The 72,089-nt window shown below is 40.2% G+C and overlaps 1 long non-coding RNA gene across 1 annotated transcript; it reads left to right on the forward strand.

Moving 5' to 3' along the window:
* The first annotated feature begins 30,691 nt into the window (after nucleotides 1-30,691).
* Nucleotides 30,692-55,732, forward strand: LOC128837044 (uncharacterized). Its single transcript, XR_008444880.1, has 3 exons — nucleotides 30,692-30,793; nucleotides 32,046-32,154; nucleotides 55,302-55,732. It is a non-coding gene; the product is annotated as an uncharacterized LOC128837044 (long non-coding RNA).
* Nucleotides 55,733-72,089: the final 16,357 nt, after the last annotated feature.

The following is a 72,089-nucleotide window of genomic DNA, read 5'->3' on the forward strand; positions in this document are numbered from 1 at the left end:
ACTGTGTGTGTTGCTGGCTGCCTTGGTCAGGAGACTTAGGCTACAGCCTGCTCCCAGCTTGGCCCCGCCTAGAGGGCGAGGGCCCCAACTGTTAATTACTGTCAGTCCCAGCTGGGGGGCTGCAAGCTAAAGACTAAGTAGTGTGCTGCCCTGCCCAAGGGTGAGGACAAGAGCACCAGACTATTGTTGTTTGTTTGCCTGTTAGACGGTCCCAGGACTATAGACTACTTATGGTTTGGCCCTGCCAGTGTGATCCAAGCCCGAGGACTACTGCCCCATACGATAAGGCAGAGTGGCCTTCCTCCCCACTGGAGAGTGAGGGATCACTACAAGCTATCTGGGAGTGCATTTCGAGTTTCACAAGTCATTGTGTTGCTCTATGCTCCTCTGGTCCCCATGATATAGATTTGTTGACCCTAGATCACACAAAAAATGTCTGTCAGAACAAGGAATTAAACACAGGTCTAGACTAATGTTTTAACCACAAGAACATCCTTCCTTCCCAGATGGGGGAGCCAGGACAGGTGGAGGAGGGTGGCACCTGAGTCCTTTCCTCCAGCTTATGTGTCATATAGGGATATCCACACACTAGTCCCAACCAAAATAATTGCTGCAACATTCCAGTCCCTATCATGGTTATTGCTATCCAAATGATCAGTGAGTATAGTTCAGACCAATGGACAGGATTTTATTTTCTTTAAAAATGAAATGTTACTAATATAAGTCAGCCAGAAACTAAAATGACCTCTTCAGTTTGTCAAGGAGCAATCTACAGAAACTGGCAAAGACACCTAGAAATTTAAAATAAATTAAATTAAATGGGGGAAAAAAACAGATAATTGCCTCTGGAGAGGGTTTGAAGGGGGGAGGGGAGGAATGGACTCTTAAGTGAGCTTGTGGAAATCTAATTTATATTAGAGACCCAATCTCCATTCTCATTGAATAGAGCTGGTAGGGGGTAATGTATTAACAGAGCCACAGTACAGCCTGCATTTAATACACTCCATAATTGAGTCTTTATTCATTTCTTTCTAGGATTACTTATAATTGCAATGGGGCTCACAGTCATTCAGTGGCAGCCTGCGATGGAGAGATCATGCATCCAATTGAATTAAGGCAAATGTGCAACAGCGAGGGAATTAAACTGGAGAAATTGAACAGAAAATGGATGGAACATTGAATTAACGTGGGGTATGCCCTTTCAGTGCAGATCACTGTACATAAGTCAGACCCGCTGAATAACAACATACACACTGGGTGGGCTATAGTAGCTGGCTGCTGTGACACAATAATTACAAGCACAGAATAGCATATGCTACCAAAAGGATATTTGCACTGCAAACAGAGGATCAAAGAGAGGTTAAGGTTAGGATTTATGAGTGATAGTCTAATGTGAACTTGGTGTTATCTGGTGTAGTGAGGGCAAAGCTATGAACCTGAGTGAATGGAAGTTGATTTCTGATGCCAACAAGAGCCACAGTAAATCAATGGGTCTTGAAAACAGCATCAGACTGATAGAGATTTTCATTTGCTTTTTTGACAAACCCACAAACACAGTGAAATTCCATATCTCCTTCCATTCTTTACTTCGTTCTTTAGGACTCAGAACAATGTATGCTGATATGGTGCTAGTGATTTCATCAGTGAAAAATAGTAGTTGCTGGTACTTTCATGAGAGAGCTTTGAGGTAAACCCAGATATTCCCAGGAATTGTAGTCAAATTAATATAAGAGCCATTCTTCTTTCTGAGCTAGCGATGAACCAACATTCTACTATAGTGCTCGGGACTTTGGAGGTACTGTCTTTCACCTGAAATGAAAAATTAAGTCTGGACTACTTGTGGTTATTAAAGATCAGAAGGCACTTTATACAAAAGTATATGGTCCCCAACATCTTGACCAAATTTCAAGTGGATAATTTATTCTCTTGACCAAAACTTATACCTGTTAATCAATTAGGTATTTGTCAATTGCTATATAATGTTGCTATGTGCTGTTAATTGGTGGCTGCCTTTCGCTCATGTGTAGAATATACGTGCACAATCTATTGTGCTTTGGTGGGTCCTTGGAAGAAAGAATGATATACGTGATCATTCCAATTAGTGGATCACTTGATTTAGATTAGTCAACGGAGCTAAGCTGATTTATACCAGCTGAGGATCAGGTTCATTATTATTGTTATCTTGACATAAGATAAGTTAAGGACATCATAAATAAATAAATACATACATGAAAAAATAAGATTGGATGTCAAACTCTCTTATTCTGATGATAGCAATATTCCACTTTGAAAGGTCTCAGAAATCTAGCATCCCTATTTTGGAGCAACTTCCACCTTTTTCTCTCTCTCAAGGATTCTACTTATTCTGATGCCAGCAATTCAAAGCCTTGGCAGTATCATTCAGAATTAATGCCTCACTCATAGTCACAGAGAGATTATGCAGGTACTGAAGGTGTCTCTGAAGTCATTAATTAATGGTCAGAGCTTATTTCATTTGGAAAATTATTCCAAGCAGAGATGTGTCTTGTGCCACATAAATCCTTTTGTGATTTGCATATCCTTATGACCACATACAGTCAACATATATTATCTGCCTAAATCTTGTAATTTACAGATAAAATTATAAAACTTCCAATAGGATTTTTTAATCAAACCAAGCAAACAAACCCTTAAGCCAAAATACAATATGCCCAATCATTTATTAACTCTTATTGTTACCTGGGGTTCTTTCAACCCAAAGCTCTTGGTAACTTTTACTCTGTGTGAGGTGGTGTCAGGAAATAAATCAGGGAAGACACGGCCATCTGACCGATAGACGGCTTGCACAAACAGGACAAGAGTGCTTTCACTTAAAGCTAAACTTTACTTAGTCTCAAGCACTTACACACATCCGCAAAAGGTTAGTAAAACATCCCCAACCTTTGATAATTACCAAAGCTGAGTGTGGCTCTCGAGTAACACAGTGGCAGGCTTCCGGTGGCCAAATCTTCCGTGTGCTAGTGGAGACCGCAAGATGTATACAGAGGGAGAGTCCAACCATGTCCCAAAAGAGTCCAAATACCTCAATAGAATGACATGTCCCTTAAAGAAAACTTGTTAAGAAAGCAGTTTCAATGGTCAAGCAAGAAGTTCCTTCTGATTATTAATTAACCAGGTGTGAGTTTTTCCAGAGTTTGCAGCCTTGAAGCCCCAATAGACATTCCTGGGGAACATTCTGCTCTTCTAAAATGCATGTATTAGCAAATTCAACACAATTCTTACCAGGAAGGACGCGGGGTCAAGCTGCCCTTTCTGTGGCACCCAAAACCCCCTCCCCTCCTGCCTTGGTCAAGCTGAAACTGCTGACTAGGCTGCTTTTAGCAATAAGCGATCATGGTTTCAGGCACTTTACTGGTTTGCCAAAATCTCCCCGTACATTATGGCAGCAGGAATGTTGGAATACACCAGGCAAATAGCATGTGCTCAGGGTAGGATAATTTGGAAGTTAAAAAATCTTATTATATATCTTTTTAGGGGTATAACATACAAAATCCAAATATATAAATAATGAATTATATTATTGCAAGCTTAACATTTCTGTTAATTTTCTGAGCCCAAATCTGCAAGCATATGGGCAAATTGAACTGAAAGGCACGAAGGTTTTGAAAAGTACTGGTGTATCATTGTGGGCTGTAAACAAGAGGTAGTGCATAACCACCATAAGAAAAACAAAACCCATTGAGTCATATTGAACTTTGCCCCAATTTGGTGTTAGTGGATGGTCTGCTTCTGGAGCAAAACCAAGACCCTATAGTTATGAAGTATCTCATGGCATTTTTCTCAACGCCTAGGTCAATCAAGCAGATGACTTGACCAAATTCCAGATTGCATAATTTTGTTTTGCTGTGGTACTTGATAATTACTAAAAGAAATATCTACTAAACTTGTAAAAAATTCATGATAATTAATAGCTTAAGTACCCCATAATCAGCTCTACTTTGAGAGAGCTTGAGTAATGGACAAAGAAATGCTGAAAGAAACCTAAAAGTAATTCTGAATGCTAGTTTTGACATGCATTTAAAATATGATCATTAAGTAAAAAAATGCTAACAGTTGTATGCTGAATTCACTTTCTCTCTAGTGTGAGCTCACTTAGAATACTGTGTTTATTTTCTGAATATCTCATTAACAGGAGGCTATTGACAAACTGAAAGGAGTTCACAGAAGAGCTACAAAAATGATTATGGTGCATTCATACCTTCCTGATACTGAAATATATTAGCCTGTGCAATAGTCTCCCACAGGAAGGAATGCAAACTCCATAGCCTGGCAGGTTTAAAACTGAGCTGGTCAAAATACTGCTCGGTGTATAAGAGGGAACAATCTTGCACCCGGAAGAGAGATGGACTGGATGGCCTACTTACTGTAGTGCTTCTTTTTCATTCTAGACTCTATGTACTAAGCCTCCTGTAGGCAGGTGGACACAACTATTTTCCATTTCCTCCTTTGTTTTTACAGATAAGCTCAAATATTTGCTATAATTTCTCCTGTTCTCCTATTTCTATGTCTCCAAGTAAACATACCACAGGATAATTAAAATAATTTCACTAAATTGAGAACACAATGACTACTAATACAGGCAGACTACACTAGGTCAGATATGTAGTCATATTAGACTGGACAGGATAGGGGAAAAAAGCATCTTGAGATGTCCTTCAGAGACCACAGGTACAGTGGATAGGACAGGAGGCAAATAAACTTCCTTGTTAATGCTGCACTCATCGGTCTGACTGTTAATTTGAGAAAATAGAGATGCTTTCACTCTGTAGCATTAAGACACTATTGCTGGTATTTTTCTGTCCTCATCTTGCTGGGACAAAACTCCAAGAGATTCTATCTGGGGATTGGATGTGGAAGGAGAATGAATCTGTTTAAGAACATTTTATTACTGGGGCTATCCCTCTACTCTTGATAAGGAGCTTTGTGTTCTACCAGTACTTCAAAATTAATATATCATAACTTTCTATACAGAGGGACCGACACAGCTACAACTACAACTACACTGCATACAACTTTCTATACAGTAACTCGGCCAACTGCATAAACACAGTGATGCAACTTGAGCTCAGAGCTTACTGTGGGTGGATTTTCTCCTACTGTTTGCAGCTTGCCTTTGAACATGAACAGGAGGACCCAGGCAATCTCCATTCATTACTTGATTCACCTCTGTCCCTGCCTTGTGTGCAGCTAGAACCACTCCTTCCAGGAGAAGAAGTACTGATTCCACCTGGCTGTCTATTACCTAGCTGGGTAGTAGGTCTGCACTAGCTGAGTTCCTACTAGGATACCACAAAAACAAGGTTGGCATAACTTTTAATGGCCACAAGCATACAGAGAAACTGTGAATGAAATAGCACAGCGACAAAATAAATACAGCAAGGAATTCAGTTTAAAGTGATTATTCAAATATACAGGTGAAATACATAGCAAAATAATAGATACTTAATTATACTAAAAACTCAGGGTGTGATTTTAAAAAATAATCATTGTTGGCTTAATTCTGCTCCCATTACAGTCAACAGTAAAGTTCCCCATTGACTCCCTATGTTGAGTGCTTTTGAAAATTCCACCCCATAGATGGATCTGAACCACATATTTCATATTTTGGATCCAAACTTCCACAAATGTAAGGGTGTTTGCATCTGGGGCTTTGTTTCTTCCCATTATAAAAAAAGGATGGACGGCGCTCCAGATCTGAACTCTCCCAGAACATGCGGGTGTTTGGATCTAGGGTTTTGGTTCAAGCTCTTTCTATTAAAAGATGAAGCCTCATTCTTTTTTAGTCTTTAGGCACTACCAAAATTAACATTATCATCTATTGTTATATATTTTATATGTACAATTCTATATATATATATATAGGCTGAGATTTTCAAAGCTCCCCAGGGGATTTGGATGCTCAGTTCCCATTATGTTTAATAGGATGTGGATGTCCTAATACTTTAGACGGCTTTGAAAATCTCAGCCATAGAGGTTAAGTGGGTGCATATAGGACAGTGAAAGGGGTTGGGGCCTAACTCCCCACTCAGACAGGGTAAATCAGAAGTTCTTCCTCCTCCACAGTCACTGGAGTTACATCTGAGTAAACCTGGTGTCTGTAAAAGGAGACTCAGGCACTACCAGTTTGGTAGATGTCTGAAAATGTGACAAGAGTTTAACTGGATTAAAAAATAAAAATGGATGTTTATATGGGTACTGAACATTCAATAGTAAGAATAATAAGGGTTAAAAACAAACACAAAAAATAATGCATGAGTTCAGAAAATGATTTAATTATTATATTATTATATTATTGTATTATATTAGGCTTCAGGGCATAAATCAATTGCAAAATGATGGAGGTAGGAAGAATTTTTCCCCATATTAGGTTATTCCAAAACTGCCTACAGCAGGGTGTCCTGCACATTTCTCTGAAGCAGCTGATCAAAGACAGAGGAAACTCAATGAGCTAGATGGCAAGTATGAACTGGTATGGCTTGTTTATATGATACTGAGGCCTTTCAGCCATCCCCTCTCCTACGATAGGGCCTGATCCAAAGCCCCTTGAAGTCAATTCAAAGACTCCCAATGGGCTGTGATTCAGTCCTTCAATGAACCTTCAAGTTTCACCAGCAATGTACAAATCAGGTTCACCTTGGCATTCATCTTTTCATACTGGTATTAAAAAGAGGGGTGGGGGGAAGATTTCAAAGTGCAAAATATGAGGAGAGAGAAAGAAAAAGCCTGCATATTAATTAATATTATTCTTTCTTTCAGTACTGTAAGGTTGTGAATTAGCTGCTCTGTTTAGCAGTGAGCTAAAAAGGGAAAGTTTTATAAACATCTATTTCTACCCCATTTCACTCCTTCTCCACTCCTGACTCTGATTATGAGTTTGACATGGCTGTTCTTTACATCCCAGCACATTTCTGAATTGAGAAGTAATCTTTTGGAAAGTACATTAGCAAAATCTTTTCAAGGCGCATAAGCAGTGTGACACACTCAAACCCGTATCTCCAGCAGATGAAATACGGCACAGTTTAAAACCCCACTGGAAACCAGAGGCTGCTACTTTGTAGTTTGTCTAAAAGTTTAATGAAAGCCAAACATTTGAAGTTAATACCTTTCTGGATAGTCTGATTTACCACGACTTCTTCAAAAAGAATATCAGTGTTTCAAAGCAGATGGCACATGGCATAGTCCAAAGCACTCACTCTCTCTCTCTCTCTCTCAATCTCTCACACATACACAAAAGGTTCTGCCACCACATATTACCTTATACCAAAGCAAAACCATGGTTGAAAACAAACCAGTTCATATACCTTTTGCATTATATTTAAAATTTGGAAGCTGACGTTTGCTTTGCAGACAGGAATCATAGGATTCTGCTTATACACAGAAGCTATTTCCTTCATATTTTTTTCTCTATTAGATGTGATTTTTTTTGCAACTACAAATTAATAGCTGACATTTCTCTTCCATAACATTTTTTAAGCTTCTTAATTCTGAGAACTAATTCCAGTAAAGGTATCAAGCCAGGCTACATTAGGAGATAAGGATTACATTAATTCATTTGTAGCATCTTGATAAACTATCTTTTAGTGACAGATGAGAGGAACTTAATTTCTACCAACTACAGCCTGAAATCCTTCAGAGTTCTACCAACTACTGAATGAAAGGATTGAGAAGAAATGTGTAAACTGACTCAGAGCATTAAAGTACTCAAAATCAGCTTTGGTTTGAGTTCAACCTGTATGTGTGAACCAGCTATAATTTGCTCATTCATTGTTAGGGTCTATGAACCAAGTTTAGTAGCTGTTTGAGAACATTAGACCCTATCTGGATAGCCAGGAATTTTGGGCCTGATCCTTTACAGTGATGTGCGCTCTTAGTACCTTTCAGGAAGTGCTCTGTATCTCAGAGGATCTGGCCATTTATCAGATGGTGGTTCAAGCTAATACCTAATTAACTAGGAGAAATGATATGGAGTAAATCATATAATGGAAGGTGCATGATATTTCTTCTGTGTCTCAGATTGGCTAACTTGATCTAATATGATAAAGGAGAGTCATCCCGGCTCAGGGTATAGCCTGAGCTTTGAAATCTGGTGGTGGGGGGGGGGGGTGTTGGAGCCCAGGGTCCAGTTTAAGACAGAATACCTATACTGCTATTTTTAGCCCCATAGCATGAACCCAACCTGCTCTGAGATTCACAGCCATGTGAGGTTTTTTGCAACACCCTTAGCCATTTTCACTTAGTTTTTCAGAGATGCGGCATTGTAGTTGAGATCCATCATCCAGCTGGAAAAAAAATCACCAGGACAGTACAAAGCAGCTAGAGCATACAAGTTAATCTGACCCCATACATTTCAGTGCATTAATAACTATAAAATAGTGTATAACATGAATGTGTTTCCTTTCTCTCTTTCCTACAGTGCAAAGACAAAAATGTCTTCAGTCTCATTATGTGCATTGATTTACTATCAAATATGTCTTTACCTTATGAAATCCAGTGTATACTATAATTTGTTCTAGTAGAAATTGGTGTTTAATAATGACGATCCACATAGTGTATGTAGAGTTAACTTCTGCAGTCCAGTAGTTTAAAATACAATTTTATCTATGACTAACACAAATGTAATTCATTTCAGGCTAACATTGGTAATCTTCTTATCCATTGTTATTTCTAATCAGCATATCTTCAAATCCATTGGAAGGACAATATCAAATATTTTGCCTATTATAGTACCAATTTTAGTCTAAGTACATTTGGGTACATTTCCAATAGTCATGCATAAAAGTTGGCTTTCCTTATTTTCATATTTTGCTCTCTGAATAATATGGTGTAAGGTATATACATCTATATATAAAGATAGAGGGAGACATATATGATATGCGTGAACAAAATCTTTGCTAAAAGTAAGTTACAGTTGGAAGTGTGTTTACATGGATTCCGGCTAACATCCAAACCACAATATTGTACTTTCTTTACAAAAATTCTGTACCTTAAAAAGAAACTGTAAAATCACTAAGAATGAATAGTTAAGGGATCCAGCTGGTTCTCTATTGCCATGTAATCCTTCATCACTCACTAGCATCCTTTCCGATTTACTTCTCTCACCCAACCTTATAATGAGAAGCTAGCTTATATATCTTAACTGTTTCTGAACCAGCTGTAAATAACTGTACGTCTTACATTATTACCACTTGTGACATTAATTTACAGAATCTATTGCCTTCCCACTCTGCTCAAGTCACTGGTGCTTTCAGGACTTTCTTCTATATGAAGTTAAAAAGTTTATCACAGTTCCCATTTTCAGCACACTGTGTTGCATTGTCTCCAGTTCTCTAGAGCTTCTTTTCCAGACGATGTTATATTAAAACATCCGGGATGAAATATTGGCCCCATAAAAGTCAATGGCCATGATTTCACCAATGCTGCTTTGAGATTAGTTTTTTAGAAGTTCGTTCAAATGAATTAGTTTAGATCCTCATGTAAAATATTTGCAAAAGAAGATAGAATTACTTATTATTTCTATGTTAAAGATGTTTTCCTATATTCCCGTGTATTAAAGGGTGTACTACTCTGCATTAAAAGGTGGTTATTTACCCATTTAGGCATATAGGCCCAGATCCACAAAAAGGTAGCTAGGCTACTAAGTTCCATTGAAATCAATGGGAACCAATGTTACTGATTTTGAGCCAAGCCAAGGTTTACCATTCATTTTAAATTTCTCTCTCATAAAAAGCAATTTTTAACATTTGCCATTTATTTATTATCAGAATCAACCCCTCTACTTTTTCGAGCTAATACTGCAGTCACTGTGTTATTAACAACTCACTGTAATGAGGACCAGTATAACTATACAAACCTTGTTCCTTCGAGGCAAGGGTAATTTGGAATATATGCATTATATTTTTGTAGCTTAACCTATGGCTTTTGATATCATGATGCACTGGAACTGGCACCTACTGGAAATAAATGCAAACAAAGCTGGTGTTAAAATGTTAAACGCTAACCTGATAACTCATGAAAACTCAGCTATGACGCAGCACAGTCAATGACATGAAAATAAAGCCAGCGACTTCTCTTCTTGTCACTTTGCAAATACTGTATTGCTGAAATAGCACTTTTGCAGAATGGGCATTATCTAAATTAACATTGTTTCACACTCAATTTGTTGTGCATAGTTTACTCTGCCTTTCATGCCAATTAAATTCCAAAAATGCTTGATGTGCAAAACGAGGGAGATGTAAATGAATTAAATTGGAGTCTAATTGTACTCTGCGGTAAATGTAGCTTTGCAGTTTACACAGTGGTCTCCATTAATGCATGTGTGTTTTAATAACTTGCATTTTTAATGCAGTCACTGCAGAGCCATTTGAGGAAATCCAGTTAGGTGACTATTTCAGGGTCCTGATGGTTTGTGTCACTGTAGAAAATATTAAGTCATCCAATCTGCATGCTAATTTCACCATTTTGAGATGTGAAGAGTGTGTACATGATGTGAAATGTCAACTAAGTCTCTCATGATAGTAGATTTAACTACTCTTCTTGCCAATTAGCTACTACAATGTCCATGCACTTTAGGAACATTGATATTACAATGGAATTGACTCATTGTTACATGTCTGTAATTCCCATTGATACAAACATGGGTGATTTGGGTTCTATTCCTGGCTCCGCCACAAACTTCTTATGTAACTTTGGGCAAATCACTTTTACTCGCCCATTTCTGAGATTTCTCATCTGTAATATGGGAACTTGTCTACTTCACAGAGAGTGTTAATTAATTAATTAATTAATTAATTACAAAACATTTTGAGATCCTTGAAGGGGAATTTTTAAATATCAGTACAACATCCTGTCCACAGCAAGGCAACTCTTGCAGCAAGCGCTGCCAGTTCTTTAAGTGTTGATTAAGGTTGAACTCAAAATTTGGCTCTTTGTGCCTTGAAATTTGCAAATAAACACAAAACAAAGTAACTACATGATTGCAGTACCTAAGCACAAGCCTTGACCCAACCCCAGGGTTCTGGACTAGGATTGAGGAGCTCCTCCTCTGACCCAGTTTCACCCAGTGCTCCCTCAGAGATGAAGCAGGCAAGTCTTTTCAACTGGCTCCTGAATCTGTTTGGTTGTCTCTTCCCTTCTTGGAGGACTAAATTTTGTTGGTATCCTGGTCTTAAAGAGGTTCCCCTCAGGATGGGGTGTCCGGGGGTTGACACCTCCAGTAGGGGGTAGAGAAGGCCTGATAGATCCCATCACAACCAGTAATATTAAAATGTCAAAATACCCATTACGTAGCCAACCCACACATTTTGCATGCAGAAATTGGATAATTACAGCTACAATGAGGTATGTACCCAATATGCCCTTTCAGATGATAGTTTGTGCATGCTAATGTAGGATGATGTTGGTATCACCTGTTCTCCCTTAAATTCATGTCTCCTATATGGCCCTTATGTATCTCTCATTCAATTGTTCAAACCATAATCCATACATGACACACTTCTGGGAGAAGACCATTCATGGGGCTCTAACTTTTGAGAGTTATTTTCTCTCTTTGGAGGGTCATTTGAGAAACAGTCCAAACAATAGTTTTAAGAATTCAACAGTCTCATTAAAAGATGATTTAAACAAAAGAAATAGTTTGAATAATGTATCTACTTTTAAACATTGCAGAAACTAATCTAGATAAAGAACCTCTCCTTAATTCCAGTGTAAAATAAAATAAAAAAAGAAATACTTTCCATTTCTAGAAATCCAGGATTCCTCCCTGACCCTCTTTGCTAAGCAGATTGAAACACCTATTCCCCTTTGTGCTTCAAGGATCTTTGCCCAGATTCTCAAAGGTATTTGGGTGCCTAACTCCCATGGATTTCAATGGGAGTTAGGTGCCCAAATACCTTTAAAAATTTGGACCCAGGGAACTTCCACATCCTATCCTACACTATTCTCTGTACTTTGTTTCATCTTGAAGGTATGAGAGTCCATTGTCACAGAGGAGGAAGTTACATCTGCCTTTCAACAAAATACCACTGGATCATGTCTATAAAATAGTTTCTCTTCTATATACAGTGATAATTATCCCCCATTTCTAGAACTTTCCTCCCTCACTCTAGCCCCCCAACTAGTCTTTTGAATGTATACATACACAATATAGGCCAAATTCTTTGTTACTATAAATAGAAAATACTTAATTGAAATGGTGCTGCTCCCCTTTAAACCCAAAGAGAATTTGGTCCCAAGTGTCTGTAAATGTGCCATTGGTGACATTCTCCATGATTGTCCACTGTGGGAAAGCTGGTCTTTGGGTGTTAAATTGACTTACTTTCAAATTTTTAAATTCTTGACCAGACAGACATTCCTAGCATGGTTGTGTGGACCACTGACCATCTCATTGTCTGTGTTTAGAAATGCTGATTATTGACATCCATAAACACAAGGCTGCTCTAATTTATGAGAGCTGGCTATGGTCTCTTTGAGACTGCACATTGGATGAAAACTGGCATATTGGAGTAGAGCAGAGCTTCTTTCCCACTTGTTTTTACCCCATGCTGCGAGGCAGGGGCAGTTGATGAGATTTGAAAATTCCCCTGCTATGGGAGGAATTTTCATCTGCTGAGGTGGTGCAAAGAGGCTGAGAATCTGGCTCTTAGAGTATAGAGTGTACACAATCAGTAAGTACCTTAGTAGCAGGTTCTTTTGTTGCAGCAAAGTTGTCTGTCAGTATTTTGCATATCTTTAGATCAGTAATAGCAGACCCCATGCTTAAAGGTTTTAATTCAGTTTATATGTGATGCCAATTTACATCACTATAGCTTTCAATATTGCATTGGTATGTTCTGATGGATGAGCTGCCTCCCTCTGCTAGTCCCTGTGGATGTGGCTGTGGCTGTATGTGCATTGCAACGGTGATTAATGCAACATAAACACACACAGATAGAATCAGACAGACAGATAGACAGATATTTCCTACAGGTCTATGTTGTGATTAGTCTTGAACACCATGAAGCAATATAACAACCTGCCAGAAGTTGTCAGAGAGGGAATGGGATATAGGTGTTGCTTTTCTCTCTCTTTTTAAAAATTGGATTTAGCACTAAGGCTATTCATATGCTGAAATTTAAAGTAGTGACATTTGGGAATTTGTAACCTGCCAAGAGATCTCAAGTATGTGATGATTTAGAACCGTGTAGCATAACACAGCAATGAATAAAATAGTGATGTCCAATCTGCTGCTCGGAGGCCACTTGTGGCCCTCAAGGCTCTAAATGGTGGCTCTCAGGGGGCAAATCATTTAAGAACAACATCTGTATTTGATTATGAATTGAAAATGAGCTCCCTGAACCTACTTCTGCAATTTTTAAACAGTGTTTGACTCAGCCTCATTGCTACAGGGAGGAGGTAAAGGGCACTTCCTTACCCCAGTACTTCCCACAGCTTCACCAGAAGCCCCAGGCTTTGGTCTGAGCCAGGAATGCTTTGAGCAGGTGCTGCTGTTCCTTCCCTTCTGCAGTTCATCATCAGCAACTCTACTGGCTGCCTGCTGCAATGCAGGGGCGGGAAGATAGAGTAGCTCTGGTTACTCCTTTGCTGGCTTCCCTGCCGCAGGGCAAAAAGGATAGGAGCTTGACTGCTTCTGCCTGAGTCTAAGTGAGCACCACACAAAGCATGGCTGCCTTCCCCTATGCAGTCACCCAGGGCAGTCCAGGAGGGTGTAGGGGAGCGGGAGAGTAATTAAGTATGTGCTTAAATGCTTTGTTGACTCAAGGCTTCTGATTGCAGAGAAGTTACCAGTGTATACCCAGGACTTGTAGTTCATTGCTCTATAATCCCTGTCCGAAGCAGACCACTCTCAGAAAGGACACACTTTGTTAGGCCATCAAAAACCATAGATCTCCAAATAGCCAAGTAGTACCTTGGGAAAAACCTTCCCCTCACCCTGCCTGCACCTTGAAGGCAATCCTTTTGCTCTCTGCCTCCTACAGGCTGAGTACACTGGACCAAATCGAAACCCAGTGACATCAGGCTAAATGTGGAGTAAATCCAACAAATTCAGTCCAGTTACTCCAGATTTACACTTGTGTAACTAAAAGCAGAATCTCCCCATTGTTTCCATACCACCCTTCGGCCTTGCTGTCTTGACAAGTAGCAGACTGGGCCCAGGAGTTGAACAAAGCCACATGGACAACCCACCTGGCTGTATGCAGGTACGGCCAGGCCAACAGTGTCTCTAATTGTCTTCAGCATGAGCCGGTGTAACAGGACATTGTTAAGAACATTTTGATAGAATATATTTTTTCCTCTCCATTGTTTGTAACACTCTCTAAAAAGCGTGGAAGTAACATTTTTTTCCAAACCAGTTTTGTCCTTTGTAATTTTGCAAACACTTATTTCCCTCCCACCCCTTCTATTTTGGGAAGAATGTCAATCTGGCAAAAGGCTGTTTATTGCCTTGTTTCAGAAAAGCTTCATTAAAGGGACAAAATGTCAACTTACACTGAGTCCAAAATGTAGTACAGGTTTGTTTGGTTTTGTTAGAAATAATTTTACAAGTCTAGTAAAAAAAAATAAAAAGGAGGTTTTCATGAATGTTTTAAAAATGTCAATAGATTTAAATAATAAAGATTTCTCTTCAGTCTCTGCAACCCGAACACAATAACATGGTCCGACTAATGATATCGAGAAAGTGAAGCTGACTGGAAATAAAAGCAAAACTGATCAATCTACTTTAACTGTCCAAGTTGAGTGAAGTGCAGCAAAGAATCAGCACAAAGCACAGTTTAGAGATTTTAAAATTTCTTTAATTGTTATTAATTCACAGAACAATTATTCACAAGGTAAGGATACATTTTTAATATATGATTTGTACCTTTGTGCAGATGCCTTCATGGATGATTTGCTTCAGCCAAGTTATTCGGCTCAATTCAGCCAGGCTGAAATTCAATGAGCTGTGTTATACAGAGCTCAGAATAGATGATTTAATAAATAGATGATAGCTCTTCTTGCCTTACATCTATGAATCACCTATTTAAATGTCATTATTAGTTGTATCAACACATATCTGGATGTTGTGGTTTTTTAGTCAACTTCTGCTCACTAGCTATATTCCAATCCTAATGACAAAAAATATTGTAAGATTGTAGTTCTGGATTGCAAGTGCCAGTTGTTGCTAAGTTTAAAACATTTCTAAGTAGAAAAATGGTCAATTAAAAAAAGATGTTTAGAATGTCAGAGACATGTCTCACATAATTTTAACAGTTTATGGCCTATTTTTGCCATGCTTTATACACCATGCACGCAGTAAAGTGTAAATCAGTACAGGAGTTGAGCCTTATGGTACAATAGATCAAATTTCAAGCCCAACTATTTGGCAGGGTCCAATTAACATCTCAAATAAATACTGTGTTATCTGTTCTTTAGTCAGGGAAGTCATAACTGACAAGCTGTTATTTAAAACACCCAAATCCAGACACATGTAGAAATTGGATAAATGAACATTCTCAAAATTTAACATTCTCTACTCTAGCCAATGACAGGGAAACAATTGTGTTAGAGGGCTTACCCTCCCACTTCCCTGGTTCTTCTTGCGTGAACAGAGAGCAACAATACCTGAAGTCTGTAGGCGCAAACAATTAGATGTTTATTGGGGTGAACGTACAGCTTAAATCCAAGTTCCTTTTTCCTTATTTTTGAATCCCAATTTACTTCCTGTTTACCCCTAATTGATATAGTAATATTCTCAGCTAAACCAATCATTTTACTGAAATCTATCTAACCAATCCTAACATATTGTAACGTAATTCTCTAACCAATTATATCCCACTACCCTAATTAACTTACACCTAGCAAAATTAATTATACAGCAGACAGAAACAATTAGAGAACCAGACAGATTAACAATAGAAAAGTGGGGGGTCATAAAGATAAAACATACAGAAATGAAGGTTTCACAACCACAACTATTGAGAAGTGATTTCTTGCCAGACAGGATGCTATCAAACTAAGTTTTCTTTAACCATCTTTATCTGGTGGTGATAGGCATTATCGGGACAGAATTGTATTCCTAACAGCCCAGAAGCACTTTATTTCAATGTGACTGGTTTGGAATGTGAGGAGGTGACCATACGCTTCCCAGTTTATGGCTGCCCCTGCTGCTTAGCCAAAGGCCTTAGCCTAAGAACCTCAGACTATCCTAGTGAGAGAAGGCTCATACACAAGTGGACTGTGATTTTGATTCTTTGTTTTATACTCTATAAATAGCTAAGTGATAAACATATACCTAAATTCTTAAAGTATAAGCCTTTACAAACAGGCCTGAACATCTATATCGTAACAAATTGTTTTTCTATTTGTAAGGAAAGCAGAGCAAACAACCTTGTGAAGTACTTCACAAAACAAAACTGAAAAAGGCTATAGCCTAATGGAACCCAGGGAAACCAAATTAGAAACCTCTCTACGATTTTGCAGAACTCAGAAGGGTGCCCAGCATGATACATCCACTTAAGTACTATACTCTTGTGAAGAATAGTTGCTGGAGTGTACTATGTTTACCTGGAGGCATGACCCATATCAGTGCTAATTTTGCAGACTGGGTAACCAAGGTGTAATTAGACAAGCAGGGGCGTCATTAGAAGGTGGCACATTTCCTTTTTTTCTCATAAATTTCAGATGCAATCTGATTTTTTATTAAAGAGAGAAGTCAGTGCTTGGTGCACTATTAAAATTCTGAATTATGTTTTGAATATCAGTACACACCATCTTACACACCATTGTAGACAAATGACTACATCCAAGCACCAGCTTCCACCACTCTGCGAAGTAATCTCGTTACACTCACCACCCTGCACTTTAAGCAGGGAAGGGTTTGTCTAGCTGGCCGGGAGAAGAGGGCATTGCTTTCTGGCTTGGGGGAGGAGGGGAGACGTAAACTGCTGGATGAGCAGTCAGCGTGGTGGATGACTCACCACCTGTAGAAAGCGGAACAGGTTACACAGATCTAGGACATCCCACTCAGGTGATTTCAGGAGCAATGGTAGATGCACAGGGCAGGGATTGCCATCCATGAACCCAGACAAATTCTGTTCACAGTAGTGAACCTTGGCGTAGGACAGTTGTCAGTGTGGTCCAGAGATCAGTGGCACCACGCATGTAGCATAGCTATGAGAAATGTTTTAATGAATTCACAAAATTTCAGGAGCTGGAAAGCCATAGTGTACAGGAGGTATCCCTATTCAGGGCAGCATTCTTCACAGCATTTGTTTGGTGCTTTCAGGATCAGTGAGTTGGTGTCAGGGATTCTACGGGAAAGGCTTTGCAATTTTGTGACATAAGCTGTCACAAACATGCAGTGATTTTACACTTGTGAAGGTCAAAGGCTGATCAAGTTGGCCGGGGTACATTTGTTACCCAATGGGAGGGTGGTGAGAGTGGTCTGCCCCATTCAGGTGTTGAGGGCCTACATGGCAATACGGAGGAAGGGAGAAGGCCCCCCTTTTGTACCTGGAGACGGGAGTCCCCTCACAGCACGTCAATTGATTACCGTGTTAAGACAGGGGCTAACGAGGTTGGGGCTGCCAACCCATGAATTTGGTTCCCACTCATTCAGAATAGGGGCGGCTAATGCAGCAACACAGATAGATATGGAAGCAGAAGCTATTCAGGCAATCGGGCACTGGCAGTCTAATGCATACCGAACATGTAAGACCGCAGGTGGAAAATTAACATTAATTGGTTGTGTTCTCATTTCAGATACAGGACCGCCGGCTATGCACATGAGGGCACAGTATTGTGATTTTAGTGCATAGGCACACATCCAGGTTGCCCGAGGGCTCCCAGCTGGGATTCGGTGGCGAAGCAGTACTCAGCTGGCATGAACAGAGGGGCATGTTATGGGATCAACTGATACCGCTCCTGTATGCTGTGCGGGCGTATCAGTGGCCACCAGGTATATTGGTGATACACCTGGAAGAAAATGATCTGAGAACACTAAGAGGGGTGGAGATAATTCTTCGAACTAGTAGGGACCTGATGCTCATCCTGGCAATTTTTCCAGGCCTTAACATTGTCTGGTCGGATATGCTTCAGCACAGGGTCGGGCGGGGAGCCATGAACCCCGCCAGGGTGGACAAAACCAGGAAGTATGTAAATAGGGAAGTAGCCACATTCTTGTTGCCCTTGGAGTCGGTGGGGGGACAGTAATTTCACATCCTGGCATATTCTATGGGGCACTGGAGTTATTTCAGGAGGATGGGGTGCACCTGTCAGACTTAGGTGCTGCCATATTTTTGGCTGATATAAAAGAGGGAATCTGGGAACCCAGCTGGGTGTGGGGAGGAGGCAGCCAAGCTAATGGCTGGTGCCTCCTTGTGGCGGATGTTCAGTGCAGGTACTCCATAAATTAAGGCACAAAAGAATTGAAAAATGGCTTGGAAAAGGAATTAAGGAGAAGTGCTTGGTAATTGAACAAGCTGGGGGCAGTTGGGGACTTCTATGATTGGTACAGCAGGGAGCCAAACCCCCATCATTATAGTCCACCTTAACCCCTCCTACGAGGGGGTGTGTGGTTGGCAAGGGAATTGCTAGAGGGACCTGGATAAATAGTGTGGGAGCTGAGGAAGTCCCCCCTCCCCAATTGGCTGGAATTAGTAAGGTCCTGGCAAGGGAATTGCTGGAGGGATGTGGATGAAAAGTGAGGAAGCTGGTGGAAGCCCTCCCCCCCCAAATTGGCTGGAATTGGAGGGTCCCGGCAGTGGATCTGCTGGAGGGACATAAATTTTGCACCTGCACTGCACATTTTATCCGCTGGGTTAACCCCAGACATCTATCTAATAATAAGGTTGCGGCCTGATTAAACCCATATCTAATGTCTCCTGTCATTCATTTGGCATAGCCAGACAATGACCTTTCAGCACAGGAAGAGGCTTATCTGTGCTCCTTTAAGAATTTGGTAAAATAAAAGAATATCTCATTTGCAGTAGCAGTAATCAGCTTACCTTTAATCTTTTGTTTGCTCTCTTAATGACAAAGATTTATTCTTTTTGAATTTTCTAAAACCAGAGCCAAAGATCATGTGAAAGTATTAATCTTTCTTCTCTGTAACCTCATTTCTGAAAACAGGAGTCAAGACAATAGAGCAAAGAGGTTTTCAAGTGCTTAGAGAAAGCCAACTAAACAGATTTCTTTCTAGGCTGTGGGTCTGTTGTCACTGAGTTTAGGTGTGAGCAAAGCATGTTCTCCCAACCAGCTGCAGTATTTCAATTCAAGTGTATTTAAAATAATTCCTTATTGATTCAGATTTTTTTTTAAACCCAACTCCAGAGAATTTTTGGCAGTTTTCCATCCTTTATTAAAACATCTACTGAACACCAAGCAAGAATTATAACAGCCAATCTGCATGGTAATTCATTACTCCAATGACTGTCAGAATTTGGCCTGACTGGTGGAATTAAGGCTTAAGCTCCAAACTCAGCCAAAACAGATATTAACACATTTCATATGTTACAAACAGTAATTCATCTTATTCATTTCTTGCTTGCTCTATTGGAAGGATGATTAATGTAGTTATGATTAATAATTGGACTGCTAATTGCTATTTTTTCCCTCCACTTCTCTAAAAATATGCATTCCCTATTTTGGTCAAAGTTGGTATTTTGTGTAAATTGCATTATTCATTTCTGAACCACCAGCCTTTCTCTAATTCCCACCCATTTTACCCTCAAACCTATTAAAATTTGTTACAGGGCAGAAATTAATATAAGAGCTGGGCAACCAAAGTATGCCATATTTAGCATAAACAGTGCTAAATACATCATTGCATAGGTTAACTTAGTTAAAGCTAATGGGTGTTTTTCAACCAGCTTTAGAACTGGCAGAAATTTTCTGAATTTCAAAATTTTCATTAAAAACAAGATAACTTTTTCACAAAAAAGAAATCCCAATTTTCAACTTGCATTATTGTTTGGTTTGCAGGGACATTGGTATCCCCAAAATTACTTGAGGCTTGTGCATTGCCACCACAACTTGATGTGGAGTTATGACCAGAAAGTGTTGGCATTGTAGCCAATTATTTCATTTTATAATTAATTTATTGTGTGATGTTATTATTAACTAATATGTCATGTCAGATATAATCGTTGTGTGTTGAATAGATTTAAATTGTAGGATTATCAAAGTATAAGATTGATCAGTAGTTAGAAGGAATAAGTATGTATTAAATATCTTACAGGCTGAGGCCCGTAAGATTTTAGCTTAGCCATACTGGGCCTTAGAGTTAAGAAATGCTTGAAATAAGTAAGTGACCAAAGAATAACTTCATGCCACAAGATTATGGGAAAAGATATACCAATGGGTGATATTGCGAAAGATTAATTTTTTAAATCACAAAATGCCCTAGGGGCACTTTTTTTCCTAACACATGCCTTAACCACAGGGTACAGATTGTGTGTCAATGTTAATGAGAATAAAAAACTATACACAACTTAAGAAAAACGGGGTACCCCAATATTCTTGCTGAATACAATACAAATAAGGAAAAAGAGGGTGCACACCTTCCCACACATGCGCAAAGTGTTAGGAGTAGTCAGAATCACAAGATAAAAGAGGGCTCCCAGATTGAGTAAAATGAGTTCCCTATGGGAAAACTCCAGCAGGAAACCACCCTCTACTGATGATCAATTGGCAAGGCAACCATCAGACCCGAAAGATATCATTAAGGATGTGAGTATGACTATATTTGTAACTTGTGCATAGGTCTTTATAGGATTTCTGTATGCATGGGTAATCATAACTTTAATTGTAACTTTAATAAAACTTGTAAAACAGACTGGACCTTGTACTTGTAAATGTATGTGTGGTCAATATCCTTGGTCTCGGTGTGTTCCTAGAGTCTCTAAATCTGAAACAAGTAGGGGAGGTGACTTTAATTCTGTTGAGCTTTAAACTGCAGCCACCAGAGCTGAAGCCACGGTGTTAGTAATACAACATTACTAAATCCACTTTAAATAAAATAAAACGCTACAGCATCACATTGGTGTCATGTGGTGTCATACCATAATCACTATGTGCCACACTGCCAGTGTGTTATGGCTACAAACACTTGCTAAGAGGCCGTGGAAAGATCACTAAAGAAGCATGATCATTCAGTGACATACCAGGAGTAATATGTCACCTACATCCTTGCTGCCAGTGTAGAGGGGAAGTGGGTGTGGTTGAGATGGCATCATGCTTCCCTGATCCTAGTCTGGTTATTCAGTGTCTTGTGATGTGACTTTGAAGGAGCCCTGAAACTGTTCTAATGCACTGTGCATGATGGAAGAAACCAAGCAGCACCATTATCATGGCACTCCCTGACCTGTATTGTGTGTGTAGCTAAGGAGCCGACCCAGAGACTTACATCACAATAAATTTGTCCTGCAGAACAAACAGCAGAAGTTAGCAGTCATTTAAAGTAGCCTGATGTGAAGGATCAAATGTTCTATGAGTAGGGATGCTACATGACAGCATCCACTTGCAGCCTAGAAAAATACAGAAGGACAGGTAGCTAGCATGAATATCTGATGCTTGATAATACTGGCAAGATAGCTGCAACTGGACCTCTTCTCCCATCTTTGTGTTCTGCATTGTAATCCCATCCTAAACATCATAGTGAATCTCTCTCATGAATCTCTCGCGGTTAAAACGGATAACAGATTTTTATCTTTCACTGCCGACGCTAGTTGATCATTCAGGCAGCTATTGTTCTTGCTTCTCTAAACTCTGGCAATGAAACAAAGAGAAGGATGACTAAGGCTAAGTCTACACTACCCGCCTGAATCAGCGGGTAGAAATCGACCTCTTGGGGATCGATTTATTGTGTCCCGTTGGGACGCGACAATCGATCCCCTAATCGACGCTCTTACTCCACCAGCGGAGGTGGGAGTAAGCGCCGTCGACGGGAAGCCGCAGAGGTCGATTTTGCCGCCGTCCCTACAGCAGGGTAAGTTGGCTGAGATACGTCGAATTCAGCTACGCTATTCGCGTAGCTGAATTTGCGTATCTTAAATCGACCCCCGAAAGTGAAGACCTGCCCTCAGAAGTTGTGGTCAACTAGCTCTTCTGGGTTTTTATCATGGACCCTCTGTGCATCATTGTGCTAGACTCACACACGTTCAACGTACTTCCCCTTTACATTTGAGCATTTAAAGCATAGATATATTGCTGCAGATTTCTAAAATGTTATTCTAATCTCACAGGTAAGTATATGCATTTTCAGACAATTTTTAAGGCACTGTTCAAGACAATTATTCTTTCTGAAGCTACTGTATTTCACTCCATTGTGTAAATACACGTTTATCCATTTTTACAAGCTCTGATAAATGTCTTTGACAAGAACTGTAACTTTTAAGAAACATTGCCTACCTCAGCAAACTCACTTTTTCTAAATACACCAAATGATTCTAATATATTTGGCAGCCATACCATGTACTGTAGTCTCGTTAGATCTCCCAAGCTAAGAAGGAGCTGACCTGTCACTACTAGGAAATGGAAATCTCTAAAGATAACTGAGGGTGTTGCTTTAGTGACTTATTAAGGGGCACTGCATCCATTGACTCACATTGGAGTCAGTGCCCCGGTAGGGCACCAGAAGGGGCATTGGACAAAATCATTTTTTCAGATTTAAAACAGAAGTCCTGATTACTTGCAACTATTAAAGAACCTATATCACTTTTCATTAGAGAAGAAGTTGTTAATGTCAGTATTTCTGGCCTAGTTCCAGTTCAGACTTACCTAAAATTTATCTTTCAGTTTCAAATGGATGTGGTAATTTTCAATGCCTCTTTTAAACTGTTGCATAGTTTTCCTGTCTGCTGTTGAACAGATGATGTGTTCCACCCCAGGTGGCTATGTTTCAGCTTTGGGACAATTGGTTCACATTCTACACACCCACAAACAGGCTGTCAGTGAAAACTCAACATACATCACTCTAGGTATCTGCAATAACTATCCTTTACTTAAAACTGGAGCTATAGTATTACAATCCCTGATGAATGGCACATGCTGAATTGTAATGATGCCTACTTTATTTAGGTTATAAAGTGCTTTCGGATAGGTGCTCTTTGAGATGAAAGGTGCTATAGAAATATAAGATATTGTTATGTTTTGAATTAATCACTTGCCTTCGTCTCCAGAGGGGTGGCATCTAAACACCTGGTTTTATTTGCAGTCTTGTAACTTAAAAAAGCAAAGGAAAAACAACAAAACAAAAACCTTCAAATTCACTGAAAAAAAAAAAAACATTCTCAGATTGATGCCTCAGGGCTGATCCTGCATTCCTTGCATGTCTAATATTCCCATTGAAGTCACTGAGTATTAATGGATGAGAAATGAGGTAGAAAAGCAGGCCCCCTGTTTATTGAAAATCAGCTAGGAACAGGTTATGATGGGATAGTGTCTGTAAACCCCTTAAAGTAGGGGGATTTAGGATAGTAACTCTGATGCACATTTAGCTCTGTTGGTGCAAGCACACCACTATCAGAATGCAGAGTAATTAGAGTAATCAAGATGCAGCCCCTGACTTAAACTTCAGAGCACTGTGTGAAGAGTAATAAATTCATACAAAATAAAAGTGGAAAGGATTTAGCAGTAGACTGGATTGCATATTGATTCAGATGATAGTAAAATTTATGTATATGGACACACTGGTTGTAAATCATCCACCAGGGACTCTATTTCAAGTGTGCATAGACACATGCTTCACAAGTATGCCAGTGAGTAAATGAGGGTTTAAGTCAGAGTTTTGTTCATTGCATTTGTTCAGTCAGGATAGAGAGCTGGTATCATAGAAACTAGACTTTTAATCATTATTTTATATTGTGGTAGTGACTTGGACGCAGAACAAACAGATGGTCTCTGCCCTCAAAGAGATTACAAGTATAAGACAAGAAACAACATGTGGCACAGACAGACAGATGTGGTCACACAAGGAAATAATGAAACAATGTTAGGTCTTATCTAAATAGAAAGGGTTTGCCTACTGGCAGACTCTCCTATTGGAGATGCAGCTTATACAGGACCGGCTCCTGCATTTCTGCTGCCCCATGCAAAAAAAAAAAAAAAAAAGCCGCGATCACGCGGCAATTGGGGGGAAAAAAAAGAAGCCGCGATCGGCGGCGGCAGTTCAGCGGCAGGTCCTTCGCTCCTAGAGGGAGTGAGGGACCTGCCGCCCCCGAATTGCCACAGGTGCCGCTCCTCTCCCTTGGCCGCCCCAAGCACCTGCTTGTTAAGCTGGTGCCTGGAGCCGGCCCTGAGCTTATACCAAATTAAATAAACAATTCCAACAAAGGCCCTTTCCCCCCCCAGTATAACTGCATCTACACCAGGGCTTTTGTCGGCATCCTTATGTTGTTTAAGGATGTGATTTTTTCACATGCCTAACTGACATAGCTATGCCACCAAACTTTTAAATGGAGACTAGCCCTGGATGGCATGATAGGTGGTGGTCTTAGCACACCAGCTGCCTAACTTCTTCCATTTATCCCTCTTGGCTAATGCATGGTTGGTGCTGGGACTGATCATGGGACCCAAAGCTTGAATGAAGGAGATGAAAGAGGATTTTGTTTCTATGTAGAATTATTTGTATTATTGTAGTGCATAGGAGCCCCAGTCATGGAACAGGACTCTGTTCTGTTATTAGAGTTGTCCTGTCCATAGACGGACTGGGGCAACCGTCCCGGGCCCCGCTCTTTGGGGGTTCCCGTGCTTCGGGACGCGGGGTCCAGGGAGGCCTGGCAGGTTAGCAGGGGGCCTGGTGCCAGCAGCAATGAGGGACCCAGCTCCAGCCTGCCCTGCTCCACTCCATCCCGCTGGCTCCCAGCGTCACTCGGGGGAGGGGGTAAAAGCTGGAAAGGGGGGGCAGGGCAGGGGCGGGAAGGGGAGGCGGGGGCTTGTCCCAGGCTTAGGAATGACCCTGTCTGTTATGCATTGTAAAAACACAGTTCCTTATCCCAAACAGCTTACATACTAGTAGATATGTATGCAGTGTAATTTTAGCCCTGTCGGACCCAGGATATTAGAGAGGCAAGGTGGGTGAGGTAATATTTTTTATTGGACCAACTTCTGTTGGTAAGCAAGACAAGCTTTCGAGCCACACAGAGCTCTTCTTCAGGCCTGGTAAAGGTACTCCCAGTGTAACAGCAATATACAAGGTATAACATATAGTTTTTTGCTTCTTTCATTGGCTCAGGAAGTAAATGTTGCTTTAAGTTTTGCTTCCTTTTTCTTCATGTTGTGGAGTTTCCATTTCAGACAGCTAATACTGTACCCAGCAATGGAAGATACCAAATTTAGTCTGAAGTGGAAACTACCTCTGGGTTCTACCTTCTTCTCAGAGAGTGGCACTAAGCATTCAAATCTGATCTGCTGCACAAGTGAAGTTAGGTCCAATCTTGGGGGAAAATCTTCCAGCACAAAATGAGGTCTGTATAATGGTCTGAAAGCAGAGGAGCTGGAGCATTTCTGCTACATGTGAACAATGAGGTGAGGAAAACCCACTCCTGAGGTAGTTGAACTATCCGCAAGCTGAGGACCAGAATGCCAATGATAAGGTGGGGACATAGTCAGTGGAGCTGGAACAAAGCGTATCCACTAGACAAACACTTTCCTGGGTTAGAGGTGTGTGGCAGCTGTGGAGGCTACCACTGCCATGGATTAGTTCTGACAGCAGCCTATAGCTTAGAGGAGAGTAGGATTCTGTCCCTCCCTTTCTGTGGAATTCCCTGGAAAATAGACCATATTCTCAGAACTTTGCACACGGAAGAGAATTAAACACTTGTTCTCAGCCTAGACCCTAGGGATAATTTCTCCAGATCACAAAACTATTCCAGCAGTGTTGTAGGTAGAACAATTCTCATGACACCACAGTGAGCAGAATCAAATAAGGCTAACAATTTCCAAATTTGGACCTAACATTAGGTACCAATGGATATTTAATCACCAAAATAGAAGTAGTCTGCTTTTCAGATACACACAGCAGGGGTATTGCAGCCACCTGATCTCCTTTAGAATTTCATTTAAAATTGGTGAAGCAAATTTCAATTATAAGATACCAACGATTACACCACTCACCTTAGATGTAGTTTGGACCCCCCCAGAAATGCTATAAAAGAGGGTGTGTTTGCTTTTCTTCACAGCATCTTCCTCACCCCAGCTGATTTCCCAGAAGGATCTGTTTAGGCAAAAGCCAGCCTTGAAGGTGCATCTGGGCCAAAGACTTCAGATCTATTCCAGATCCTAAACTCCAGACATAACATTCATTTTTATGTCACCACAAAGCAGTGGAAGCTTTGAAAGTTATTGCAGAATTGGTATTATTAGTTCTCAGTGGAGATGCAGTAAGTGTTTAAACACAAAAATTACCTCCCCCCCAAAAGTGGAGGCATTTTTCATTATTTACAAACTCAGACATGAGTCCATTTTTCTGAGAATTTTGCTATGTTTCTTAAATTCTTTGCTTGAAGATGACCCCTCCTTTTCCATACACACATCTTTCCCAGTGAAAACCAGCCCATTCTGAGCAAAAGAGGGCTTCAGAATCTCTCATTTGAAATTCAGCATTTGCATTTGTCCATCTTTGCAGTTGGAAAATAGCCATTTCATTTTATAGTGAAAAATGAAATCTGTGGGACACAAAATCAACAGAAACAAAATGGTACAAATTTTCATGGGAACTTTTCACCAGTTATACGCAACACTGGGGGAGGGCGGAGTTGTTTTATTTCTTTTCCTATGGTAGAAACTTATGCCTCTTCTTGCATAGGTGAGAATGCCAAACAAGCAGTGAAATGGTGCAATTCCATTGGGATAGGGAAGAGGCAGCATGCAGGCGTCCATATAGTGAGTTCACACATGTGTTATGCAGAAACCTGATCCTGCAAGGTGTGCAGCATCTCCTGGGAGAGGATCAATACCCACCATTCCCATTGACTTCACTCAGATTCTCAGCAACTTGCAGGATCACCCGCAGGATTCTATTTGCATCAGCTCAGAGGGATGTTATGGTGATTAGAGCAGGTGCAGGGGGGGCTACTGTATTAACAGCTGAATTTTAGACTCTTCACAGCCCAGTGGGGAGGATTCCAAGCCCCTTGGAGAAACAGTGTAAGCCTGTTTACTCAAGCTTAGCACTTGGGAAAGAACTTGGCTTCCCGATAAGATTATTTACAGTAGCACTGAAAACACATTGACAAATCTTGCATCTGTATTAAAAAATGAAAAGTAATAACCTCAAGGAAAATAAATCCAGGAATGAAATCAACAGAGATCCAATTACCAACTGCTGTTTAAAGTGATTGGCTGAAAGAAGAAAAAAAATCAAATTAACTTTAATATGATAACCATTTGTAATTGGATAGTATGTATACAGTGTCCATGGGACAGTGTGGAATTCAAATGGCCAAACTGGTGGTACTTGGAGATCAGTTGCATGGAAAGCAAGAATAAATTGCTTTTATGGGATTCTTGGTTGCACTGCTCTATTAATTTAATAGCAGACTCTGGCTTTATTATAGTAAATAACATATTCATTAAAATGTTTAAATACTCAAATAGAGATGGAGGAGACATTAGCAAGTACTCTGCCAGCATAATTAGCAAAGCAATGGCATAATTGCAGTGGGCTGGTGAATGCTAAGTGGATTATTTTGGTGTACTCTTGTACTGTACATCCATAGCATGGAGTTGAGGAGCCAAGACCACTATTAACAGAGAGGAAGTGTGCTACCTAAATACAGTCAAGCTGAGGAGTGACTGCAATCCATTTAGAAAGCCAAGAAGAATGTCTGCTACTTTGAGATGGCTATTCCACTGATGAAATGTCTTTTCTTGTCTCCCAAGATGGGACTATAGGTCAGATGTTGCACACTGACACAGCTTCACCCAGTTGGTTTTCCCCAGCTAAGGATCTGTCCCTATATCTTCATTGTATAATACATTTCATGACAATTGTATGAGAGAGCATTAAGAAAGCAACTTAATTTTTTAACAGTCCACCCCAAACATACTGAAAATCAAAGGCCAGATTCCTTTCTCCATTGGACAGATTTTAGGTCTCTTGTCGTGGTCCAGCTGATGAAGGAAACTTCCTGGGTAGGAGAATCCTTGGGGATTTAGGATTAGGACTCCTACACCACCTCTCCTCTTTGCCCAACACGAAGGGGGTATTGTCTGGAGAATAGTCAGGTGCTTTTCTGTGCCCCAGTGACTCAAGCCATTAGAATGGGCCATGGGACAGTTGTAGATGATGCAATTTAGAGCAACCTTAAAGCTGTTATAATCTGTGAGAGGAGACCCACCTGGTATTGAGTCAGATGAAGAACAGGAGTCTACAAAGGCATATTAGAATAATTTCTCCCCTACTATGAAGGCAGTCTGTGGTCCTGTGCACACCAAGACACAGGGTGCCCTACTGTGCCATGACACCATGTGATATTTGAAGAGGTGGTGGCAGTGAGCCTGCTTTCTCTTGACAGAGAAGCAGAGGTGGAGGCAAAAGCCCCTTTCTTCCCCCAGAAGTGAAATCAGGGCCTCTCTTCCCATCAGGAGTAGCAGAGGTGGCACCAGGGAGCCTCACAAAGGGAGGGGTGGCTCTCGCCTCCTCCCCACTTCCCCAGGTAGCTAGACTGTATCTGTTTGGGTGGGTGGGACAGACCCACTGCACTCTTCTCCTCTTACTACATAGAATCCTCTGCTGGGTGGTACTGGTGAGGATCCCAAAGTAGTGGGTCTTAGAGTTAACACCCCATTGAGATGTATGGGGCAGTTCTCCTCAGAGCTATTGTATCAGGCAACCATCACTGTAGTGTTTACACATGGGTCATATTTTAACCTCAGAGCTATTGTATCAGGCAACCATCACTGTAGTGGTTACACATGGGTCATATTTTAACCTCAGAGCTATTGTATCAGGCAACCATCACAGTAGTGGTTACACCTGGGTCATATTTTAACGTTTTTCTTCTCAAAGATCAGGCATAGAAACTTACTTCTTAAAAATGAAAGCTGAGATTTTAATGTAAAATAATCATGTCTCCAGAAGCTGGGGTCCTTGAAATATACAAGCCTAGCGCATCTTAATCTGATCCTGTTTCCAATCATGCTCTGAGCACCAACTGGCCAAATTGCAGAATGCTCACCTAATAAATTATTTGGAGCTGGTGCTGGGGTTTCCCTACATCTGCCTGACATTAGTTCATAGACTTAGTTTTTGAACATTTCCCCTATGACACTTCAGTAAATCTTTGCCTACTTTCTTGAATTTGCTAAATGGATCCTGGTTACAGCAATGGCTGATGCCCAAATAAGTGTTGGGCCTGGGATTAGCAAATAGATAATTAGATACTCCACTACAACACTTTTTTTGACGCTCCTTCTCACACAAAAAGATTTTTCCAATAAAATCAGCCACCAGGCTAGCTGATCTGAGGCCATCCCCACAATACTCCTCTTCTGTAGCTTCCACATTGCTCCCCCTGTTCTCCTAAAAAGCAGAAGGTAGCTACCCCTGAGCTGTGCTTCCCCCACTTCCTTTCCCATCCTTTCTCCAGGTCACAGGCCTGTAACTGCTGCCTCCCTGGACAGCTCTTCACTCCTCTGCCTTTACTATCCCCCAGTTGAGCTCCACTTGAGGAGGGGACTGAGTTCTGCATTGAGGCTGCTCCTGTGCTCATACTCTTTGGGGTTAACTTTCTTTAGCTTCAAAGAGGACTGAAAAGGCAGCCTGTGAGTATGCACATATCTCAGGGCTGCTCTATACTTTCAATGAAAGGAGAAGCTTTCTTATGGGCAGGAGGCTACCAAGCTCACCTGCTCCTTTCCCCTGCCTGCACTCTGTGATGCTGCTGTACTGAAGGTGCCAGACACTCCTGCTCTCTCCCTCCCTTGGCTGCAGTCTATCTTGCAGCACTGAAGAAACTAGATGTCTCTGCCCCTTCCTTCCTTCCTTCTGCTCACCCCTGCTGTTTTCTCCATTGTGCAGCTGGAGAGAAGAGGGGAAAGAAAGGCAGCTGTCAAGCTGAGGTTTTGTTTGTTTAAAGAAGTAAAGGAGAGGAGATTTAACAGGTGGGGTGAGCCCCATTAGGCCCTCATTACTCAGGACCACTGTCTAGTCACCAAAGACACAATCTTCAAATGTGGGCGTCTAAGTATATAGTTGGGCACTTGGGTATGAATGGAGAGGCCTGATTTTCAGAGGAGCTAAGAACCCATAGCTCCGATTGGCCTCAATGTAGACTATTTGCAGTAGCAAGCATTCTGGGCCAAATCCTCAGCTGGTGTAAATTGTTATAGCTCTATTTACTCCAATGGAACTACAGTGATTTATACCAACTGAGGATCTGACTCAATGTCTGTTATTAAGTGTTTACAGGATCAGACCCTTAGCCTATATTGAAAATTGCCATTTTATTTTCAGACTTTATTTCCCAAACAAGGATGTCATGTTAAGCAGGAAATCTAAATCCATGTCTGGGAGAGTTGGTAAGTGATTTTCAGATATTCTCTGCTTTGCTGGGCTTGGCTGTTGTGTGAAACAGTGCATGAAACTGACTGCACATGTGACCCGTGTGAGCACCAGAGAAAATTTTCATTTGGCAGCTGTCACAACTTGCTTGCTTTCTAACACAATAAACTCCATACCTCTTAGAACAACTTCCTAAGAGCACAGCACATACCAGCTGCAAGAATACATGGCAACTTGGAAATCATCCTCCACTCTTCAAAAAGCAGGAATATAAGGGTAAGAAAATAACATATATACTCCTCTTCAAAATGATCCGCACAGTGGAGTTACCAACAAGGGCGAATTTGGCTCGTTTTCTGTTAGATAACAATGCCAGTAAATCTGTTTGCAACTTGCCTCTATCCCTCACACTGTTGTGTGACTATTGTATCAAGGTCTCTGTTGAGGAATCTGTCAGTCTCTGACCTAGTCATTGCCTGCAAATTTATGGAATGGAGGAAGTAAACATAATGAAGCAACCAAAGCTCAGAGCCTCTGATGCAGGGAGGCTGATTTGCAGCAGACCACATTCATGTAGTCTTTAAGTTGGCTTGGTTGGTTCTGGAACAGCAGTGTGGGCAACTCTCATGATTTTATCATAAGTCTTATGCTAGTTGGTATTTTTCTTAAAGCCCCAGCTCCTGGAGGCAATTGATTGCATGAGAATCTTAACTTACATTTTTTTAAAGTGAGTTTCTAGTCCTCCTGGATGCAGAGAAAAACCTGAGTGCACCCTGAAATTCCAGAAACAAGAAGCTTAAATAATAACAAAAAACTAAAGCGTATTTAAAACAAACAAACAAACAAACAAAAACTCTTGTTATTTTTGAAAGCAGTTTCATTAATTTGGAGAGCCTGACTCATGATTTTTGAATGTTTGTTATGAGATCGACCCAGGGTAAGGGTAATCCTTTGGTAACGTACAGCCCCGTGTACAGGCTTTTATGCAACTCTATCTCCCTGTTGCTATAGCAGAGGAAGGGGATTGTGGGTGGAGAAAGGGGAGTGTGGCCAGAATGCCTGTTAACCATGTCAAACTTCAGATGTGTTTTCAGTTTCTTGTGGCTTTTTGTAGCTAGTGTAATTCATCTGCTTTAATTGCACAGGGAGGAAGCAAGGGAGGACAGGTTTGAATAGAGGTTGCTCTGAGATCAATGGAGTGCAAAGAAGAGTTTTAAGCCAGTTTTTGCATATACCATCCCTGATCTGTGCATTCCACAATATGGCTCATAATTTTTATTTAGCTTGACAATGCCAGTGGAAGAGAAAGACAGACACAGACACAGACACACACACACATCTAGTTGCTTCTGGTTTTCATATCAAAATCTGAATCTGTTTAGTATGTTAAAGTAGTAGCAGTTGGGCTGAAAAGTGTCTGCAGAAATCTATCATGTTTAGTTTACAATTCACTATGGGCGTTTGTTTCCCTCTGACAGCTGAGTTTGGCCCAATCAGAGCTTTTGATGTGCTTACCTGTCATTTATAGGAAGCAAGTCTCTATTGATTTCCTCAGCAGATGTCAGTCACACAGCCCATCAATAATGCTGGGAAGACATCGTGCCCGAACAGAAAAAGAAACACGAAAGGGAAAACATGTAAGGACGCTTCTAATTTGCCAGCAAGTAGCTCTCCCTGGTGTAAACTCAGAAATCTGTGACTCTTAGAACATGGTTCAGGATGATTCATTTGAAAAGCCACATAGTGTGTAGTGGTTTTAAAGGGATTTAATATGAAGAAATGGCTAATGTATTTATATTTTTCATCATCAGGTACCTACAAATGAGTTATCATAAAGTGCATACAGGGAAGAATCCAATGATTCCATTTTCTTCCTTCTCTAGACAGTTACAAAACTCCAGTACTGAATCCTTATGGTGTAACAATTCCTTCTGTCATTGTGAGAAATTGTGTAGGTGTGTACTCCCTTGTAAATTCAGAGCACGGCACTGTGACCCTTACAGCAGGACAAATGAGTTAAGGCTCTGTCAAACAAAGGCAGAAACATTCAATTGCTGACATAAGTTTACTATTTTGTATAAATGTGTTTATAGTCTGGCACCAGCATATTGTAACAAGTCTGTGGCCCTCTACCACTTCATAGTTCTCGCTATGCTGCACACTACAGTTACTCAGAACTTCACGGCAGCAGAAGGGATGGAACTCAGATCTTACTGCAATGAAAGCTTGGATCCTTATTGTGTTAGCTAATGGAGAAACTATCAGCAATTAGCAATACAGGTTCTGTGAAACACAACCAAGCAGTTCTTAATTTTCCCAGTAGAGGGCAGTGGCCTTTCACACTAGTCAGTTTATTACACTAAGTTCCTTTTTTTTGTTGTTAGTGTGAAAGTTTAGTTTGAGTTATAGGTTATCATTGCTAAGGTGATCAATGCTACAACTGACTATAACAGGTGAGATTTTGAGGTGGCAAGCCCCCAAAAGTTGGAATACCTACATCTTCCATGGAAATGGGGTCCATATTGTTTTCATTGTATGGAATTGTTAATATTTTATAAAAGCAACAAAGAGTCCTGTGGCACCTTATAGACTAACAGACGTATTGGAGCATGAGCTTTCGTGAGTGAATACATGCCTCCGACGAAGTGGGTATTCACTCACGAAAGCTCATGCTCCAATACGTCTGTTAGTCTATAAGGTGCCACAGGACTCTTTGCTGCTTTTACAGATCCAGACTAACACGGCTACCCCTCTGATACTTAATATTTTATGTTTAAATAGCCTTGTTAATGTGGCATGAATGTAAAATTGTGGGTGCTATTTCAGCTGGAGTAGCAATACCTGACTGCTCATTCCCCAATCAACATAGGCCATAGGGACACGGGGCCTTTTACTCTGCACCTTTCTTTTTACTCCCGGGTAGTCACATGAATCAACCTCTCTCCTGCAGCTCTCCTCCTAACAGTGCTCTCTCAGTCCTTTATAGAAAACACCTGTCCCTTTCGCAGCTGGGTCTGATAATTGAACAGGGCTGACTGGCTCCAGACCATGATAGAGGCAGGCCATCCTGTTACACACACACTGTATTTTCAGTTAATAATTGGACCTGCTATGATCTACACATATAGACCAATTCCTGAGTATACAGCCAGCTTTAGAAAGAATGTTATAAAATGGAACATTTATGCATGATTTATTTTTTTAGTTATAATCTGAGAGCCTTAAAATTCCACCAGTCATACAGAAAAAGAATGTCTTTGCTGCAGGAACTGAATGTAATTCAATAGTGTTCATCTTGCAGGGCAGCAAATGGAATTTTAAGGCTATAGGAATGTTAATTTAAAAAGATATAATTTTGAGAACTACTGTCCCATAACCTAGTATTTTTGATATCTCTGTCCTAACCTACATGTGCTTGAAGAGACAAACACATAGCAGTATGGTGTGCTATGGTCAGCCAAATTATGATTGTTCTCTGAAAATAATGGTTATTAAGAAAGTGACACAGAATTTTACCCATGTTTCTTGAACAAACTACTTTTGCATTCTCTTTCTTTCTCTCACTCACTCACAGATACATTTTAAATTGCCTTTATCTGGAAACACCATTTATAAATGAAAATATATATACTTTCTAATATCTTTTGGGATAATATTTTAATAATAAACTTTTGTCTGGCAAGACACAGTGCATGAGCATCACACTTTAAACTGATCTTATAATTTAGTGCACTGGAATAAAAAAGGCAGCAATTTTATGTAAGAGAGTCACACAATGATCTTGGAGAAAAAGACCTTTAACATTGTTTAATGATGGGCTAGTTAATAAGCTAAGACCAGGGGTTCTGGTGCTAGAAGCTGGTAGAGACTTATCGTCTTCTATATGGAATACTGTCCAGTTTCTTTGGGAGTTTGAGAACATATGGGTCCAGTTACAGGACAGACACAGGACCACATTGTACTTCACAGAACAGCTCCACATTGTAAGTTTGATCCAAAACCCACTTAACGAAATAGGAGCCTATCCATTTACCTTAATGAGCTTAGGATCAGGCCTGTGGCGTATGCAGATGGGCCATGCTTTAGCAAGAGCCCTGTCACTTTAAGGAAAGGTAGCCCTTGCTCTCCTTTCCCAAGCTTCCCTAGCTCCACTGGCCTCACTGCACCTCATCCTCAGGCCACATCACCCCATCCCTTTTGAAGAGGTTATCAATTCTGGAGGCATTAACATGAAGACTAACATGTCTCCATACCTAGCAACTTTATGGCCAGGGTCCTGATCCAACACTCACTGAAGTCAATCCATTGGCTTCAGTGGATGTTGGATCAGGACATAGGTTCATTTGTGCCCTTCTCCCACCAACAAAAAGAAAGAAAACAACGTCTCTTATAACCATATAGCCCAGTTATATGCACCGAATACAAGCAAATTAGGGACCCATATTTTAGATGACAACTGGATGCTAGGGAGAATAACACTCCTTAAATACGATAGATAGATAGACATACACCAAAACCATTCAATTCTCAACAGCTAGAGGGTTCTCAGCAACTTACTTATAGCACTTGACAGGAGCAGACCCTATTTAACAAAGTCCTAAGTAGAATAGGGTAAATAAACAACAAATAATTTACACAACAAATTATGTTCTCAACAAATATCCCCTCCATTTTTATTTGCAAATCATACACAGACAGATCGTGATTATTCACAGATTTATTATTTAAAATGATTCACCAAATAATTTCTGCAAAGAATTGTTGATTTGTAGCTTATTAAAGCAGATGAGCAGGAACATTTGATATTCAAAATGCAAGCTGTTTGATTGGACACATGGCATACATGGTATGTTTCTTTTTCCTGATCGAATGGGTGAATCTGTGAGAGTCAGGTTTCTGGTGCAAGTCCTCATTCTTATGATAAGTTCAAAATTTGCCTTCTGTGAATATTCTTCAGTATTTGCTTAAAACTTTCTGTTGTAACCATATTGGCTACCATAGTTGCAGACAGTAACCACTAAAGAGGAATAAATATTTGGAACAAATTCACTTAAAAAATCAAGTTAATATTCACAGAAAATTGTTTGCAGCATTCATCCAGGTCTACTCTTAGACCCTGAGTCAAAGAGCAGGTCTACACTATTGTTTAAGTTGATCTAACTCATGTTATGGTGTGAAAAAGACACCCCAGCCCCTGAGTGACACAAGTTAAAGCAACCTAAGTGCTGTCCACACAGGTGATCTCCCGGCAACATAGCTTCTGCCTCTCGTGGAGGTGGCATAATTATCCTGATGGGAGAGCGTTCTCCTGTCGGCATAGTGTCTTCACCAGATGCAGAACAGCTGCACCGCTGTAGCGCTTCTAGTGTAGATCTGCCCAATGCTCACTAAAGTTAATGGCAACAGAGGGTCCTGTGGCACCTTTGAGACTAACAGAAGTACTGGGAGCATAAGCTTTCGTGGGTAAGAACCTCACTTCTTCAGATGCATCTGAAGAAGTGAGGTTCTTACCCACGAAAGCTTATGCTCCCAGTACTTCTGTTAGTCTCAAAGGTGCCACAGGACCCTCTGTTGCTTTTTACAGATTCAGACTAACATGGCTACCCCTCTGATACTTAAAGTTAATGGGAGTCTTTCCACTAACTTTGGTACACTTTGCATCAGGCCCTCGATATGGCCCTTGATAAACTGTTGTTTCATTTGTTGTTTAGATTCAGGGCCGGCTCTGTCCTCCTCCCGCCGCACCCCCCTGCTCCCGGAACGCTCTCCCCCGACCGTCCAGAGCGCCGGGGGGAGGGCAGTGAGCCCGGCCGGGGCTCCGCTCTCCCCAGCGGCCAGAGCGCCGGGGGATGGCGGTGAGCCCACTGCGGCTCCACTCTCCCCGGCGGCCGGAGCGCCGCGCCGCCCCCCTCCAGGTGCCGCCCCAAGCACAAGCTTGGTGGGCTGGTGCCTGGAGCCGGACTTGTTTAGATTGTAAACTTTTTGAGGGCAGGGCCTATGCCTCCATTTTATTTAGCTCTGCATTTAGATCATATGGCAGTAAACAGATCATATGTCACAAGACAAGACAAGAAAAGCAGAGTGTTTCTGCATCACTGTGGTCCTCAAAATGCAGTAATCACCTCCAGATTCTGGTGTGAATCTTACTTCTGTTACAAATGGAACTTTTAATGTCAAATAGTGAAAGAGTTAGATCCGCAGAGTCAACAAGGACAAAACACCAGTGGTGTTTAAAACAGAGAGGATGAATTAGTTAAATTAGTTAGATAAAACACTAAGAACCAAACCAAAATTATGCTTGGTTCCAAAAAAGTTTGAATACCTTTGCTTTAGTTTGTTTGTATTGAGAGTTTCACATAAATGGGGCTTGACAGTGGCTCTTATCACCATAATTATGACCCAAAAGAAAACAGGAAGCCCCTGGAATCTAAACAAAGTTCTCCTCTTCTCCCAAGATCCCTAGTTCCTGTTTGTTCTCTTTCATTCTATAGATGATAGAGTGCTTTGCTAAGTCCTTTGCGCAAAAAGGATTATTATTAAACTGCTTTAATAAGTATCCTCATAATGAACAAAGCCTCTATGCCACATGCTTAAAAATCAAATAAACTGATTATTACTGCATTATTTTAACCTTCCATTAATTAAAGTGAGCACCAATTGAGAGAACACAGAGGTAAGACTGAAATATATTTTGTTTTGCATTGTTGTTGTTTTTCTCCACACGAAACAGGTCATGACAGTAAATGGGAGCCCACCACTTACTGAAGTTTTAATTACATTCAGATCAGCTAATTTAGTTTACAAGTTATCATCAACCTGTTAATGGAACATTAATTAAGAAATGTACTCAGTAAGGTTAGGTTCATATTCATAGAAAGTGATTCTTCCTGAGTTTTTCCATCTAATGAGGACCAACTTCAACATAGCTGTTTAGCATAATTACAAAGATGAACAACATCCATGCGCTACAGCAGCAATATTTTTTTGTGATTTCCAGAGTATCCTGCAGTCTTCAGCTCTGTAGCCTCGATGGATAGATAATGGGTGGAGGTGGAGGTGGAGGGAAAATAAAGAGGCTGTCTCAGAACTCTCCTCAGATAAATTATTAATCGCATGCAATAGTACACTGGTTGCCAACTGTAGTCCATAGACCCCTTCCTGGCAGTCTGTGGTGAACTCACTAGTCATATGGTGCTAGTTCTGTTCCAATTTCAGCTGCTGAAGTACCTTAAAGGATAGCTAGAGTAAATTTAATGTTTTCCTAATGTTACTTTTCCATATAAGCAATTGTGTTATTTGAACACGATTGGAAGAGATGATCTTCACAACTGTGAATGGGATTTCTCTGTTTAAGATGTGGTGCACACTATGAAAAAGTTTGAGAGCCTGTGGAATAGTAGAACTCAGGACTGTAATGGTTGTCAGCAGGGAGGGATTATTAAGTCTTATTATTTATTTAAGTGACAACAATGTGCTTTACCCTGTACAAGATTCAAGGGAGCTCCAGGCTTAAAGAGCTTACTGTCTAAAAGACAGATGCAGAAAAACAGGACACAGTGGGAAACCCAGTAGTAGTAGTAACTTGGCATTTTAAAAAAGAACATTAACTCATTTCTTGTGGGCATCGCAAAAGAAGTGAGTCTTTAAGAAGTATTTGAACATAGACAGGAAAGATGAGCTGGGGAACCAGAATGGGGATTAACTATATAAAGGCTTCTGACCATCAACATATCTTGCTTTATAAGTACAAGCCACAGTGGAAATGCTGTGTGTCACAGCACTCCTAATTCTACTGAATCTGCTTATGATTTCTAGTGAAGGGAGAACTCCAGAATATTTAAAAGGTATATCAGAAATGTGTCTGAACATTTTACATGCCCCATCTCCCCCCAGACCAAACAGATCCTTCTCCAATTTCACAATCCCGTACTTCCAGGCTTGGCCTCAAGTTTCTCTTCCCTGACCTTGCTCTTCCTGAACTCTAAATCTCCTTGGCTACTGTGTGTTTGAATTAGACCTTTCACCTCATTGGAATGCAGTTTCTATGGTTTAATTCTAAATGGAACAGTATGTTAGTTTAAACAGGGAGGGTGATCAATAGTTTAATCAGTCATTTTGTTTCTAATTCTTTCTGCACTACCTGTTCCAGCTGTTAATACCTCTTTACTTTGGCCTGCTGCAGCTCCAAAGTCAAACTCAGGTCAAGCAGAGACAGATAGGCACGTGAGAAAAAAGAGACACCATGCCTGTCTGCTGAATTTCTTTGCGGTTGCTGGATCAAAGTAAGCAGAATATGTAAATCCACATACCTATCCTGACTGTTGGCTTCTGCCTCTTTTACATAAAGAGCATCAAGTTATTTTCAGTGGGAGGCTTTCAGAAGAGGAAGCTAGAATAGGGACTATATTAGGGGTGATTATAATATGTAAATATAAATTCCCTTAAGGCCTCCACATTGGAAAACTGCACCTTGTAGCTCATTCCTTATTGTTGTGCTGCTATCTGCAAATACTAATTCTGGAGTTGGTCAGTTATTTGTTTCTGAAGCAGCCCTTACATTTGCAGAAATATTCCTAGATATTCATGGGTAATTTATGTAAACAATTTCAACATAAAGGGTGTGTATATTCATTTCACTTCTTTGTACTTTGTAATTCATGGCATGTAATTGGCCACCTAAAGTAACATGGCATTGTGTTTGTGTAATGCCAGACCCTGTTCCTTGGCGGGTAGGATGGAACCTGGGGCCTCTGGAGCTTAGTGCATGAGCCTCTACCACATGAGCTAAAAGCCAACTGGCTGTTAGCTAAGGCTGTAGAGCAAACTCATTTAACTCTCTCTAAGTGGTCTCAATGCCACTAGATGGGACAGAACACCACACCCCGAAGGTGTGTGGGTTACATTTGCTCCCTGATTGGATGACTGAAACTTCCTGAAGGACAACCATATGACTGGGGTGCATAGGCACTACAATAATACAAATAATAAATACTTGATATTCCTGTGTTGACCTCATTAACACTTTTGGTCACAGCATCACCCTGGGAGCTCATGTTCAGCTGATTATTCACTACAACACCCACATCTTTTTCAGAGTAAGAAGCTTGCTGCTTCCCAAAACAGATTGACCAAGAATTAAGAGAGTATAATTGAAGTAAATTGAAGTAGATTGAAGCCCCCCTTACATCCTGATTCAATTGTGCTGAACACTACTCAGGCACAAGTTGGCATCTAGGCCACTATTTTTAAAGTGATCAAAATGGACTTGGAAAAGAAATAGAAAAAATATGGAGCCAGATATGCTTTGAAGAGCTTGGAAAACACCTGGAAATGACATTGAACTCAGTGCTTTGAATTTCCCCTCCAGGTTCCCAAATTCTTCATTCACGTGTTGTATTTTGTAAAGCAAATTATTACTCAAGGGAGAGATGGCATCTGGCAAAGAAGAGTCAGTAATGAGCTATGCACGATTATTCACCTGAAGATTTTTAACACAAATATTTTTTTTCAGAAATTTTAACAGAAATTCACCAGTTTAGTAAAGGATGAATATTTTTGTTGTTGCCTTCAGTAACCACAAGGCTACATCTTCAAGTGGTGTAAAAAGGAAAAATAAAAATTGGCTTCAATGGAGTTATGCTGATTTACACCACAGTTTGGGGTTATTTGTGTGTGTCTATTGTTTGTCTGTATAATGAGAGCAGTAAAATTTCATTGTGAAAGGAATTGGGCATTGTTTACATTTGGTCTGTGGGGATAGAGAGAGCAAATTACCAGTTTTGCCTATTAAAAAAAAATCACCATTAATTTTGTAGAAATGGCCCAAAAATTGATATTGCTGTTGGTGAACAGTAGCAATCACATACTGTCTTTCACACTGTTCTTCTAGATGTCTTTCTGATTCCATTTGAACGGCTAGTAAATCAGACATAGCAACCAAAACCAGTAGTGAATGAATTACAAATGTGGATTCAACAGTTGCTTTAAGGGTAGAACTTAATATTTGCCTGCCAGAAATCCAGTGAAGGAGTCAGCATTGAATTCCTGTAGCATAATTTGAAAGACCTAAGAAGCCTCTCCCAAACACTACCTTCTTAAGCACTGGACAATATGTAATTAACTGAACCTTATAATGTAAGCACTACTTCAATGCATACTTTCACTCTTAGAGATGTCACCCTAATTCTAATTTGGTTGGAATATTTCGTTCAACCTGCAAATGCATGTCTGTGGCACTTTTTCTGAATGCTGATGGTAACTGAAGATTCATAAAATATAGATATGGTGAAAAAATGCAAAAATAACCCTGTCACCTGGCATTTCCTCACTGCTTAGGGTTTTAAAACCACTTATCAATATTCTACATATGACCAGACTGCATACACTTTTTTTCTTTAACTGACTGTTTATTAATACAACTTGTCTATAACACTGAACATTCACCACGGTTGTGACACTGCACCCCACATTCTTCATAGAGATATTATTATGATATGATTATGGTACAACTATGGTGAATTTTATGCAAGATAGGTCATGTAAGATATCATTGAAAAGGTTATGATTTCCTGAATATGATTATCCTACTTGTATGAATGTATCACCTTTGTATTCTGAAGTTAGGAATATTGTCTATGTATCTATAATAAATTTATTTACACATGGGAAACGCCTACTAAGCAAAAGTCTCTCAACGTAGATGGCTGGCTGGGAAGGTCCCGTTCAGGTTAATGAGCCATTAGGAGAAAACAATAGGCCTTAAAAGAAGCTTATCTCCGGGAGTGGGGGTGGGGGGGAGGCTTCCTGAGGATGCTACAAACAGCCTCTGACTCATGGCTGATGTGACACTACAGGGACATGTGACCAGGTCACCTGATGCTGGACTCCATCTTGGGATACCAGTGTTTTTTCCACTGGCTGGCATGGGAACCAAGCTTTGAAACAAAGGGTTCCTACCATATGCAAAAGCTATATAAGGCAAGGGAGCGACATCATCGTGGTTCTTCTTCACTGATTCCCCACCCAAGAAGACTTCTGGAAATACCTGAGGAACAAAGACTGAACTGGGGGGAAGTGCTGGACCCAGGCTAAAGAGATTTTTAGCCTGTGAATGAAATACCTGGGGATTTTAAGCTGTAAATTAGTGCAGCTTGTCCCTTTAGAATCTGCAAACTGCTTATATCATCTCTTAAGGTGAGAATTGATCTGAATTTGATCTGTTCGCTATCCCTTATCACTTAAAATCTATATTTTATAGTTAATAAACTTGTTTTTGCTTTGTCTAAAACCAATGTGCATGGGAGTCATAACTTGGGGCAAAAAGCTGTCGTATATTCCTCTCCACATTAAGGGAGGGGGCGAATTTCATGAGCTTACACTGCACAATTCTCTGTGCAATGCAAAACAGTATAATTTTGGGTTTACACCCCAGAGGGAGGTGTGTACCCGAGTAACTGGGAAGTGCCTTAGCTGAAGCCTCCCCATGCAGAGCTGATCACAGCGTCTGTATGAAACTGCAGCTGGGTGTGTCCTTAGCAGTATGAGTGCTGGTAAAAGTGAAGCTGGAGCCTGTAGAGGGCTTGGCAGCTGGTCACAGCCGTACAGTGTTAAGGGACCCCAGGATGGTGGGTCCAGGGGGCTCAGTGGTACCCCAGTTCCAAGTGGCACCCCAGGGGGAACCTGTCACAATGGTAATATTATAATAATTCACAAAGTGAAGCTAAAAGACCAAACTGAAACAGCGGAATGGGTAAAAGACATGTTGTTATGAAATGTGGCATGGAATTTAACAGAGGCATGACATGAACATTGCCCCATATCATAAGGATATAATTCTGCAGTCTATGGAATTAAAAATTATTATGAGCAGGGGTAAGAGGAGTTTTTGAGGCAGAGAAGGAACTCAGGTTAAACCAACACTTCCTGGAGAATACATGAATGGGGAGAAGAAGAGGCATGGGGTAAAATCCTGGCTCCATTAATGACAAATGTTGCTACTGATTTCAGTGTGGCCAGGATTTCATCCATTGTCATAGCGAGAGGGTCATAGAGTTTAAGGGCAGAAGGGATTACCAGATTGTCTAGTCTGACTTGCCAGACAGGCCAAAAACACCACCTAGCACCTGAACACTAAGACCCACAACCAAAATTAGACCTAAATATTACAGCCCTCGGGAGACTAGACTATTATGTTCCACAGGCAAAGAACTGGTGGGACTATGGTGCACTGGTGCCAAGGCCTCAGAACAGCAGGGAACTGATTGAGAGAGATATACACAGATAATCTTGGCAAGTCACCTGGATGCACACATTGTAGAGGAAGATTTAAAAAAAGCCCAAGGTCCCTGCCAATCTGACTTGGGGGGGCAGGGATTCCTTCTCTATGCCACATATGGTGATCAGTTTGGCTGCTGGTTCTTGCTCACATGCTAAGGGCCTACCACCTTAGAGAGAGAATGTTCAGTGCCATTTCAGAGCCCTGGCCTTCCCAACCCAATGCCCCATCTCCAGCTGTGGCCATCCCTTATTCTTCACACAAAGGAGATCAAAAGCAAGCAAACGAAGAAACCCAAGAATTGGGGGGAGAGGGGAATCCCTTCACAACCCCTTCATGTGGCAGGCTGAAACCCTGTAGCATAAGCTTTTAGGTACATGAGACATACACAGGAAGTGATGCTGGAACATTAAAATTGAAAATCAGACCTGAATAAACACCCCTAGATTCAAACTCCCTCAACTTTTGGAAAAATTGGACTTGGATACATACTTCATGGCTTCCAATTATCTCTGCTAGAAGCATTTGTTTGGTTTTTCTCACATGGATAATTATTTATAATTATTATAATTATTTATTTTCAGTGCATTCATTCTGCTAGCTGACTGCATTGTTTCAATTACTAGAGCAAAATGCATAAAACAAGTTCTTCAGCATCCAATAAAATCTCTGCCAATTGATTAACCATAAAAACATATGAGTACAATTAATTTTCGGTGCACAATTGTAAATGAAAAAAAAAAAGTGACCAGGCTAACATCTTCAATTTCAAATGTTGATTAATAAAAAAAAGGGCTATATTTTCTGCTGATTTAAATTGGTGCAGCATCACTGACATCAACCCTCGGTATTTAAGAAAAAAAAAAGCAGCCAGTCTTTAGAACTCAGCTTTCTTGTTTAAAGAAGATAAACTTAAGCATGAAGTTGTGACGAGTTTTTTGGCAGTTATCACTATTGCATATGTTAGTGTTAGGATGTGCAGGGGGTTTCTATACATGATAGGAGAGCATCAAACAGGCAACAAAAATATGCTGGAAAAAGTTCCTGAGAGCCAAGCAACAACTGAGGTTTATTGTTCTAGTATCACATTCTATGATGTGTTAGTGCATGTTTTCAATCTCTTCTTCCTTCCTCTCTGATTATTCTGATAAGGAAAATACTTAAAAGTGGAAATAGGCTGAAGTGATTTTCAGATTGGGTTTGAAGTTCAGATATGAAACCAGATCAGAATGAATATGGGATCAAATTCAGTTGTACTGAAATCTCATGAACTTTGCTCATGAGATTTCAGTGCACACTGCTGTTTGGGTTATTTCTGTCATTTTTAATGATGAAATTCTATCACAAGTGCTGTTCTCATCATATCTTGTCTACATCAAACAGGAACTAGAAATTAGGATCTCCTGGATTTGGATCCATCTAGAACCAAAACACGCAGGGGTAGGGGTTGGATTTGGGGATTTGGAACCAACCAGTTTTCTATTGCTCTAGTTACTACTAAGCACAACCATGATTTCATCCTTCACAAAAGTATGTAACAGGCAAGACGGTAGATCAGAAAGACACAAATAAAAATGTGGACTATATAGCACAATTTGTTAAGGCTTTCCTTGCATTGGTGCAGTGTTTCCCAAACTTGGGACGCCGCTTGTGTAGGGAAAGCCCCTGGCGGGCCAGGCCAGTTTGTTTACCTGCCGTGTCTGCAGGTTCAGCCTATCGCAGCTCCCACTGGCCACGGTTTGCTGCTCCAGGCCAATGGGGGCTGCGGGCCGAGGGATGTACTGGCCGCCGCTTCCCACCGCCCCCATTGGCCTGGAGCAGCAAACCGCGGCCAGTAGGAGCCGCAATCGGCCGAACCTGCGGACGCAGCAGGTACACAAACCGGCCCGGCCCGCCAGGGGCTTTCCCTACACAAGCGGCGTCCCAAGTTTGGGAAACACTGCATTAGTGAATGCATCCTAACACCACACTTGTGAGGTAGCTAAACCCTCTTAACCTCCTTTCACTTGAAATCAGTGTGATGACTCATGTAAGAAACATCTCACCAATGAGAATAAGGGGTTTACAGTCAGGTCCTTACCAGTCAAAATATGTTACCAACTTTGTGAGCAGGATGTAAGCTTTGAAAGGTAACAGAATCTAGTTTCAGATGGACTCCATGGTATTGCAGTTACCATTTTTGTGGTTTGTTAAGGGTTTAGGATTCCTATGTTTTCTCTGAGCATTTATATGGCCCATTGTTGATGTAGCCCAGTTATTCTGAATTATGATGGTCTTTATCTAACATGACAGCTATAGTACTTTTGAGACTGTATTGTTGTTTTCATCATCTGGTCTTTCAGCTGTACATTGTGTTTCACTTTGAAGTGTAATATTTTATTTGATGTTTTCTTTGGCCTAGTCTTTCTCTAGGTTCTTATGGATCAATCACTGTAGTATCTGAGCATCTCCCACAAGTAGAAAGGACAACAATGAATTCTCTCTCTCTCTCTCTCTCTCCTGTTAACAAGATGCAGGCTTGGGCTTTTTTAGATAAAGTATGGAAGCTTGGGTAATATTGTGGGAGCCGGATACTATATTTACAGTGTGCACACTTAAGAAATTAATTCCTGTGTTAGAGATGTTCCCTATTTCAGCAATAGTCCATATACTTCAACGTTGAATACCACTGGAACAATAAGATCTCTGCAACTGAAATAAATATTTTAAATATGCCCACTGTTGCTCTGAGTGGGGTGAGGTTTATGTTGGAAGAATTTCATCCATTTGAGATGCTTTGATGATGATGCCTGGGGACATTGTGGAATTCTATCCTTCCCTAATAATATTTTGCACTTCTATAGCGCCTTTCATCTGAAGATCTCAAAGCAACTTACAAAAACCCATTCATTTTAGATAGGTAAGGATTTTATATATATATATATATATATATATATATATATATGTTATAGACAGGGAAATTGAGGCAGAGAGAAATGAAGTGGGCCAAGTCCTCTAAGCAAGACAATAGCAGAGTCAAAGATATAACTCAATAGTCCCAACTCCTGCGGTATTGAAACAAAATAAAAATTTGACACAAGAGAATTAAGAAGTTCAGGCAGTGACAGAGTGCTAAAAGATGATAGATTGATTCTTACTGGGCTGTGGGTATCTCAAAAATTCTCTTATTTTGAATGTTATAAATTAATTGTTGTCCAACTAAATTGTAAATCCTGTTTATTTATTTTTAATGTAATGTCTAAAGCAGTGAAGTAACTGGATTAATTTGACAACTTGCTGCATTGTCTAATTGCTAATTATTTTCTTGAAAATCATAGCTCTGATAAAAATCTCTATTCCTCTTTTGAAGTTACTAGATCTGCAGCTATGTGTTAATCACTCAATTTTCTTTCATTTTTTCTTTATATTCATTTGTTATTTTTATTTGGTTTCTGAATCTGCCTTTTATCAGAAAATTGATGCAAGAATAGACTTCATCTTTGCATCCCTAATGTCTCTTGGAGGAACACAATAGGTTCTATTGAATTCTGAATCATTAGCTGATAACAACACATCTCTGAATGTTGTAAGCAAATCAGCTTTTCTTTGCCATTTTTGAACTGAAGAGCAGCAGGAGATAACCATATGCAGTCAGTCCAGGTAAGTGACGTCTCTTGTAAAATTACGTCTTTACCCCAGACATCCATTAATTGATGCCAACACACCTCAACTGCAGAAGATTGGTACTTTATAAAGCAGTCTGATTTACAGGTAACAACGTGATTAATAACTAACAATTAATAAAGCATATAATAATTAAAACTGCGGAGTTGGAGGTGGAGAATTTCTAGCTGTAGCTTGAAATATGTAAGCAAGCATCTCTCCTTATTGCAGCCTCTTTCTGCCAACACACCGGTCTGCGTATGCACTGATGAACTCAACATATCTTTACCATTCCAGCATGAGGATGGATAATCCCCACTTCATAGGAGTTTGAGCACAGAGTGCATCTTGCTAGAAGCCAGGGTAATTTTGTCTGCAGCACAATGGATATTGGAAGACATCTCGACTCAACTCCTTCCTCGTTCCTATTCCTCTGACCTTTATCTCATTCAAAACACAATAATGAATTACTTAAGTGCCAATAGCCTTTAATACCTATTAATCAAGCAGCTCTAGTTAAAAGGACCATTGCTTGTTCAGTCTCCAAAATCCACACAATCTGCCCTTCTAGCAAATGTTTCTGAACTATTTTTATGTGCCTGAAAACTACTGTGAATCACAGACTGCTAAGGGCACTTAACTGCCAAACTCCCATGTAGAGAGACAAGGTGGTTGAGGTAATAGTTTTTGTTGGACCAACTTCTGCTGGTGAGAGCTCCCTCACCAACAGAAGTTGATCCAATAAAAGGTATTACTTCATTCACCTTGTATCTGTAATATCCTGGGACCAATACAGCTACAACATTGCATGCAAACTCCCATGTAGCCTGGAACTGGCACTGTCCACTCCTTTCCACTCCATGAGTTTGGTGTATAAGTACAATGGGTCAAATGCTCCTCAGAGGTAATTCACTGTGCACTGGTGCTGTCCCATGGATTTCAATGCAGTTACAACTTGGTGTAAAACAGAGGAAAATTCACTAACTTATACCAAAATATTAATACCCATATAGTCCCACTCCCTGTACTAAACTGTATATGTGTCTTAGTGTGCTTTTGTAGAGCCTTGCATCTGAGGATCTTAAATAACATTACAAACAAAAGGGTATGATTCTGTCAGGGCCGTCTCTGGCTTTCTGGCCACCCCAAGCAAAAAAAAAAAAAATAAAATAACCGCGGCGGCCAGAACAGCAAAGCAAAAAAAACCTGCGGCGCGGCAGGAGCCAGGGTGCAGGGGGACTCCCTGCCCTGCAGATGTGCCCCGGCTAGCGGGGGGGGGGGGGAGGGAACGGGGGGAGAAAGAAAAGGGGGGCGGCCAGGGCTTCAGTGGGGCACTACCACGTGGCCCCTTCTGCCGTGCCCCCTTCTGGGAGGGCTCCACACCACTCTGGTCGGCTGGGAGGGAAGGACGTGGGCTGCCCTGCTGGGCTTGCTGCAGGGCGCTCCCGTACTCCACGCCGCTGTCCCCTACAGGACAACCGGAACGGAACAACAACAACAAAGCACCCATGCCACCCTAGGATTGGGCGGAATGCCGCCTCCTACAAGCTGCCGTCCCAAGCACCAGCTTGCTCGGCCGGTGCCTGGAGCCGGCCCTGGATTCTGTTATGACACTGGTTTGACACCAGTACAACTCTATTGACTTCAGTTGAGTCACTTCTGGTTTACACCAGTTTGAGATGAATTCAGGTTTATTTATTTATGTGTTTATATGGTACTGATTTCCATAGTATCTTTGTGCCTCACAAATATTAATAGGGAACTGAGGCACAGAAAGATGAAATGAGATGAATAGAACACAGGTCTCCTGGCTCATATTGCAGAGTTAACCTCTACTCCACACTGTTATGTGAACTTTTCAAGTTAAATAAAGTAAAAGAGTTCTCATTATTTAATGCACCAAGCTCAATTGTAATAACTGCCAATTCATTGGTTTTTTACATCACTACAGTGCTGGAAGGAAACAAAACTTGATTACTATTCAGATGGTGTCCTCCAATCAAAACTGATGCTAGCAACTGATATCCATTTTTATAGTTGATTACCAGAATCTAAGACTCTTGGCTTGTACACTATGATCCTCTGAAACAGATGCTAAAACCCCCTTCCTTCTGTGTATGCTGTATCCTTATGATGATATCTCATTGTATTGCTCTGGGAACACTTTCCATACCTCGAGGTCTCTCTCATGTTTTCCTAGCAGTCACAGAAAAATAAAAAGATGCAATATTCCAGCTCCTGCCAGCTGTTTCCATCTGCCTCAAGAAATAACCTTGCAGGCAGAATCCAAAATCCGAATGACAACAGCCTCAGCTGGCAGAAGGTGACCTATTTAAGTGCCATTTCATCCTGAAATAACTTCAAAAGATTTTCCCATATCAGGCATTCTTTACCCTCCCACTTATCGAAACTCTGCTTTTCATGATGCTGAACAAAGGCAAAAGGCTAATAGACTGCTAACCCACTGCTACCCAAACTCTAAGGGCACTGTTCTGATCTCATGTACAACATGTGAGAAAAGAATCAGGCTGTGAGCCACAAACTGAGATCCACGCACAACAGGTTCATAGATTTGTAGAGTTTAAGGACACAAGGGACCAATTGTGATCTCTAGCCTGACCTTGTGTATATCACAGGCCATAGGATTTTACCCAGTGACTTCTGCATCATGCCTAAAAGCTTGTGGTTGACCTTGCTAGGTCTTTTAGAAAGACTTCCTTTCTTTCACCTTCCTTCTTCTGAAACAAAAATGTGAGGTGAGAAGTGCAAAGTGTGTGTATTTGGCATGTGGGTGGGAGTCGTAGGGTACAAAAATCCCACTGCAGTGTCCATTGAAAACCGAATTATATTCATTAATAAGTGACACTTGTGCTGCAGGCTTCATGGACTGGGTTAATGTCAAAAGGTTAGATGCCAGATTCTGATTTTACAGAAGCTTCATATTGCTGTAACTTCACTGGCTTGAATAAATGGAGTTACTCCCAATTTACACTAGCGTGGATGGATTTACCCATACGTTCCAATGAGATTTGCGCTCAAATCACTAGGCACTTTTAGAAAATACTACCGTAGTAGTCTATTTGATTTCATACAGGAATTACCTTACCATCCTCTGTTATCAATGAGTAATGGGATCTCATTACCTGTGGAATAATATGTACTAGGTTAGAGTCCTCAAAATCTCTAATCATCCTAATTTTAAATGAAATTTAGTAAACGAAAGACTCTTTCTTTAATTCATCAGGAAAATGTTGCATGTACAATATTTTATATGATACTCAAGAAATATCATATACAAGTTATGCAGTTCACTTTACTGCTGCCTTTAGGTATTATCAAGAGCTAAATAACATTAGAATAATATTTTAATGGGGATGCTAAATTCTTCCAGTTGCACCAGGGTAAATCCATGGTAAGTGCCATTGATTTTAATGGAGTACAGGATTCCAAGGGCAACAAGGTCTAGTAATGGATTGGGTGCTGGCTCAGGTGACTTGCATTCTATTACTGGCTCAGTCACTGACTTGGTGTGTGACCCTGGGCAAATCACTTCACCTCTCTGTGCCTTGGTTTCCCCTCTCACCCTTTGTCTGTCTTGTTTATTTAGACTGTAAATTCTTTGTGGCAGTATTTGTTTTTACAGTGTCTAGCATAATGGGTCCTTGATCTCATCTGGGACCCCTAACTCTACCATAATACAAATAATAATGCTAAGTCATAAGTCTCTAAATGGTTCACATCACCCTTCAGAACATTTATATGCATCCCTTCCACTTGTGTGAATAGGGATTTATGTGTAAGTCCTTTCTTTATTAAAAGGAAAACAGATTCTCCATTCCTAACTCAGGAAAAAAATACCAACATGCAAAAGAAGATAACCACTGGCAGTTGTATAGAAATTGCCTTGTCATTACGAGGGTCACATTTTCCTGCCTTGACACTTTTAGTGCGGCAAGTTGCAGAACTTGGAATAGCAACAAAACGTTTGAGAAATAAGGGACACTATTCATACATAACAGTGGTGAAGAAGTATGTCCCAAGGTTGGCATTAGTCAGAGTCACTTGCAATGAACAACTTCTGTCTCATCATTTAGAATCTCAAAAATCTAGACAGTATAATTGGACTCCCTGCTAATGCAGGTAGAATTCTTCATTGTCTTCCAGTCTTAATTCTGGGGTCTGTCAAAAAAGAATACTGCCAGTGAATTAGCAATTTAAAAGTTCTTGTTCTTAAAGGGGATATTTATTTGAAAAAAAAAGTTATCTATATTGTTAAAAATAAAATTAAATGCCACTTAAAAGAAGATTGAAATAAAGAAAATTTAATAAACAACGTATACTATATTTTTATCATTAATAGTACTTAATCTATGTTTTGGAATACTCTAAGAACATTGTAATTAAGGTTTAGCTGGCTTTTCCATGAATTAAATTAAATTAAATTAGGCTTGAGCTTGTGTTATTCACATCAGCCCAAATGTGAATTATTTTTATTAGAATTTTTCTAAAGTGTTTAAATCCATTATCTTAAAAAGAGAATATTAGTATAACATGGACATGTATTTAGATGCTTTTAATGTTAAAGTTCAACTGTAGGTAACATGGCTTAACTTTAAAAAAAATAAACTGAGCTAAATAAGTTTAATATATTGGGTTTGTAACATAAAAGATATTTAAAATGGTAGAGACATTTAGGCCCTAAGCCAACACAGCACTTAAACATGTGTGTAACTTTAAGCACCTGAATAGTCCAGTGAAGTCAGTGGGACAACTTATATGTTTAAAGTGAAGTCTATGCATTTGTTAGAAAATCATTCTTGGACCAATCCTGATGTCCGTGATTCAGTATTTGCTACTCAGAAGTATTTTCTGAAAAGGTATCAACCCATAAATATTGTGATCCCTATGTAAACAGAGGTTGGGTGAAGATCTGGCCCCATTGAAATCAATGGGAGTTTTGTCACTGACACAAGGATTTCACCTTTTGTGTCTTGCCACAGTCACACATAGAGATAGCATAACACAGGTGGATAGTGCAGAGTTGGAAATAGAATGACGGAGTCTTGATTCCCAGTCCTCTGCCCTAGCCAGTGTCTCATTATAGGTACTGAAGTAAAAACAAAATAAAAAGGATAGTACTTCATTTTGAAAACAATATTCTGATATGCCGCATTGTGTGCAATTGTAGAGATATTTCCAGGCTGCATGCCTAAACTAAGCTTTGTTGTTCTCCTATTAGTCAAATCATTTGGAGTAACTGTAGCAATACAATAACTGGTATCATTTAAAGTTAAATATGGAAATACTTTGGTTGAGTTTTTTTCTCCTGCAGTCTTTCATAAAACAGAACCACTGAAGTATCTTTGGATTGTGCCACCTGAGGAGGACCCTGAGGAGACATTCTTCAGTTTGTAACAGGAATGAGTTACATATGTTTACTGCACTGTTTCTCATTCTTGCTGTGATTGTTGCCAAGGAATGGATTAATGTTGTGCAATTTTCACTACAGCAATGTTGCTGTAATTCACAATATGTGAAATATATTACACTTCAGGTCAAGGGAAGGAAGCAGTAAGTTAAAAGAAATTAAATAAATACAAAATTTTCTAGTGTCTATGAGCCAGATTCTTCATTACCTTGCACTTTATGTCATTATTTACACCAGTACACAGGGAAAAGAGCTACCATTCTGATAAGGTAGCTTGTGTTTTACACAATCTTAACACTTAACAGGGATTTTACACTTATTTTGCACAAGTGTAAGTGACAACACAAAATTTGGGACAGTGCAAAATCAGGGGCAAAGACTGCTTCTCTTCCCTATTACTCCATTTTTACATCAGTATTATTGAAATAAGTGGAGTTACACTGGCATAAAACTAGTTTAATATTGGAGACTAAGACTTTTAAATTTGAATTCTCCTGGTGTCTGCTTTCAGTTGATTTGCCTCATCTATACTTTCTCCCTTTTTCTCTGTGTGTATATATAAAACCCACTGTAGCTTTCAAAACAAAGAACTTAATCTATGTATCACCAACTCATTTTATATCTTGTTTTTTGTGACACAAATAACAAGCAATGGGAAACAACAGAGTTGCAACCTATTCTTTCTGCAAATTTCAAATCCAGTCCATTTTGTATAAAGCAGTAGCAGGGGATGGATCAACTTGATCCTGCATCCCAGACTTAGGTGAATCATTGAGCTAAGTAAAGAGGTACAGGATTAGACCTAAGTTCAAATAAAATGAGAACTATCTTAAACTTTTGCTCTAAACACAAACTGAATTGAACATTTTTTGCAGTTTGAAAAAAAAATGAACTTTTTAAATTTTGTTTTTCTCCAAATCTCCCCCTCTTGGATAAAGGTTGGGGTCATAAGTGGAAGAGCAAAAATACTGCAAAAAGACTGTTCTCATGAGACTCCCAGTTCAATTGTGCAGACCCAAGTCATTTGGATAGTTCCGAATGTTTGGATTCCTGTCCCACCAGAATAGGGTCTGTATTATTAGCATTTAGACTGCCTAGTCATCCAGTGTCAAGTCCTACTACCATGGAACACAAATGCTAAACTTCCACAGGCTTAATGGGAGGAGATAATGCCCGTTTTACCCAATACTAGTGAACAGGGTGACTGGTGACTAAGTTTATGTCAACATAGCAAAGACCTCCCACCCTGCAGGGCCCTAGAGCCCAGGCCCCAGCTTGGAAGTCTACACCGCAATGAAACGTCCCCGCAGCCTGTGCACCTGTGAGCCCAAGTCGGCTGGCATGGGCCAGCTGCAAGTTTTTCTTTGCTGTGTGGACATACCCTAAGGGACTGATCCAAAGCCTATTGAAATCAATGGAAATCCTTGTATGGACTTTAGTGGATGTTGGATCAGGCCTTACTAAAGGGCCATATCTTGCCCCATAGGTCTGCATGCACAGGGATCCTTCCTTCATGTGGATGTGCCCCAATCTGTAGACCCATGAAGATTTATGTGTAAGGAGGGATGAGCAAAGGGTAAGGGGGATTGAGTTTGATCTAGAGCAGATGCAGAGCTGCACCATCAACCATGACAACCTCTGAGGATTCCTCCTAAATGTATTCCTCCCACAAGTTTTCATGCAGTGGTGTGAACTGACCTGGGGATATACCTGCTTTTAACAAACTGTGCTGCATTTCAAATAATAATTAATAATAAATTATCATCATTACATTTCTTCCCACATTACAAACCTCATTTTGATCCCAACACTGAAAAGGATTGTGATTAATCTATAAACCTTGAAAAAGATTGATCATCTAAATGGTCATACAATGATTCTTGCAATTTACTGCAGATAATCTTGTAGTCAAGAAAAATTAGGGCACAGAGCTTTACACAGCTTGTCAATGTCAATGGATATATTATTAGGCGACTGTGTGCAGTAAAACAATATTTCACAGAGGTGATTTACAGGAACTTATAATTTGGATTTCCTTCTCCCTGTCCATAATTACTACAGTCCTTTAATCTCTGTTATTCCCCACAAAGCCGAGGATATATATTTTCTAGCTGTTGTTAACATTTAATGCTGGTTCCATAATAGCTAACACCGAGCAACAGTGCAAGATGGGGGTGTTTATTTGTGAAGTGTTTGTCATCAGAGCAATAGGTAGAAATTTCTGGTTAGGCTCTTGAGATTGATTTTATCTTACGTATATGAGAGAGAGAGAGAGAGCGCGAGCATAAGAAGGTAGGAAAGCCACGGAGCTATTTTGTCTCTTTAAGGAATAACCCTGGGTGGGAAGGCAGGGCTGCTGTGTCACACCATCCCCAGGAATCTCCCAGAGGCATTGGGGGAATTCAGCCCCTCCTCTGTATGCACTAGTGAAAAGGGGCCATGAAGCAGCTGTTGGTCTCCAGGAAATATCCCCTGCACAGGGGGCATGCTGGAATGGAGTGGACATTGAAAGGATTTTACTCTACTCTTCTGCAGTGGTGCAACTGCGTATGGAGAGTTTTGCAGTTCGGGGGATATTTAGGGAAGCTTTCCAGGCTCCTTTAATCTGTGCTGGCAGCCAAACCGGCTAGGAATAGGGGGGGCACACTGTCTCCCTTCTCAGTCCCTTTGCCAGTCTCAGCGCCAGCACTGGGAAAAATCTGGCCCATTGTACCACATGGATTCTGATCTCAGACCAGTTTTTCAGCAGTGGAATGTCACTGACTTCAGTGGGGTTTCTCCAGTACAAATGAGAGGAGAGTCTGTTCCAATACCTCCAGAGGCACAGGGTGAGCATAGCTATAGGCAGCACGCAAGCTGATTTTCTGTGGCACTCACACTGCCTGGGTCCTGGCCACTGGTCTGGGAGGGCTCTGCATTTTAATTTAATTTTAAATGAAGCTTCTTAAACATTTTAAAAACCTTGTTTACTCTACATACAACAATAGTTTAGTTATATATTATAGACTTATAGAAAGAGACCTTCTAAAAACATTAAAATGTATGACTGGCATGCAAAACTTTAAATCAGAGTGAATAAATGAAGACTCGGCACACCACTTCTGAAAGGTTGCCGACCCCTGCTATAGAGTGTGTCTTTGATATGGGTCAGTATGTAGTAGTAGGATTTAATGTTTGTATTTTGTATAATTTAGAATGAAGGATAAAGAATAATAATTTAGCATGCATTAAATGTATTGATGTATGATTTAATAATTTCCTGCCAGCCACCCTTTCTGAAAACAGAAAGGAATGGCCTAGTGTGCCATTGGTAAAGATGCATCAGCCAGAATCTTGTGTCTGAAGCTGATTTCAAGGCAGTGACAGACCTTTAGGTTCACCACTTTGTTGTAGGTTTAGTATTTTTGAAATAAGTAAGGGAATGCAATGATTATTTTCAGGTCCCTATTGAGATGTCAGAGGAGGGCATCTAAAAGATGACATCTAGGCCGACTCTAAAAGATGTGGCAGGCACCCATCAATGGGGACAAGATAGCTGTAATCAAAACCAGCATGGGGTAACTCCCTGAGAGACTGATGAAAGAAGATAGAGGATGAGAAGAACAATCTAAGAAAAAAAGCACTTGTCAAACAGCAATTGACTACAGCATGATGGTGCAAAACTCCTTGGTCCCAATGAAGGAAGATCACCAACCGAATCCAGCTCCTACCTACCCGTGATCAACCTCGCTGGCCACTAGATTGATCCGGATTCTGGACTGGTAACTATAACATCGACTGGCGGGACAGTGTGTGTGTGTGTGTGTGTGTGTGTGTGTGTGATTGAATGCATATGCTAATTTTTGTATTTCCAATAAATGCAGCGTATTGCCTTTTCCCCTGAAAAAGATCCTGTGTGCTTCTTATGCATAACAAGCATATTGTCTCCCCCAACTCCCAGGGAAGTCTAACACAAGAAGCAGCACCAGATGAGGACAGACTCTGTGCTCTTGACTTCAAGGATACAGTTGTGCCCCACCAATGTGCAGGGTGTAAGGGAGGAGGATTCCTCATGCCCTCTCTCGTCCCTCTGAATGCTTGCAGAGGGCAAGGCGTAGTTAAGCTTGTAATAGTGTAAATAAAAGTTAAAGTTACAATAAAATTAAACAAGAAACCCCAACAGTATAACTAACCAGAAGTCTGATGAGCTAAAAAAATGACTTCCTATTGCAGTAATAGGTGGAGAAATAGAAAGCAAACACACGGGTGTATTTAACATAAATAATATCATGGCAGTTAGTACAGAAGAAAAACAAAACATATGGATAAGCAAAGAAAATAGAGTGGGCATATGCTTTATAAAACTGACTCTATTTCTTAGTGTGAAAATACTTTTAGCATCCTGATCCACAAACTCTAACTCCTGTGAGCAGTCCTGACTGATTTGCCTAATCCAATATTAGTTACTTATTCTAAAAATAGTCAGTTGATGGGGAGTTCAGGCATATATATTAACACCAAAAAAGTTTGTATTTAAAGATTCACATTCAGCAAGTGATTGATTCACTGTTAATATTTATTGGTTGTATTGCAGTTGTGCTAAAAACCCCAAGTGGGGATAAGGAGCGTATTGCGCTAGGTGCTATATAAACACCTAGGTAGACCTGGTCTTTGACACAAAGATCTGATCCATGATATGACTAAGCTAATAAATACTAATACAATTATAAAATGAAATACAATTTTCCTAAGGCTTTTCTCTGTACCTACCTGAGAATAGGCACAGCATAGTATTTAATGTACCCAGTCATCTGAAATATTGCCTTAGAACCATCATGTTACTAAGTGGGTTGTATTAGCTATCAGATTTCTAATTGATTGCTAAGTGGGAAGTAGACTGGTCAGTTCTTGAGTGGGAGGCCTTCAAGGAAAATGTAGGTGCTGCAGAAACTGATGTTTGTTGTTTAGTACATGTTTAGCCAATGATCAAAGTAAAGTCTTTTTACAGTAGTGCACTAAAATGTATTATTATGAAAGATTATCATTATTCTTTATTATACCTACATCTACAAAATATGTGCATAAGCCTCTGGGCACATTTACAATTGTTTTAAAAACACACATTAATAATGAACTGCTAAGAATTGGCAGCAGGCAGGCAGGCAGGCAGGCCCCATATTAATCACCAACAGTCCATAATACTGGCTATTAACCAAAGCTGCACATTGATTTAGTAAATGCATAGTCTAAAAATCCTCAAATTTGAATGGATCTAGTAGGGGCTTTTTCCTATTCTTCTGATGTACTTGTGTTTACAGATCTTACACATTTTTTATAACTATTGAAGATTTATAGCTGCATATCAGAAATGTCCTTTACTTTCATGTGGAGCTGTGCCTCACACTATCTCCCCATAGGATACGACAACACTGTCTAAAGGGAAAAAAAATTGCAAGTTAGGCCACCTTTAATTTAATTCCATAGTCGTCTCACCCTGCACATGTATGATGGATGATTGCACTTTCCTCTGATTAGAAATCGCCTTTTATTCAAGAAATACCAAAAGAATTACTTTTTGTTGCCTGCTTTGGCTGAAATTTATTTCTTTGTAGTGGAAAAAATAAGACTGGTACTTCAGGAGCTTTGCATTGTGCTGAATTTTATCAGCCTGAATAAGAAAAGGCAGTTATTCCTGCCTACTCTGTCCCCATATCTACTCTGGCGACACCATCAGAGGACCCACCCACATCAGCCACACCATCCAGGGCTCATTCACCTGCATATCTACTAATGTTATATATGCCATCATGTGCCAGCAATGCCCCTCTGCCATGTACATTGGCCAGACCAGACAGTCCCTCCGCAAAAGAATAAATGGACACAAAGAGGACATCAGGAATGGTAACATACAAAAGCCAGTTAGTGAACACTTCAATCTCCCTGGTCATTCTATTACAGATTTAAAAGTCACTATTATTGAACAAAAAAACTTCAGAAACAGACTTCAAAGAGAAACAGCAGAACTAAAATTCATTTGCAAATTTAACACCATTAATCTGGGCTTGAATAGGGACTGGGAGTGGCTGGCTCATTACAGAAGCAGCTTTTCCTCTCCTGGAATTGACTCCTCCTCATCTATTATTGGGAGTGGACTACATCCACTCTGATTGAATTGGCCCTGTCAACACTGGTTCTCCACGTGCGAAGAAATTCCCCTCTCTCCATGTGTCAGTATATAATGCCTGCATCTGTAACTTTCACTCTATGCATCTGAAGAAGTGAGGTTTTTACCCACAAAAGCTTATGCCCAAATAAATCTGTTAGTCTTTAAGGTGCCACCAGACTCCTTGTTGTTTTTGTAGATACAGACTAACACGGCTACCCCCTGATACTTCTAACCAAAGGAATAGTTAAGTACTGGAATAGGCTTGCAAGGGACGTTGTGGAATCCCTCTCATTAGAGGTTTTTAAGAACAGGTTAGACAAACACCTGTCAGAGATGGTTTAAGTATATGTGGTACTGCCTCAGCCTGGGTAGCTGGACTAGATGACCTCTCATTCTATATGATTCTATAATTTTTGTTCTTTAAGAAGCACATTACATGCTGGAAGGGGTATAATGAAAAAGCTCTCTGCTTATATAAACACATGCTGACTCATATGGCAAATCAAAGTAGTACAGACTAATAAATATGTAGGAAAAGTGACTCATACAAAGCACTGGCCCCCAGTGATTGAAAAAGGATTTCTAAATGTACCGTGAAACAATACAGCATGAGAACTAACAGGCAAAGCACTTTCTACTTATGTTCTTTGTAACTGCCCCAGCTATCTCCCATGCACCATTCCTGTTGCATAGGGTCATGCTACAGGTAGCGTCTCTCAGTTTTCCCTTTTGAGCCATTCAAATAAGCTTCACTTCAGACTTTTTCTTGATCAAAAAATGCCCCTCCATAGGGACCAGGTTTATTAATATAAAATAAACTGTCATTAAACACCAAAGCAAAGTACATTCATAAGTCCACAAAACATAAGGTTTCTCTTTCTCTTTCTCCTTCTTCTCCTCCTCCCAGGCCCTCCTGCCTGGAACCTTTGCAGTCCCTCTGCTACTTGATCAGGATCTCTCCAAGGCTTCTCTATCTAGAGAGCTTTCCTTACTGTCTGCAAACTCTGCCACAACTTCCTGACCTTTCCCCCTTTCGCTGCAACTTCCTGCTCCTTTTCACACTGAAATCACCTGATTCCTCTCAGGTGGGGCTAATCCTGTAATCAGGCTTGGCTTAGCCCCAATCTCTCCAGGCCACAGGGTGAGCCATCCTGTTACACTCTTCTATTAGGTACACACCTCAATGTATATTTCTATCTTAAAATTACACTCAGCATGGGGAGAAACAGTGGTTTTCAATCTTGCCAAATGCAACCATTCCAAAATCATCAGTCAGCCTCACAAAAATAATAAAACTGTGTCATGAGCTTTAAAAAAAATTATACATTTGGGGTTTTTTAATTTCTCTTTGCTTTTGAGTTTTCAGGGAGCACTCTGGTCACATTTTCCTCCACAACCATAAGGCCCAGAAACTCTTCGGTTGGTGTTTTCTGTCACAGAAATAAGAGAGGGAAAGATGTATCAGGACATATACCTTGCTCTTATTGACAGTAGGATTGTTGCCTAGAGTATATTTTTAGTGCTACACTAAAGTGGTCCAATGCTACAGTATAATGCACCAGTTTTTCAGAAGATGGTTGATCAGCACTCGCTGAAAACCAGGTCCCTTTCAGATCTGTCATTTACATTCAACATTCAAATTTCCTAGTGATCTTTGAAAATATTGACCCTTTCCTTTAGAATCATAGAAGATTAGGGTTGGAAGAGACCTCAGGAGATCATCTAGTCCAATCCCCTGCTCAAAGCAGGACCAACTCCAACTAAATCATCTCACCCAGGGCTTCGTCAAGCCGGGCCTTAAATACCTCTAAGGATAGAGATTCCACCACCTCCATAGGTAACCCATTCCAGTGCTTCACCTCCCTCCTAGTGAAATAGTGTTTCCTAAAATCCAACCTAGACCTCCCCCACTACAACTTGAGAGCATTTCTCCTTGTTATGTCATCTGCCACCACTGAGAACAGCCAAGCTCCATCCTCTTTGGAATCCCCCTTCAGGTAGGTTGAAGGCTGCTATCAAATCCCTCCTCACTCTTCTCTTCTGCAGACTAAACAAGCCCAGTTCCTTCAGCCTCTCCTCATACGTCATGTGCCCCAGTCCCCTGATCATTTTCCTTGCCCTCTGCTGGACTCCCTCCAATTTGTTCACATCCTTTCTGTAGTGGGGGCCCCAAAACTGGATGCAGTAATCCAGGTGTGGCCTCACCAGTGCCGAATAGAGGGGAACAATCACTTCCCTCGATCTGCTGGCAATGCTCCTACTAATGCAGCCCAATATGCTGTTAGCCTTCTTGGCAACAAGGACACACTGCTGACTCATATCCAACTTCTCATCCACTGTAATCCCCAAGTCCTTTTCTGCAGAACAGCTGCTTAGCCAGTCAGTCCCCAGCCTGTAGTGGCACATGGGATTCTTCCGTCCTATGTGCAGGACTCTGCACTTGTCCTTGTTGAACCTCATCAGATTTCTTTTGGCCCAATCCTCCAATTTGTCTAGGTCACTCTGGACCCTATCCCTACCCTCTAGTGTATCTACTTCTCCCCCAAGCTTAGTGTCATTTGTGAACTTGCTGAGGGTGCAGTCCATCCCATCAACCAGATAATTAATAAAGCTGTTGAACAAAACCGGCCCCAGGACAGACCCCTGGGGTACTCCGCTTGTTGATACCGACTGCCAACTAGACATTGAGCCGTTGATCACTACCTGTTGAGCCCAACACTCTAGCCAGCTTTCTATCCACCTTATAGTCCATTCATCCAATCCATACTTCTTTAACTTGTTGGCAAGAATACTGTGGGAGACCATATCAAAAGCTTTGCTAAAGACAAGATATATGATGTCCACTGCTTTACCCATATCCACAGAGCCAGTTTAAGAAGCCTTTTCCTAATATTTGATGTCCCCCAGTGTTCAAGTCTTCTTCTTTCCTGTGGGAAAAAATGAGATTACAATTCTAAAGTAGATGTTCCTACAGTATGGAGTAGATGCATGTAAAGAAAAACCTACAGCTGCTGTAGACCTTACTGTGGTTCCTCTCATCCCATCAGGGGACATCATTAAACTACAGCAATTCAATTAACATACTCTTTACCTAAACAAGAACTCAGAAGTAGGTTAAATTGGAAACTTTATCTGAAGAAATAGTGCACAATATGCTACAGCTAATCAGCCCCATCAGCAAAATAACTTTATTTCCCCCAGCTCACCAGAGGATGCTATATATATATATATATATATATATATATATATATATATATATAATTAGTACACTAGCCTTGGGTGGGTGGTGGGTGGAATACAAATAAATAAATACCCCCCCCCCAAGTCTAGTATACTAATAATTAACAGTATAGTAATAATTAACTCCCCTCAAATACAAAAGGTTCCTAACCAACAATTAACTTCAAATGTTTAACATAAAAATTAAACATTTCTCTTGCTGTTATATTATAATTTTCACATTTCACTTTACAATTTCTTGGGTAACATAAGGCTGTTGTGTTCAGGTTTCCAATTCTGCAGTGTAAGCTTTATATCATCATCATCATCATCATCATTTTTAGTTCAATTAAAAAATAATGAAAATATTTCTATCCATATTATATTTTGTGAAATGTAAACTCAGCAAACTGTGTTATCAGTGATGGCACAGAATAATGCATTCTGGGATATCTTTAAGGGATATCACTTGGGTTGCATGGCCAAGAACTCTCTTTATGCCCCAGGATTAGCCATCAATTTTGCTTTCCTCAAATGCTATGATTCATCTCCTCACATGCCATCAAATAGTCTGTGCACACATATCAATGCCTCTCTACTCTTTCATTTTTAAAAGCTAATTTACACTGGAAACAGACAAGGTTCAATTACTAAGAGAAAGTGGACCGCAAACATTGGAGGTGAAAAGCCAAGGCAACCAACTGATATGCCAAATAACTACATACTCATAAGGAAAGGAATGTCCACATTCATAAGTGTGATATTGTCTAAGGTCAATGAGTGGAATCCATGAAAGAATGGATAGGAAACAAAGGGAAATTTTCTATTTGTGGGTATGAGATAGCTGAATAATTGCTTATCTGCAAAACAACAACTCACAACAGCAGCAAAAATGACACAGTTCATGGTACTCATGGCAAAGCAGCTGAATCCAGAGGAAACAAGATAAAAAGAGAGAGAGAAAAAAATCAACTATTACAACTAATCAAGCTACAATTTAAAGGAACCCCTTAGAGAACAAAACTGGGTTACACAGGATCACTGGGGGCCAATGTAATACTTTATGTGCACTGCTGGAAGTGTTGGAATGCTGCCACAATTCAGATTTAACTACAAGGGCCCAGTTCCTTCCTGAGTTGCATTAGCCAATGATGTCAATAGGCTTCATTCCTCCCAGTAAGGCAGTAGAGTTACGGCTGTGTAAAATCTAGAGATTCAGACCAAGTAGGAGTTACACCTCTGAAACAAATGACAGAATTGTCCCCAAAGTATGTGTGTCAAGGTTGCTTTATCTTACTCCCTCCTGTTAGTCACTTTTTGACAGGTTGCATCACTGCAGCATTCCATTGATAAGCCAATGGTGTGACCTCTTTTTGATCGTACCTTAATTTCCAGCTATGTCTCCCTACCACCTTTTGAACACCCTGTGATAGGTTCAGTCACAGAGACCCCCTTGAGGCTGTAACCTGACGTAGAATTACCTCTGAGACCATTTTCCACTGCCAGCTTGGGACTCCAGAACCCTGCCTTGTTGAGCCAGACACGCTAGCCTGCTGGAACACAGACCCAGGCCTGGTCCATGCCTCCAAAGCTGGAGACTTTAACCAAAAACTGCTCAGCAAATAACCTATCTCCAGCACCCAATGGGATCCAAACCCCAAATAAATCCATTTTACTCTGTAGAAAGCTTATACAGGGTAAACTCATAAATTGTCCACCCTCTATAACACTAATAGAGAGATATGCACAGCTGTTAGTAAACCCAGAGTAAGTGATTAATACCTGAGGAAGCAAATAAACAAAAGTGATTTTATTAAGTATAAAAAGTAGGATTTACATGGTTTCAAATAATAACAGACAGAACAAAGTAAGTTACCAAGCAAATTAAACAAAACACCCAAGTCTAATCCTAATACCTTTAAGAAACTGAATACAGGTAAATCTCACTCTCAGAGATGTTCCAATAAGCTTTGTTCACAGACTAGACTCCTACTTAGTCTGGGCCCAATCCTTTCCCCTGGTACAGTTCTTGTTAGTTCCAGTTCATGTGGTAACTAGGGGATTTCTCATGACTGGCTTCCCCATTTGTTCTGTTCCACCTCCTTTTATATATTTGGCACAACATAGGAATCCTTTGTTTCTCTCTGGGTTCCCACCCTTTCTTCTAAATGGAAAAGCTCCAGGTTTAAGATGGATTCGAGTATCATGACATGTTCACATGTCCTGTGAGACTTCATTACTCACTGGCTGGCACCCACTATACAGGAAGGCTTACAAGCAAACAGAGCTATTTACAACCAATTGTCCTAGTTAATGGGAGCCATCAAGATTCCAAGCCACCATTAATGGCCCACACTTTGCATAGTTACAATAGGACTTCAGAGTAATTTTTCATATTTCTAGCCTCAGATACAAGAATGATACATTCATACAAATAGGATGAACACAGTAGATTATAAGCTTTGTAATGATACTTTACAAAAGACCTTTTGCATAAAGCATATTCCAGTTACATTATATTTACACTCATAAGCATATTTCCATAAACATATGGAGTGCAACATCACACACCAAAGTAGAGTAGACACTACTGCACCATTCCAAATTGGTGCAACTATTTTGGAACTATATCCTATTTTCTAATTTACACCAAACATGGAAATTACATCACTATTTACACCACAGCATAATTTAATCTCTGGAGCCAAATTCTACTGACAGGTACATCAGAGTATATCTGGAGTAACTCCATTTAAGCCTCTGGTGCAATTTTTAAAAGGGAGTGGGCCAAGGGAGTTACTCTTGATTTACATCGGTATAAGTGGAAGCAGAATTTGACCCAATGTCTGTGGACAAGGCCATCTTTAAGTAAGAGTGCAATGTGAATTTTGTTACTGATGGCTGCAGCCTTAATAAACAAATTAAAATATGGAGAGTTTAATGAGTAGGAAAAAAACAGCACACAACTGACAATAGTTCATTTACATTTTATATGTCACTGTCACCATTCCAAGCTGATAAAAACAAGACTTGAAAGCCAAGGATGAACACTGTATTCAGAGATCCTGTCAATCAGAAGTAAATCCCGATGATGAACTAGCATATCAAAGACCAAACGCCATGTAATAACCCTTTCCAAATGCTGCACATGTAATAGAATCAATAGACTATTAACTGAGCCTTAGCCACACACTGAAATAACAAAATGAACAGATCACAATCTTCAAGTCAGGTCTGAAGTAAGCAAAACATGGGCTATGATTTACACACTGCCAGAACCCTCTTCCTCCACAGTGGGTTGGCCTGGCTTAAAATCATCAAGAAGGTGAAATTCAACAGCTATTTCTTTCAGTGTGGAATATTCTGAACAGCTCTAAAATGCTGCATTCCTAGAAAAAAAAAACATTGCTGGGCAGTGGTTTCTGTCTTGTTAACTTGAACTTATTAAGCTGACTAAAATTTATTTCAGGTGGTAGTGGTGGTAACATATCACAGTAATGTTAGCTTATCAGCATACATAATATATCAGGTAAGATAGAGTGGAGGATGGCTGGTTAGCTCAATGTGGTTTGGAGCACAACTGCCCAAAATTGCAGCATCCAGAGCTTCTTCCCACCTGAGTAACATCACATACATGGCTAGCTCCGGTAGGTGCCTGGCACTTGAAAAGATATCACCCAATATGCCAGCTGCAGATGTGCTGTTTGTTCTTTAGTTTATGACAGGCACACCTGGATGGGGATTGATAGCTTTTTCTTTTTACATTTACATTCTGGTCTGAAACAGTTGGGAAACCTATTATCACCATAGTCATCAACCAAAGCACAGACCTTATACTGCCTTACTGCTTATTTTTTTCAGGATGGCCCTTTTGAGCTGTACATCAAATAAATACAATCAGAGGCTGGATTCAGTCTTGCTTTCCTTGGTTTCTATGGCTCCGTGCCATCAAATGAACCATGAACAAATATCAATACATCTTTATTTCATTTATAAAAAGTTAATTCATTCTGGAAACAGACAGGTCTCAATTACTGACAGAAAGTGGGTGGTAAACATCAAGAGTGAAAGACCAAGGACTTTAACTGATGTTCCAGATAACTACATAGTTCAAAGAAGAGGGATGTACATATTGGGTAAGAATGATTCTATCTAGTTTCAATCAGTTGAATCCATAAAAGAATGTAGAAGACGCAAAGATGGTTTTTGATTGGGTATAAGATGACTGAATATTTTCATATTGGAAAACCCACATGACTGACTGATTTCTGATCAATTCACTGTACTGACTTGGGCTCCAATTCCATACTCATTTCTAGAGCTGGGTGGATATGGCAAACAATATTGGTCTATGGTTCAGATTTTAAAATGAATTCACTTTCTTTAGGTCTTCAACCTTTCAGTTAATTGCCTGTGTACACTAGTGAATGAGATTGCTGGATGTAATGTTTGTTGAAATACTGAATTTTAAGCAAACATTGCAGAATAAGAACAGAAAGCAAATTTAGAATATGTAATGATGAGTATTTGCTCCAGAAACCTGATTCTAATAATTATGCTAATTCAATCAGGGAAGAGATACATACCATATGACAAACTGGTATTGGTCTAATAAACACTGCTTGAATTTCAAATATCAAATAATTCAGTAAACTGCTTACAAACAAGCTGCAAACTAAGAATTATCCAGAAAATGATTGGCAAATAATTTTGAAGGTCTCAAAAATTAAATAATTCACATTTGTCAACAATTCATAAACAGAAAAATTATGTCAAAAATGATTTGCCCAGCTCTACGCCTTCCACAGGCAAAACTAATGTTGTCTTTATTGAGAGTTTTGATTGCATGTGGATTTCAGGATTGGGAGCTTTGATTCTATCTGGGTATTTTAAGGCCCTAAGCCCTATAATGTCTGAGTACCTCAAGTCTGGGAAGACAGATTGAGTGGTCAAAACCCCTTCTTAGTTATATGTACCACAAGAAGCACCAGAAAAGAAGCTGTAGACCTCAGCACAGAGAAAGGAGACAGAGTTAAGAATGTAATATTTACTTTATTTTATAGGGACACTGTTTGTTTGCTGTCATCTGTCCTAATCATTTGCTCTTCCCTTATACTAGCAAAATCAAGTAAAAAAATTACTACAGGAACAGTTTGCTTGCTGTTTAATTTTTCTTTTTAATTTGTACTGATGTTATGGTTTGTTGTCTGCAGAGGAGCCCTCAATGATAGTTCCATGAAATCAAAAGGTGAGGGTGGTTATAGTGAAAAAGAAAGATGGTTAGATCAGAGGGCCAGGAGTCAAAGCTGGTTAGATATATTTTGGTGAGGACTGTGGCTAATAGATCCTGAATAGAAGGGACATAGGTTCTATTTTTGACACAAACTCTCTCTGTGACTATAAGCAAATGCTTTAATCTCTCTGGGTTTGACTGAGTCATTAGGCTCAGACAAAATTAAGCCATGATACCTAAGGTTTGTCTGATTTCGAACTGCAACACAGGAGGTACAATTTTTTCCTGCTTCTTTCTTACTCTGGGAATGGCTACATAACCTTGCCATGGCTCCATCCACTCCCTGCCCACTTGCTCGCAGGGAAATGTATTAGGCAGGAAGCCTCTGCACTCTCCTCTGTGCCTGGTGCCACAGTCATGACACATCTAATGCAGCCATGGACAGTGTCTTCCACTCTGGCATGGCTGCATAGCCAGAGACATAATCTTGCCCACTCTATTTTCATTTCCCTATTTGTAAAATGGAGCTAAATTATACCTAGCCTCTCTTAGAGGTATTGTAAAACTAAATTAATTAAGGATTGTAAAAGACATCAAGATCTTCAGATAGGTGACCTTAGAGGGTTGCAAATAGATATAAACATATTATTTGTATCTTGAACTTTCCTGTTTAACAATACTCATAATCTAGAGAGGAAATGTGTGGGCACTCTATGGTTAAATCTTTGATGAGGTTCAACAAGGACAAGTGCAGAGTCCTGCACGTAGGACGGAAGAATCCCATGCACCACTACAGGCTAGGGACCGACTGGCTAAGCAGCAGTTCTGCAGAAAAGGACCTGGGGATTACAGTGAACGAGAAGTTGGAAATGAGTCAGCAGTGTGCCCTCATTGCCAAGAAGGCCAACAGCATATTGGAGTGTATTAGTAGGAGCATTGCCAGCAGATCAAGGGAAGTGATTATTCCCCTCTATTCGGCACTGGTGAGGCTACACGTAGAGTATTGTGTCCAGTTTTGGTCCCCCCGCTACAGAAAGGATGTGGACAAGTTGGAGAGAATCCAGCAGAGGGCAACGAAAATGATCAGGGGGACTTACGAGGAGAGGCTGAGGGAACTGGGGTTATTTAGTCTGCAGAAGAGAAGAGTGAGGGGGGATTTGATAGCAATCTTCAACTACCTGAAGGGGGATTCCGAAGAGGATGGAGCTAGGCTGTTCTCAGTGGTAGCAGATGACAGAACAAGAAGCAATGGTCTCAAGTTGCAGTAGGGGAGGTCTAAGTTGGAAACACTATTTCACTAGGAGTCTGGTGAAGCAGTGGAATGGGTTAACTAGGGAGGTGGTGGAATCGCCATCCTTAGAGGTTTTTAAGGCCTGGCTTGCCAAAGCCCTGGCTGGGATGATTTAGTTGGGGTTGGTCCTGCTTTGAGCTGGGGATTGGACTAGATGACCTCCTGAGGTCTCTTCCAACCCTAATCTTCTATGATTCTATTAGTATAAGTGCTGTTTAAATGTCTACTTACATTTCACATGTATTCAATGGAACATGTTGTTAATATCAACCAATTAAAAATAAGAAACTACATTCCATAAATTCTGTTTGCTTTTGCACAAAGAGGATAGTATGGACAAACACAGGGAATAACACACTGATAGACTGCAGTACAATCCAGCTTGGTACAAAGTATTTCATGTATTGTGGGCTGCTGTGCAGGATATTTTTGGCAGTCAGTGGATTAAACTTGACATTAGCCCATCTGCAAAACAGACTTTAGGGAACAAAGAGGTCCCAGGGTTCTGCTGGTGAAAACACATTATTCAGTTAGTGTGTCTTTCTTCACATCCTACACACTATTGTAATAATCTTGTACAAAATATGCCATGAGGTATCATTTGAAAACTAATGACTCACAACTATATCATGGTGAAATGTATATAGCAACATTATATGTAAAGCTGTGAATTTACCATGAATGATGTTGGTAGCACATGTTGTAACCCACATAGCCCTGATTAGGCAGGAGTGGTCAAGCAGGTCTATCTTAAACAACGTTTATCTCCATGCTACATATATGTAGCAAACAAGGTCCTTGAGACAGCAAGAGGGAGACAAGACACTTCGGAGCCTATAGCTAAATCTGTGTCTGTGTGTCATGGAAATGTTCAGCTATGTACTTACCTTTGTGATTCCTCATCATCCTATGCTATGGTTTTTGCATGCTCAATTGATGAAAATATACACAGAGGAGAAGAAAGACAATGGGGGCACCTTCACCTCCAGACTACATGACGCTTCCTTTACTGATTGAATAAACTTTGCTGTGATAGGTAAGCCTTAGGAGAACCCATTTCAAAGGGAGACTGGATTTAAAAAGTGAAGGGAAGCCCTATCTATCCCTCTCTCTTTCACCTAACCGTAAAACAAACAAACAAACAAAAAACCAACAGCCTTTGGACTTCAGGAGCAGATCCTGGCATGAGAATTTGGTCAGCACTGGGAACACATGGTAAGGGATTTCACCTTGAACGAAGTCTAGTTTGTTAAGTTTTCATACTAAGTGTTTTATCTTTATTTCTCTTGCATTTCTGACTTTAGTCTTATACTTGTACTCACTTAAAATCTCTCTCTTTGTGGTTAAATAAACTTACTTTATTCTTTAATTAAAACTAATCCAGTGCTGTGGTTGAACTGGGCTGCATGGAAACTCCATTTAAAGTGTTAGATATTATTTCCTTATAGGGCATCAGACCTAAAATACCTGAACTGTGCAGGAGAGGGCTGGACAGTGCAGAACACATAATTTTTGGGGGAAATTTATGACCAGGGAGGGGGGGGGTGTTGGGGTCACCCTGCAAGTAGTAACCAAGGCTGCTGGAAGTCAGAGTGTGACTGGTGTGTTGCTGACAGAATGCTGGGGTCAAAGTTGCTGGACCAGGGCTTTGGCTATACACAGATATGCAGGGTTGATCTGCATGCTGGGCATCTGTTTGTGAGCAGCCCAGGTGGGAGCTATAGCGGCAAAGCTTATGATACACCCAAGGGTGCTGGGCAGGGGTGAAACAATACCTCACCGGTCTGTATTTCACCCTGGAATATCATAGATGCTCAACTGGAATAAATAAATTCAGTTACATTGATTCCAGTGGAGTTAGGCTGATTTACATCAGCTGCGGAACTGGTTTAGTACCTAATAAGAGCCATCAAATGTTTCCAAATGTGTTTTCTTCCTCTTTAATTATATATAAAAAAGTCAAGAGCAGACAATATCAATTTAGTACAGTGAGAATTTATGACAATAACTTGCAGGATAGTTTCTGTAGGCTATAATAAAGAAACATGTTTTACTGTAAATTATAATGATTTTAAGCTTGAGCGCTCTTATTAATCCCTTCTTTTCAGACTGGAAAACTTGCAAATATCCAGTACAAATCACATATAATTATCTGACCTATGAGGAAATGTGAAAAAAACTGGGCATGTTTAGTCTCGTGAAGAGAAGACTGAGGGGGAACCTAGTAATGTCTTCAAATATGTTAAGAGCTGTTATAAAGAGGATGTTGATCATTTGTTCTCTATGTCCACTGAAAGTAGGACAAGAAATAATGGGCTTAATCTGCGGCAAGGGAGATTTAGATTAGATATTAGGGAAAAAATTCTAACTATAAGGATAGGTAAACTCTGGGACAGGCTTCCAAAGAAGGTTGTGGAATCCCCATCATTGGAGGTTTTTAAGAACGAGTTGGACAAACACCTGTCAGGAATGGTCTAGGTATACTTGGTCCTGCCTCTGTACAGTGGGCTAGACTTTATGCCTTCTCTAGGTCCCTTCCAGCCCTACATTTCTATTATTCTATTTTTAATGTTAAAGCTGTGGTTATTTTTATTTTCAAATGTGCTATTATATTAGTCCTTTTTCATTCTCAAACAGGATAAATTCCACCAATCCAGATAAGAGAATGGCAAAAATGACATTGTTTGCTTTATGCCCTTTGTATTAACATGACCAGCCAAACCCCTGCTGAATAACTTTTGGGGTGAAATCCTGGTCCCACTGAAATCAATGGGAGTTTTGCTATTAATTTCAATGGAGCCAGAATATTACTCCTGGTCTTTATTCCTTGACAATTTGGTAAGAGCCTACTTCAGTTGATACTAGCTGCTGGGGCCTGAACAAAGGACTCAAAAGCAACTGCCCTACCACTTAGATTGCAAGAGAATCTCCCTCAGCTGTAAGCACGAGTGTATAGGAAAACTTCAGACAGGAGCACTGGTAATTCAACAGTAGTAGGCTACTAACTGGAGCTGCTTGAATAATAACAGCAAGATATTTGTGAATATTTTGTTGAATAAAAGCAGTATGTTGGGCTCACAATAATTTATGGTGTCATATTATTTGTTGTCTGCAAGGACTGGGATGGCCACAAAGTATTCATAGACATGTTAGCTATTTCCAAAACTTTCACAAGGTTTAGCATCATGATTGAAATAATTCATACCAGCATGTGCATTATTCGCTATTTATTATTCAGGATTGGTTATTCATCTGTTTAAAAGATTTTAATCATTCAGTCAGAGCGTGACATCAAGTGATTGTGTAACCAGTCACATAGTGAATGGTCAAAGGGAATTCACCAATAAGACATTTGTCCAGGCCAATTATTGGATGAATACTTATGAATAACAAATATATTAGCAGAAACATGGGCCAGTTAGCAAATTTTTCATGACAAGAAAAAATTCACAATGAGTTATTCAACCAGCTCTGTTACTAGTCTTTTCAGTGTTGATGCTTCTGCTGTTTTTCTCCACAGAGGATGAGTTACTTTTAATAAGTCTGTAACCTCTTTAATTTTTTTAATTTCAATTTGTGGGAGGAGGAAAAAAGTGGTTTAACCAGGAATACTCTCAGTTGACCAGATGAAGATAATATTTTTGCACATGTATAGCAGTTACCATCAAAGGATACCAATGTGATTTAAGACAAATTATTAGTGTTGTACCACAACGTCCCTGTGATATAGTTAAATATTATTAACCTCACTTTATGCATGACGAAACTGAAGCACTGGGAGGTTACATGCTTGTCCAAGGTCACACAATGTGTGTCAGAATTGGGAAAGTATTTGATCTCCAATTCCCAGTCTGAGGCCGTAATCACAATCACAATCCTTATTTCCAGTGCAATAACATCTGCTGCTACCCTGAACCTTCTTTTGTTGCACTGGAGATGAGGCAGCAGACATAGCCTTAATACTTCATTAGTTTCTTTGGACTTTATCTCTCTGTCCTGAACTGTAATCACAGCAGTTGCACTGACCTGCTGGTTCACAGCAAAGAGCAGAGTGCACAGAACAGAACAGATTCAGCCTTTCTGGGGAAAAAGGTCATTGTGGTCTTCTCACCATTCCACGCTGGATCGTGGGCATAGGCTACAACTAATATTTCTCAAGTGATGTCACTTTGCAGTAAAGTCCCTTTTCCTCCTTTGCTCACCTAGGACCATATCACTTTGCCACCGCTACCACATAAAAGGTATGCTACACCCACGATAATGATATACCCTGCTTTTCTCCACATGGACTGCTTCTGTGTTGCTCTCTTAGTGATGTCTGCATAACCTGTAATCAAGGT

Source organism: Malaclemys terrapin, chromosome 4, assembly GCF_027887155.1.
Source record: "Malaclemys terrapin pileata isolate rMalTer1 chromosome 4, rMalTer1.hap1, whole genome shotgun sequence".
In the NCBI taxonomy this organism is placed as follows: domain Eukaryota; kingdom Metazoa; phylum Chordata; order Testudines; family Emydidae; genus Malaclemys; species Malaclemys terrapin.